This window comes from Mercenaria mercenaria, chromosome 2 (genome assembly GCF_021730395.1).
Source record: "Mercenaria mercenaria strain notata chromosome 2, MADL_Memer_1, whole genome shotgun sequence".
Taxonomy (NCBI): domain Eukaryota; kingdom Metazoa; phylum Mollusca; class Bivalvia; order Venerida; family Veneridae; genus Mercenaria; species Mercenaria mercenaria.
In genome coordinates this window covers 29,411,096-29,483,184 of record NC_069362.1, presented here as the reverse complement: position 1 = coordinate 29,483,184, position 72,089 = coordinate 29,411,096, and positions in this window count along the sequence as shown.

Genomic DNA, 72,089 nt, shown 5'->3' with positions numbered 1-72,089 from the left:
ACACATACGTAAAATTCTTATAAACACAATGAGTAGGATTTTCAAATTTTGCATTATCTGCATTTCCTAAGCGAAGGAGTATAACGAACGAAGAGTCTTTGCAAGTAGTAAATAAATATTAATCAACATTTCAAGTAAGAAAATAATCTAGACTCAAGTTTCGAAATTAATAATTATATCAAAACCAAAGTTGATTACGGAAAGTCTATTGTCTACTTTTCGCCGTTCCAATTGATTACGCTGATTTGGTAGTGTAGTAAATGAGTTAAGTTGCCATTACAAGAGATTATGATGCGGAGACTTGATATATCGCTCGTCAAGAGACTAGCATGTCAAAATACATTAAGTGTATTCATACACTAGACAGGATTAGAATGACTATGATCTGACAGATGAATAGCTAATCTATATATAAAATATTAAGTAAACCACTTCAACGGACAAGGTAATTTACCGAATCATGGTTTATAAGGCTGGAACGGAGAACAGTCTACCCTAAACTTTTATTTTTTGTACTCCCTACCAGTTGCGAAAATGTATGAACTCAGAAACTGTCGTCGAAGTAACAGCAATATAATTATTTCATTAGGTTTCTTTGAAATTATTCCATTTAGCTGTAGTCTTTGTATTGTTCCTTTCTTGTTTTCAATATTGTAGTACTGTCCTAAATCAACTAACGGACGAACAAATTTAAGTAGAAGAAAAAAGAATCTTTTACTTACCATAATAAACAAATTCTGTCTAAAATAGAAAAAGTGGAAACTTCACAGGTCGCCCAACACGACAAAAACGAAAATGTTGCAGACTCGGTTTGATTGAGCGTGTTCATGGACGGTAGTGGAAATGCATGCTAAGTTATTATATGGTTATTGTAATAGTACCTTGATCTGGTATACTGTAGTTGGCTCAAGTGGGTTTAGCATGTAGATTGGTTTAGCCTTCGCTTAAAAATTAGCATCAATCAGACATCAGTGGTTACAATATGTGTTTTGAATCGGAGAAAAGCACTTGCTGTGCTGTTTTTGGCATTTGGAAATAATACAACGTTTACAATGATATGGAAGTACAATGTATTTGGGATTAATCGGCATAATATCGTTGACGTCTCTCGCATTGGACGTCAGAAGACGATAACGTCCGTAACAAGTTGGCAGTTAAAGACTGCAGACCACCAAGTGTTTTCCAGTTGACTTCCATTATAATACTGTGGCATGTATGGCCTTCCATGAACCGAACCATGCGTATATAATCAAGTTTGGTGTTACGATTAGGCTTAGTTCTATCAAAATAATGGCCAAGTATTTTTTCGTGTAAAAGATGACCCCCTGTTTACGCCTTTGGGGAGGCTGCGATTTTGGTACGTGGCATTCCCTGTTTTTGTCTTTGTTTTTTTTTGTTGTGTTTTTTTTTTTTTGACAATGAGGACCATTTGGTGAACAATTCTTCAATACGTATCAAATGTAGGAAATATTGATAAAATGTATTTTAAAACACTGTAAACGCAGAAAGAGGGTCCATTTTGAGAGAAATCACTTCTTGGAATTTTTTACGTTGACGTCCAATCAGAACGGACTAAAAGTTAACGTTTTCCAAGGTATATGTTTATCTTATTCCAAGCAAATTTCTTCGTGCATAAATAAATCATTGATATTAATCGATATATGACAGTTTGTAATCCCGTTTCATCAATATGTCGGAGACATTATACTACCACATGAGAAGAGGGACCAAAAAAACAAAGACAAATATCAAACAGGGAATGCCACGTACCTAAAACGCAGCCTCCCCAAAACGAAACCCACAGCACGCAGACGTGCACTCCACGCACATTCGCACACAAAGCCAACACACGAGGACAAAAGGAACGAACAAACAAAGGAACACAGTTGGGCACCGCCTTGGAACGGTCAGTGGCAAAAACACCACTGGGGAGCTTAAACCGGTTTGTGATGCGCACCCAACCTTACTCTTACCCCCACCATGTTCCAAAGACACGGGGCAGTGTTAATAAAAGTAATCCCCTCCAGGTGAATCTCTAACACACGTTATGAAAACAAAAAGGCATGGCATGTAAAACACAAAAATGCTCGTGTATAGATATATAAGAAACAAACCTTAAGAACGAAAAACGTATGTACTCAATGCCTTTTCAGAAGGCAGAGCAACAAGAGAAACCCCCTCAAGGGCCCGACGAAACAGGCCAGAAGACAGATATCAAAACAGTTCAGTCCTGGTGGGATTTAATAACTGCTTATCATAGAGTCCTCCCCCTCTTCCGTCAGACACAATCAAAGAGGGAAGCGTAGTGTCCAACTGTAAACGGGTTGAACACTAAACATGCGGTATGTCTCGAAACAGTTGGGTCGTAACCTCTTTTAATAAAACGTTTTATAATTTTGCCAAATACAGTTGGAAAATTACCATGACCCAAGATCTTACGAAGTTTGTAAACCACATCCCTATAAAAAAAAATGGGGTTTGAAATACCTTCTCGCAGAAGTGTCATTAAATTACTATTGAATTTTAAAACCAAATCAGAATTACGATAGTAAAATTTAGCAAAATATTCACGCAATTTGTAATAACGGTAGCCTTGCTGAGAAAGTTTACTTGTAATACATTGATTGCGTTCATTGAAATCCTTGACATGACTACACGCTCTAGCAAACCGAATTAATTGAGAAATATATACCCCATAAAATGTAGCCTGAGGTACATCCCCATCCAAATTTGGAAAATTTACAATACTAAAATTAAAATCATCCCTCTTGTCATAAATTTTGGTATGTATAATATTGTCATAAATAGAGAGATGTAAATCTAAAAATGAAGCATCACTATCCGAATTGTTAGTTTTAATTAATTGAAGCTCCCTATGATAAATAGAACCCACCAATTGACCAAAAACGGGTTATCCATATTAAGAATATCATCCAGATAGTGTGATGTGTTATTACATGCAGTTATAATATCTGCCTGTGTATCTGGAGAAAGGTTCAACATAAAGTCTCTTTCATAACAATATAAAGACAAATCTGCGACAAGGGGTGCACAATTTGTTCCCATGGGAATACCAATTACTTCTCTAAAAACTGCATTCCCAAACCTGATGTAAATGTTGTTCAATAAAAAGGAAAGGGCTTCAGGTCCACATTGTATAATGTTTAATAATACTGCTAGACTAAAGTATGTATTTTAGTATGAATTGTATTTATGTTCTGAAATTTGATAATTCCTTCTCAATAGTTTCTAATCTTTCATAGTTTGAAACTAGAATAAAATCCATACTAAAGATTTTAACGCAATATTCTATTAACATTTTAATACCCTACGTACGCAGATAAAATGGAATAAATACTGATGCACTTCATTGGCTTGAACTCAGTTGGTTCGTCAAAATTTGTTCGAGCTATTGTCGTTGGAGTATTTTTACATTTCTGCCATATATAGTTGGGTCTAATTTCCCACAGAAATGTAGACTTATGACCCTGAAGATGCATTCCATATTGTGTTAAGTACATAAATTAAGGGATATACGAAAACCCTGTCACAATTTCAAATTCGTCATATCTGCTTGTCTGAGCCTAATAATGGCGAATTTTGCCCACTGCTACATGTAGACACTGTCGTTGTTATGACTGAAAAAAATGTTGAAAAATACGCTAAACCCAAACCCCACACGTATGCAACGCCTCAGAAATCGTAGGCGATATATATAGCCTACAGAAATACCTGTTTTCTCTTACAACAAAGGTAGTTATTTGCAAATATGATATCATTTGATGTGAAACGAGACCGAACAGTGTGCCATTAACCGAATTATTAACAGACGTCTGTTGTTTCTTGTTGAACTAAAGGAATATCAAAACAGTAAGACACAATTGAAATGTGACATCTGAAAACATTTAGATCAGTTGAAATAAGACAGAAATGCATTCTAGATTTTTTACACTTAAGATGTTGGGTTCAAGTGAACTATATAATATATGATATTTCTGCTGTAGAACTATTGTTAACTGAAGAGGATTGTCAAAATGTGAACTACTGTGAATCGAATGCCAATAAGTGTTTTGTTCTCACAAATTACTTTAAGCAAGTACGATTGGTCCCAGTGCGTAGGTAGGAAAGGTGAGCAAGCAAAACATTCAAACATACATTTATATAATACAATGGGTTTATTGTATTTTACAACACATTGGTAATATCAACTACGACTAGAATGTGCCCATACTTAAACAAAACAGATATCACACAGGAAAAGCCGCGTTCTACTGACCTCTTGTTCATGCAATATATGAATTCTTTCTTACAGATAAACAGGTACATAAACTAAAAACCACTTCAATCTGGAAAGACTATAGGTTTTATTACTATAATATAACTTCAAAACACAATAATTTTTAAAAAAGAAACTGAATATTTTTCATAGGTTATAATTGTACTTTTGAAATTCAGTCTGTTACGTTACATGCAATACCAAAAATACTGTTTTAGAAGTCGCTAGTTACTAATAAAATGCTATAACTGTATCTATCGATGCATCATGTGACATTAATCTGTTTGAAAGCACATGAAAAGAAGTATATCTAATGTCAGAAATCTAATATTTATAAGATGATACCCTATTTTAGATTTCAGCCAGTTGATAAAAACTTAAGTTACATCTAATTTTCATCAAATGCGCTAGTAACGAAAACAGTTTTTTTCAAATATACTTTTACGGATCTCTGACATATTCACAACATGTGTTAGTTATGGAACAAAATTACCTACCGTAATAACAGATACCTCGTAATTTCCCATCAGAACTCCTATAAATCTTTGAAGGATGTGGTAAACTTCTGATTACTTTGTAACAGACCACACCCGCCGGCGTTTTGTTTCTGGTATTTTGCGATGGCATTTGTTTAGATATACTTTTAAATTCCTAAATAATTGTTAACTGTAGATGTTAACAGGTACAAGGTCATAGCTGATAGCTGTTTGAAGTGATAAGATTGATATGTTTTGTAGGCCTAACCTTACTAAAGAAAAACATACAATAATAACTTTTGTGTGTTCTTCATAATTTTTAGGACCACCAATGTTTTGAAAATTCTATTTAATATATACTCAGTACATTCTAAACCTCACATCCGTAGTTTTTTCTCTTTTTTCTGAGAATACAAAAAGTAATATCAAGACCATTTTGCATATCTAATATCTTTCTCTGAATGATTATGCCAAATTTTATGAATATCATCAGAATATTTCATATTAAAATTTACGCCCGACTTTAAGCATGAAAAAGATTTTAAAAAATCATGACAAACTGAACATAGTATACTTAGTGTTTACACGAGAGTACATTTTTAAACAAAAAAATAAATTGACATAAATCTTATTTGGGACAAAAACATTTAAGAAAACATATAAAATGTTCAAAGTTTTAAACCAATGTAAGCTATTTCAACTTGTCACTGTCACCTTTGAGGTCACTTAAATTCACTCTTTGCATTGAGAACAGCTTAGATTTTTAAATGTGTATATGTATGATGTTTTAGGTTTTTTAAAACGTCAATGGTAACTTTATGGAAAAAAACCCAACAAATTACAAAAGCAATAAAACTGAAACGTCAGAGACTTCCACAAAATTGCTAAACTGGGATTGATTTTGTGATTTTTACTGTTACAGTACTTAGCTAGTAGCTAATCTTTTCCGACTCAAAATATTTAACTGTTAGATTACACAGAAGTGGTGTTTGCACATGCGTAAAACGGAATTTCAAACCTGCGCTGGATACGATTTTTCCAAATAAATGATTCTAAACAATTTGATCATTTTGAAACAAATTGTATTTTGATTAAGTGTTGAAAATGTGAAATGAAAATCTGCTCCAGTTTTTGAGAAATTCGATAATGAAAAAAGTGCGTTTTTAAATGAACTGAATGCAGATCATATTTCCGGGTAATAACGTTTGTGCGACTTGAAATATCGGTTAAGACAGTCGTCCCTGTAAGTGAGGCTGCTCTGTGAACACATTTTTCATCTATGGTATTCTGTAATATCCCAAGTTAAGAAACTCTTACCTAATATGAAAACATAAAGCTCTACAAAACAGAGACCACCAATTCAAAAACGTACAGGGAACTTACTGGAAATGAGCTAAGAGTATACCTTGGAATAAGGTAACGTCTGTGCGTTCTGATTGGTCAGTCATGTAAACAAACACCCAGAACCCTAGCTTAAAGGTCAAGGTCACACTTGTTGATCAAATGTCAATAGGATTTGATTCCTGTCCGGTCTATAACTTTGTCATGCAAAACAGGATTTAAATATCAGTTGGCATAAATATTCCCCTGGATGAGACAACATGTCATGCGCAAAATCCGGGCCTTAGCTGAAGGATTAAGGTCACACTTGGAAGTCAAAGGCCAAAAGGGTTTTTTCCTGTCCAGTCTGTAACTCAACAATCCTTAAAGCGATTTTAACATTATTTGGCACAAATATTCACCACCGTGAGACAGATTGGCATGCAAAAGAACCAGGTCCCTAGGTCTAAGGTCAATGTCACATTTAGAGGCCAAAGGTCAGATACAAGACTAAATTTGTCCGAAGCATTTCTTCTTCATGCATAGAGGGATATTGATGTAACTTGGCACCAATGTTCACCATGAGACGGATTGTCGTGCGCAAGGACCAGGTCCCTAGGTCTAAGGTCAAGGTCACACTTAGAGGTCAAAGGTCAAATTTAAGAATGACTTTGTCCGGGACATTTCTTCATGCGTGGAGGGATTTTGATGTAACTTGGCAAAAATGTTCACCACCATGAGACACCCTTGTTTTCAGAATTACTTCCCTTTATTTTTATTATAAATTGTTTATTTTGTAACTTTTTATTACAGGCCGTAGGGAAAATTCGAGACAAAACATGCATGGTATATCCAATTTTTATGTGTATTTTGACCTATCTCTACCTGGTTAAGAGTTGGGTTTTTTATTTATCTTTTATAGATTTTTTAGGATTAATTTAAGTGTAAAGAAATTTGCTATGACGGGCGTATAGTTTAACATTCTGGCACTCTTGTTCATATTTATAGATGTTATGAAACAATCAACAAATGTAGGCTTTTATACATGCAAATTTGTATCCAAGTGTTTTGTTATAACATATATATAGAGTACAATATTGTTTATACATCATTCGCAGATATCAGTTCATTATGTTATACTGCAGTATTACTTTGTATAGCATGGCAATACTTCATTCACTTGTTTGTCTAACGCCAGCGATGGTGAATCCTACGTCTAACGCCAATTATGTAGACCATTATCTGTTTAACGGCACTGATGAAGAACGTAACTATGTCTAACGCCAGCAGTGAAGAACGTGACATTTTATATCTGCGATACCCTTACATCTAACGTCAGCAATGAGGACATTTACGTCTAAAGTTAATTGACCATTCCTGTAAACGTTTTGCAACTGTGTTTTTAGAGAATAAAAGCAGAAAACTAAATCCAGTTACATTAGATAAGTCGGACGCAAGATGTGATAAATACATGACTCATATGTCACGTTAAACAATTATACGGTGAAAGTATGGATATGTTCACAGTTCATTGTATTGAAGGGAAAACAACGATAATATATTTTATGTATCAAGACTGACTAATTCTAGATATTATCAAAACCGAAATACTGCTTTTATTGATAAACAAATTAATTAAAATATCAAATAGCTAATTTAGTGCATTGTTGCATGTTATTACAAAATTAGAGCTACATTATTTATTCATTTCAATAGTTTATTGAAAATCAATCATATGGTTTATGTTTCAGGCGGATTACTTCATCGATATGCTTCTATTATGTTCAAATTATTTATATTAGAGATGGACACCTGTCAGATGTATAAATTAATGACGTGCAAGTACTTTTAAAACTGTTGATGACTGTAATAATTTCCGACTACTCTGCAGTGTCGCATTTCAGCGGACTACGGTTTGACAAATTTGAGAGTTAATTGATGGTCAACAAAGTTAATCGTACATTAAGAATATTTTAATCAAAGCACTGTTTATTAATTCGTTTAAATTACGAATGTACTTTTCTTCGAAATAAAAGCACTGAATAATTCGGTGACCAGACTGAATCCGTTAGATGACAGTGATGATCTTTATTTGTTGTAAGGATAATAAATCTTATCTGAAACTAACACGAAATGGAAATGAAATGCCTTAAGATAATATTGATATTTGTTAAAACTGTGCAGATAATAATTTATAGATGCAATATATATTATTTTTTTCAATGAAACACGTTCAATGAAGACAAAACGGAGATTGGTTTAGTCATTACACATGACATTACACCAGATGTAAATACTTTGCCCATATTTGCATTATACTTGGTGAAATATATGTAAATATAAAAATATTTTTGAAGAAAAGAATGCAGTCACGAAAAGCAATACCCGACCCGGCTCAGCACCCGTCACTCTCCAAAGTACCAGCTTAAGCGGAACTCATTCATATTTTATTTACACTGTCCTGTAGCTTTGGAGCATGGAAGATATAAAGAATGTACTGTGTACGCTTACCTATTTCAAACCGTCCGTTTTGTCTGTCCGTCCGTCTGTTAATCTTTTTGCTATGGCATTATATTCCAACTTAAACGTTGATAGCAATAATGAATGCAATAGGAGAGAAGTGCAGAATGACAAAAAAATATTTGTTGGATAGGTACTTTTTAATAATTTCCATTTTTCAGTTAAGGTCTACAAACAAGGACTTTTTCAAACTGTGATCCCTGTGAAATTTTAAAGAGCAGTTCATTAACAATTCTTGCAGCTTTCATGGACAAAGTTCTAGAACTGTGTCAAAGGTGTTATTAAAGTATACGTGTAATGTAAAATGAGACAATATTTCAAGAATTTTTTGTTATTAAGATGTTCCTTACAGACCTTCCCGAACATTTCATAGGACTCAATACAAGTGCAATTCATGAACTGTTTATGAGCTGAAGTTCTTAACCTGTCCCTGAAATGTCCCCAAAAGTGTCCCATTTAACATTTCATAAACTGTTATTGAGAGGTTCATGAACAGGAGATGAACAGACGAAGGACATATGTTCTAGCCCAGTTCTGGTGAAGTTCTTATAATAATTCATGAAACATTCCTGAATACGCTCCAAAAAATTCTTGAACATTTTATAGCCAGCAGTTTAGGAAGTGGTCAGTTCTTGAACTGTTCTCGAACATTTCACCATCTACAATTCCGAATCGGTTCCTAAAAGGTTACTACCCTGTCGAAACTTTCATGAACTGTTCATGAACAAATTCTTAAAATTTCAGAATAAGATCAAGAACTGGATAGAGTCCGACTTTCAGTTCATGAATTATTCATGAGCATTTTATGAATAAAATCTGGATAGTAGATCCCTCGGAAGAACCGAGAACAAGGCAAACAGTGAAAATTGCAGACTCGGTTTGATTGAGTCAGTTCACGAGCAGTAATGGAAAATGCAACACTGCCCAGGCCCCCTAACACTTCATGCAATTTTCCAGAGGGAAAATACCTCATATCTTGGCAGGGGCCACAAACAACATTTTGTTCTTGGAAACTACTACATTTTGTTTCTGGTCAAGCAGACTGACCATTACCTTTAACACATCCTATGAATCTGACAGCTGTATGTCAGAGTGTTGTACAGCAGGTGGCTAGAGACTTTTTTTGAGTCTCAGTAACTGTGACAATGACATTTTACACCCTTAACAATTGACATGAGTAAAACAGTAAACTTATAGTTGGGTGGGGGCATAACAAGAAGTAAACAATAGCCTAAAAAATACACAACATTACGTTAATATATAAATTACTTTTATCTCAAGATTTAAAGTCAGATACTAACCTTTCATCGTAAAAACTTGTGACATTTTAAAAGGATCCCTTATTTTTAAAATGAATGATAATGACAACACAATAATTACATATTTAATATTCAGTGTCCAGTGTCCTTATGTTCCTTTTAAACCATTCCTTGCTGTAGTATGATAAATGTTTCCTTCTTATTTGCTACACAAACTTCTCAAAAATTGCTGAATCACATATGCAAAACATTTCCCAGCATGCAACAAAATGGTGAAAACTGATAATGTGACATTATGAATAACATGTTCATAAAAGTCCATGAACAGACTATGAACGTATTCAATAAAGGTAATCAACTTAAGTTTTTTGTATAATAAATGAATATTTCAGTTTACATGAAAGTTCATGAAATGTTCATAAATTAAGTTGCTTAAGATGTTTTGTTCATGAAATACTTCAACATAGAGTAAATTTCAAAGTTAGGGATTGAAAATTTAGTTGAAATATCGAATAAATCGAAATAACCGAATCGAGAAAGTTGATATATCTCATAAATGGCTGACAGTTACCGATACATGTACCATCACTTTAACTAAGTGTATTTTCTCATTTGACATAAATAATTGTCAGAATAATCATCTACTTGCATAGAGTATAGCATTAAAACAATTACAGCCAGGTAGAATCTTTTACAAAATGTCCTATTTTAGTAATATTACTATTAGTATAATTTTGAGAAAAGAAGCAGAAGAACATTGCAATTCAAAATCTTTAAATTGTTTTGGCAATTGCATGTTACAAAAGGTGAATGAATAAAAAGATATTGTTCTAAACCTATTGTTAATTACTTCTGGTTTTTCATCACGAACACAAGAACATTTTGAGAACAGTAAAGTTCTATAACTACTCTGGAACTGGTTGTAACAACATGTCGGAAAACTGTTATCATTAACAGGATTAATAAAAATGTAATGAACACTGTATTTCTTAAAATATGGTGGAGTTGTCCATAATTGATTACTTTAAGGGTACTCCAAGAACATTTTGAGAACACTGAAGTTGCTTTAAGAACATGCTACAACATAGTTGTTCTAAAAATATACACAAGCTGTTCTTGAACAAGAATGGCAGTTGAACACAGAGTATAAAACATAGTCCTTAAAACATTCAATATCATTTTAAAGAACAATTCATGAATTCGATAAATTCTTAGAAAGTTCTTGAACTCAGTATACACAGTATACACGTACTTGAACAGGCGTGATGAATGGATCAAGAACTGTCCTTCATACTCTAGAACAGTTCATGAACAGTTCAAAATCTTAAGAACTCATTTTCACAGGGGATAACATTCGTTAAATGCCTTCATACGGAACTAGTCACACGAAACGAAACCGTGAAAAGACATTTTAAATTAGTGAAATTCAACAATTGATTAGAGGAAATACGTACCATATATCTGCATTATGACCAATGTGATTCTGTGACAATTTTTGTATGAAAAGAACTTGGGACATGTTCATCCTTGCATGATACATGTAGTATTAGGATCTAAACACTTATTTTTGCTGTATTCCCGTGATTCCAGCAGGTACATAGGTTTTGATTCCATACTGTGTATATTTTCCCTTCATGACCGTGGTTCTTAAAGTATACCCAGGGCTGGGGTATAACATTACAGTAGCATTTTCCTTCTGGTCTGGTGCCAGTGCAAAATATATAATTATCCAAAAGGACAAGCAAATGTCACCGAAGTGGAACCGTAGACGGGCCATTCTAAAATGCATTGTCTTTCAACTTTGTCTGTTTCGTTTTAATGTAACATCTTAGTCTGAGTAATTCCTACACTCAGAAATTCAGGAAATAATAAATTAAACGTTTTATTTTAGAGTGAAATACGTAGATGTTTAATAGCATACTTTCATTTATTACAGAAAGGCTCTTTGATGATAATTTTAAAGAAAGAACTGCAAACTATTAAAAGAATTATAGGAAAATATCACTTAGTCTGCAGATAAGGCAAATTGTTAAAAATTGCAAATGCTAATAAAATCTGTAAAAAGATCCTAAGCATGCTTTTCGGCTGTAGCTTCAAACGCAAGATGTTAACACTTTAAAACAAACCTTTACTGCATAATAAAATAATCAAGCACAGAGAAAGTGGGATGCAGTACATGTTTGCATGGGTTGTGGTTCAAGAAGTGCAGCAGAGAGTTCCAGTATTTTTGAACAATTCAGCATTTTTTCTGGCATGAACATAAGCTCGACATTATTACCAGGCTTATTGAATATCTGTAGCTACCTAGTTAACCCTCAGGAATTATTTCCAAACTAAAGACGTTATTTAATTGCATTGTACAAACAATGACTTCAAATATTCTCTATGATATTTTACAGAATGTCAAAAATGTTGCGTTTTAACGCGGATCAATGTATATTTTGATGTTATTAACTGAGTTTGAAACAACATAATTTTCAACTTATGGTGGTATGTTGAAACTGCAAACGTTCTAACGTCACGTCCGATGGGTCAAACCAGCTTAAATCTATGTATCTAGTTTTTGCTAATTTATTTTAGATTTATTGTAAAGCATGTTTCACGTGTTATATAAAACACCATCGGCACCTCATTCCATGGCGAAGAAATTGTGAAAGAAGTGTAGACGGTTTCACCTTTAATGCTGAGTAGATTGGGACCTCTGTAAACATTAATGAACCAGCAAGTGATCTCCAAGGCTGTTATACGACAATATGACGTACGCCAACATTCGTAGCCAGTGGTACTTTGTAACCTTCAGGGTGGTCAGCGTTTACATGACGTCATAGTCATGCGAGTAGTACTAAACTAGATACTTAACAAACAAGTCAAGTAGATTTATCGTTGCGACTGCAAAAGCAATATACACGTACACTAACCTTTAAAACCAATATACTCGAAAGATTTTATCTTATATTGTCAGCAGCAACTGTGATGTAGTCTAATTAAATTGCAGGTATTAATCTGTAGGCCCTATAATCGTAAAGGTTCCGGGTGCATTATACAGTTCCATTCGTCGCAAATTGTATTTATATTTCCGAATTAAATAGTAACTTTTATGCCACATAAATTATGTTAACGCCAGAAATAAATGTTTCTGCCAATTCATTCATTTCGGTGATAGTTAAGCTATAAAAACATTCATAATATACAGAGTAGCGAGAATGTGGAGTACTGCAATATTCAGAGGCCAATTCATGTAAATTGCCTAATGTAATTAAATTATACCCAAAGTATGTAGCTTGTAAATAAATAACTAAATGGAAATTTTGGAAGTATGTGCCATCATAAACAGTGAGTGCATTAATGTCACAGAATGATGATAGGAATGTATGTCAATGAATGTAGGAGGTCATTGTGTTCCAAAACATTGTTTATCTTTGTATATTTAATGATATTGTCAACATTGTTACTTTTATTGACTTGTGTTTTGTATATGAAGTGTTGCTGCAATTGTACCGTAGACATATAAGATAACATATGAAAGGACAGTGCATTTTTATGTTTTGAGCTTTATTAGAGGGATATGTAGTTGTACCTTTGTATATGTAAAATATAAACATATTTACGTGTGCTTTACAGCTTAACCATGATACATCGGTCACAATTTGAAAGCTTTTTATTTTCTAATGAGTCTTTATAAGCTGTATAGGACCAGAGTTTTCATATCATTTGTGTATTCTATCATATATCTAACATATTTCTAACAGCAAAACTGCGACGAATAATGGAAGACACTTCTCTACCTAGCACGGTTCGGCTAATCACACAGTTAATAATGTGACAAGCATACCGTATTTGCTGTTTCTGTAAATTGATATATGTTGGTATTTGAACTGGTTTTTATTATTTTTATTAAACTTACTAATCATTTATAGATATATTAATGTTTTAAATTATACTGAGCGAAACGTAGCTTTAAAACTATAAACAGCGTCATTAAGGACAAACGCATCGTCTGTCATTTCACTCAGCGTTGCAAAATCAGCAGAGTGGGAAAAAAGACACCCTCGTCCAATCAGACAGGATGTTGGATAAATAATTCATTTTGATAAATATCTATAATGCGTTATTAAGTAGTCGGATTTGCAAACTTTCGTCACGTGGCATGGGCCATTCGTTCGTAGACGGCGTTCGCCGAAAAACAACACGCAGTCCAAGTGTTGGGAGACATTTAACAAAATCTATAAGATCATTTGGAAACATATAACGCATCCAAGCAGACAGACTGACTTTGACGCAGTCTGTTAATGACGAAACACTCTTTACATATCACAAATGATTAGAAACGTCTTCTAGTCTTTTGGGTAAATGGAGTATATGCAGTTCCACTGTAATAGAATTCCGCTTAAATATGTGCTAGGGAGCTTAATTAAACCAAGCCTGCAATTATTTTGCTTGGTAGCGTTATATACTTTTTATTTATGTCTAAAGCTCACCAACGGACAACGTATATACGCTGATAGCATAGATCTGGTGTTAACTAACTCACTGAACTTTCATGCAATTTCTACTACAGACATCATTCATTGAAACAGCGCTAGCATTTCATTCACATTTGCAATCGGAATCCACAAATAATATAGACATGTTATTAAACAATTAGAAATAGACATTTTTCGGCCATTCAATTGAATGTTATTTTAGCATCACAGACAGATTCATTCACAATTGTTATACTAGCATCTCATAAAAGTGAACCAGTCGATTTTAAGCAGAGAACTGTAGGATTAGTCGAAAACGGTATTTTTTTAAGTTTGACTGGGTGATAATGACCCGTGCGACTTTGTTTATCTTTATAAAATTATGCTGTATTATTGTTAGCAAGTCTATTCATGAAAATAAACTGCAAAGTTAGTGATATGGCCCTAGAAACATTCAGACATTCGAAATATGAAATATTACTTGGTTCTCTGTCATTCTAGGATGGCTGTTTTCGATTTGAGATCACGAAATGAACGTTAGCGTTTTGACTGACCATTTTGGATTAAGTTAGATCTTGATGATGAAGCGAAACAAATTTGCTCAGGGAACATTACAATGAAAATATCACAGATAGTTCTATACAAACTCAACTGATACAGACCTACCGATAATATCGGATTGTAAATATATGTATGTGGGAAGGTCTTAAGTGACACATGTCGTCCGCGCATTTGAGTAATCTTTTCTAGACGTGTTATTATATCTAGCTGTCATCGTAGGCGTTAATCCTCTCAATAAAAATATATACACATATATACGCCCGCAACGAAAAGAGACTGCACAGCTTCAAACAAATCCAACAAGTACATTTCAATTATATGCAAAATACAAAAGAAATGAGCAAGGTGTTTTCAGGCGTTAAGATGCATTGCATACTTCTGTTGTTGGTTGAATAGCATACGTATTTGCGTTGTTTGAAATTCTGACAATTATATATAGATATTTGTTTTTTAATGTAACTTTATTACAAAATTGCTCAGAGATCTTCAATCAATTGATAACCTGCTGCAATCCCGATTTTCTCTTATACTAACGGTAGCTATTAGTCTCTTTTATATAATGTTCCAGCACTTAAAAGAGTTGAAGTTAGTACGCTCCAAGGTTAACAATGTGCCACTAATCAGTTATTAACAGAACAAAAATATGCGTATGTTGCATCCTATTGAACTATAGAATAATTTGGTACGATACCAAAACAATTCAAAGGATTTTGATCAATTGGAATAAAACAGGATTTTCAGACGTCAAGATATATTACATACTTCTGTTGTATGAAACTTTGCGGAATTGAAGTCGGCTGCAAAAAAACAAAACTAGAGTAATCCAGATGTCCAAGCCAGTTTTCTTCGACGTTATCTTTTTTCAATAGTTCAGTGCATCGGAAGGATGAATGATTTGTTCAAATACAATCTATTACAGAATCTCTCCAATACTTTTCTGCATTGGAATGTGTGCATTTTATTGATGAATTGATATATTTTCAGCAATTTATCATAACAGATATATCAGTTTATGAAATGGAAAAAAGACTAGGATGCTTAATTCATTGGATATTTATATACAGTTTCGTTCTAGATGAACGTTATTTTCATAATGTTATATATTTATTTTAAATTTACGTAAAATGTATTCTAAGTACTGATTGTCGTTATTAGTGTGCCTTTGAAATAGTCGTCATGTGACGTAATATTGTCGGAGGTTAGCGATCCGTGTTTTATATCATACTAGTATGTTGACATTCTTAACTCCCCATGGAAAAAGCATTGTTCGATTAGAGTTATCACTTTAGTTATTGCACATTCTACTCCAGAGTTGACCTGTATGCGAGCTACAAAAAAGCAGTTTTACTTTCCATTTCAGTCAAAACAAATATAGGAATTTTAACGATAGGTTGAAATTTTCAACATTTCAGTCTGTCTTTGGAGCGTGGCTCTTTCTGCTGAATATTAATCCTCGTTTTACTTTACCCTCCCGCACATCCCCACACTTTTATCTACCTTTCACCCATTCTTATAATTTGCATATTGTTGTTTGATGTTCAAAGTAACAGCCTTATACATTTTTCCGTTACAATTTCTTTTTTGTTGCAGGCCTTTCTTGCGATGCATGGCTCTATGACTGTGCTTGCGGGGCTCTGTGCTTTAGGGAAAACTACTCTTACCTTTTAATTTTTACTTTTTCTCAACGAAAATGGTTAACTGAAAACAGCTTTAATAAGAAACTGACACAACGAGGTAACTTACTTCAAGGGGACCTCACATATATAAACAACACTGAGCCTCCGTAGCTGAGTGGATAATATCGCTGACTTGGAATCACTTGCCCCTCACCGATGTTGGTTCAAGCCTCACTCGTGGTGTTGAATTCCTCATAGCAAGAAGCCATCCAGCTGGCTTACGGAAGGTCGTTGGTTCTACCCAGGTGCCCGCCCTTAATGAAATAATGCTCGGTAGTGCACCTGGGATCTTCCTCCGCCATCAAAGCTGGAAAGTCGCGTATGACCTATGAATGTGTCATTGCGACGTTAAACCTAGCAAAAACTAAACTATAATAAACAGTGCGTTTGTGTAGCAGCAATGAAGTACAATATATAAAGAGGACATTTACGGGCATTATATGTATATGTAAAGTAGTTTACATGCAAATGTGTGTTAAAAGGTTTGTGGCTAAAAAAAATCATAAAGGGGCTTCTGTGTTCGATTGCTTCAGGTCATTTGCTTTTCACTGCTATGGAACCCCGAAAAAGAGAAAGCTAGCTTAAGAAAAGGTCAGTTGTTCTACTGTCGCTAGAATAATTTCAAGATGATCCGTCACATCTTTATGTTTAAATGAATAACTATGTTTTTCTTAATAACATTTGTCATTATCAGGAAATACGAACTACAATATTTAAAGTTCTGGTAACGAGAACACTTTCCAACAATAATTAAGCTGGGTAATTAATCAACACAATGAAAAGAAACTGGGTGTCTTATAACGAAAACGCCTAGTATCAGCCAGCGGACGAATCTCCTAGACTAGGGTAATAGCTTTTAAGTGATCACTTGACATATTAATAACATGTTTTACAGAAAGAATCAAAATGGCTAATTTGCGACCAAATGAAATTCTTCCTGTTCTCTTTGTTTTCATTCTTTTGAGATTATTGAGTCAATTCAATATTCTGTTATACTTATATTTTGCTTAGTTTCATCTATGCTCCCAAAAGCAACCTCTTCATCAGACGTTTCCAACGTACTCGTTAGAGATACCATTACAATTCACCTCATTTGTTTCTTCTACAAATATGTGAATAAGATGTAAAATGGGGAAAGGTACAGGTTGTTAAGATAGTAACAGACCACAGCGAATACTGATTTACGTCTACATATATTTGAATAAAACGTATGATGCTGCTGGACTCAAGGTGACAAAATACAGATGAATAATGCAATTACAAACCAGTGTGACTCTAACTATTGTCCTCTAGTTTTAGTGTATGTATGCTAGTCTTGTTATCGACCGCGTGCTGTAGGTTGCGCTTTTGTGAGGCTGCGATTTTGGCACATAGCTTAACCTGATGGATATTCATCCTTATTTGTTTGATCACATGGTGATAAAGTACAGGCGGGTAAGGCAGTAATGGACCACCGTGAATCTTACGTTACTCATACAGATATTTGAATAAAACGTACGATACATCTGGTCTCAAGGTACAACATTACCGGTGGATAAGGCAGAAACAGACCACACCCTGCGACATGTCATGTTGTATTGTATTATGGCACATTGTTTGAAAATATTGTCATATGCTTTCTAAAACTCTATCACTCTTTGTTGGATTTCGTTTAACTAACAAGGGCATTCCTAAATGAATTCAAACAAACCCTCTCATCAATATGATCTTGTCTTTATATCATTTAAGACGTCGGTGTTATAAATCTATAAATAATGTATTCCAGGTAGGCTGAGGTGTCTTCGTATAGAGCTTAGAACATGAAGGGAAACTTAATCATTTTATGTGTTTCCCGAAGGGGACAGTTGCAATTAATTATAAACCGTTCTGGGAGTAAAATCAAACTACCTGTTTTAAGGATAAAAATAAACATGGCATCAATAAATAAAATTAACCATATAAAATAGAAAGTGGAAAACCACAGGTCGCCAACACGGCATAAACGAAAATGTTGCAGGCTCGTAACCAATATATTACAAATAAACTTCTTTAACAGGGTTATCATTTTTATTATTATTATATTATATTATAAATTACGTAAATACTTTGCTAAATATTACTATCGTAATTCAGTTTAGTTGTATCTATGTTCTCAAATATTTTTGATAGACTGGGTTACAATCTTAACCCCGATAACACAAAGCCTATATCCCGTCATTTTCTGAAACGCATACGTTGCCACGGATTTATTGCAACTCTGGGGTAAACCGGTTCAGTTAGCAACTTTTTAAAATAATATTTGAAGTGTTCGCGTGTTTTTTAAAATGTCACAAATACTACGAATCCCCCACTATCCTAAGTCCAGTGAAATACTATTCGAGAGATGGTATTGTAAGCAATATGCTTTATTTTTTAAAGTAATTTCGTTTTCTATGTATCTAAAGAAATATATAACCCGTTTACTCAGAATCTGGCGACTTAATACAGGCCCGGTCCCAGAAAGTTTTGACTGGGGGTGAGGGGCACCATTCTAGAACGAAGACGTCACCGCCGAGGCTCATAGCGAGCGCTGAGAGCTGGAAGGTATTAGAGGGTTACCTTTACCCGTGTAAGGGGGTTTTAGTGGGTCTCCCAATGGAAATGTTCGAAATACAGGCAGGAAATGGTGGCCACTAGTGAATTTTAGGTCTAAATATTGAGAAAAAAAAATTCCTTTACTAAAATGGTATGGTGCATCTTTGATGAGTATAGGTCACTTCTCAGCCAACTGTGGTGGGGGGGCACAAGCCCCCTCGGCTCGACTCGGCCCTGGATCCGGGCCTGTAATATGATGAACTGCAATGTCCGTTTCTCTAAGTGTTGAAGTTTGTAACATGAAAATATTCGTTTTCAAAAGTGGAAGAAATTACTAGGCTACAATTCACTTCTGTTCTTCGTTATTTGATCTTACTTGGCCATTATTTCTCTAAGAATATATTACTTCTGACCGCTCTTTTGTACTTTGCAGTTATTAACTTCAGAATCTGTGTTATTATTCGCCACTATGTCTATTTGCTTTCTCTGAGATATTATATCAGTTCCAGACTGTTAGGATTGTTATTCCCCAGACACAAAAACTAAGTCTACTGTCACAGTAAATTGATTTAATTGCTGTAAATCACAAACACATTCATTGTATTATATATCGGTAATAGACACCTCAAGGTATTTTAAAACAACTGAGGACAAATATAACACATAACGGGAATCATTGGATAAACAATGAAACAGAGGAAAAAATATGAGTCAGAAAATATAAATCCACAGAGAAATACCACATGTTAACAAAACGTTAGTGTATTGATTAATCGAATACAAATTCCTTTATTTCGTCCTACTGATAAAGAAATATCATCATAAAATGCAAAATATCCCCAACCGAATAGATAGAAAACGATTTATGATATCTTTAAAAGCCATTAAATATGTAAACAGCTATTCGCAGCTTCAGAATAGACTAGACTTTGTTTGCGATAGGTATACTCTGAAGAAGAAGAAGAAGAAAATTTATTAAATTGAAAGATTTATGCAACACACTGCCTGATTGGACGAGGATGTCTTTCTTTTCTCACTCTGCTCATTGTACAACGCTGAGTGAAATGACAGACGAAGTGTTTGTCCTTAATGACGCTGTTTATAGTTTTAAAGCTACGTTTCGCTCAATATATTTAGAAGAATATTGATTTATCTCAAAAATTATAAGTTAGTTTAATAGATATAATAAAAACCTGTTCAAATACAAACATATATCAATTTACAGAAACAGCTGAGTGCGGTCTGCGTATCACATTAACAAGGGTGTAGGTCGTCTAGGTAGAGTGGTTCTGACCACTGCTGTAATTTTTCGTCGTAGGATAAACGAAACAAATTTGCATCCCCACGAAACCTTTGTGAAAATTAAAAGAGAACCATTTAAATTGTTAAAGTGTGGTGTTTAATTTCGCTATTTGACAAATGATAGACAGATGATAGAATAACACAAATGATATGAAAACCTCATAAACTTCTTTTCTTGTTACAATTCGCCGACCATCTTTTTAAAGAAATTTCTTGTTATATGTCACAAATATGGCTGAATTTTACAACGTAATATATATTATTAAACACTTGGGGTTCATGGCGAAAATTTTGAAAACCTAAAGAGTTCAGTTCGTATTACCACCTATCACTAAAAATGTATTTCGTTAATATTTCAAAATTCTGAAACAAAAATTGAAGAAATTACTGTTAAGGAAAAAAGTGGATGAAGCAGTTAAAAAGTATATGAAGTGTAATACTACTTCAGAATACTAATTTTAACTTTGACAATATTTTCATGAAGGTAATTATACTTCACCTTATTTGATATAACTAAAATATGTTTGTAACACAATGTATATTTGTTGCAACACTTGTTCTACAAAATGAAAAACCGCATTTGGCAATACTCTATAAACAGTGATGTTGCTCTCCGCGTCTGCCTGCGACCAGGAATAAATCAGGATATTGCTTTATCGATGTTTCTTTTTGTAGGTTGTAGACGCTTTCATGAATAAGTTATTGAATGTGTGTATACTTCCATGATGTTATGACTTTAAAGTTCTTCCACCATAAACTATTTCTGATTTGTACAGATCGCTTTCAAAGAGATATATTATTTCCCTGGTGATATAAGTATGTTAGCTTGATTGAATGCACTGGCTTAAAGAAATCTGATAACACGCATTTCATTAGACAAATTGGCAGTTCAATGTAATACGGGTTTTAGCCAATAGAACTGTAGCAGTGAAAGGATTACATTATTTAATTCAAGTAGGGACAAACATCTCCACATTAGGTAGAGGTAGAGACAAAATGACTTCAGACACAATGTCCTTTATCAAATCGTTACAGAGATCATGCGGCTCGCCCTGGAATTAAAGTTACGACCAACCTCTCGATTGATTTGCACTACCATGTTGAGCCAAACAGACGAGCTCTCAAGTTATTAAGAAAATTCGAGATGATTCAAAGTGACATTACATGTTATCTATGGCACATCTCCACACATCGAATTCCGTACATTATTCAACGGCAATTGCAATGGCGATCATTGATGAAAACCTAAGTGTGACGTATGCGCAATATGAAAATTAACGTACGTTTTGATTCTGTTTATCAGTGATTTATAAATTCTACTTTATCAAATGAAAAAGATAAAAGAGAAACAGAAAACAATAGACAGAGGCTGTCATGTTGAATTAAATCTTGCTGAGGTAGTCGTTATTTGACTAAATGTAATGTCACGAAAATATATGAAAATCGTTCAGTCAGAAGTCATAACCCTAATCTTACTAATGTAGGTCATGTTTAAACTCATATCGCACTCAGAAATTATATATCTATTTCAACTAAATCTGTCATAAAATTGTAAGACATGTCGTTTCAACAATTATTTAAAGGATTTGATTTTTTTCGCCTACAGTTTCAACTGTCTATTCCTTCAAAAGATACATTTTTAACATAAGGACGCAGGACCGGGGACATTGACATTTTATGTGGATTGGTCATATTATTATATCAGTCACATTTTGCATTTAAAAAAACATTGTTTCTTTATGTTGCAATTACAATTGTGAGTTGAAGCATGCTTTACATACAATAAGGTCAGGTTGCATTTGTTGTACAAATCGGAGACATTTTGGATTTTTCTATAGTGCAATTTCGTCATGATACGAACTAATAACATTTTTCATCGAAAATTCTTAAATTTATAGTTGCTATATTTAATTGCCTTAGTGTCGATATTATCGACTTTTTCTCTGCGAACGTATATGTCTAAATGCGAAAAAATGCACAGTTAAGCTGTATATCTCGTACATACTTCTTTTATAAACTATTTCAAGTTCCTGCTATAATCACAATGTCTAATGTTTATAAGTATTGATGGTAAGCAGCATTAAGTGTACATTACTTTGGCAAATGTGATACATTCATAAAGGCACAAAGGGCAGAACAACATTCTTTCCCCATTTCATTTGGAGACATAAAAAATCTTGGTTGTGCGTAATAAATTTGATTTATTGCAAATAGACAATCTCGATTAATCATAAATGTATCTAGATGCACTCAAGCATCTAACAATAACTTGTTATTTTCGTCTTTATATTAAGTGAAAAGTTTGGTCATTTTCAAACTAATTTCTGCGTACTGAAAACCATTTTGCCATATGGCTACGCGCAAGCGAGTAACTTGGGTTTTTTAGCACAAGGTTTTCATGTATAGATGTTGAACATCTTGTCGACCTATCCGACATTGATTTGCCAAATGACTAAAAGCAGAGGCTGAACCTTAGTACAAATATTATGTTTTATTATTCTATCTTGATAAACTATCACAACTTGATTAAACATGAACTAAACATGATCTGAATGATGTCAAGATAAACCACTATCTTGTAAGTATACATGTAATCCCAGCATCTCGTTAGCATGCGGTCTTATATTTACAATATCTGCTATGATAACAATAAAATATGAAAAGTAGATCCCTCGGAACAATTGAGAACGAGGCAACCAGTGAAAATTGCAGACTCGGTTTGATCGAGTCTGTTCATGAGCAGTAATGGAAAATGCAATTGATCTACTGCCCGGGCCAAGAAGTTAATAAAAAAAAAAACTTAAAAAAAAATAATAGTATTTGGTACATACCTGTAACCGGACCATTTTTCTCAGACTGGTTAGAACGCTGGGTGTATAATGACAATACTTATATTTGATAACATATCTTAAGGGACAATTATCAATCAAAACATAAGTTTACGACCACAGCATTATTTAATAACCTATCATATTATTCAAATTACTGTTAAAACCAACATTGTATAACGCTAACTGGAGGTTTATTATTTTCGTTGAGGCACAGTTGTGCAAGGGTATTGCGTCAAACTCTGGTCAAGGTATGTTTCTAATCCCGGTAACAGGGGAATGCGATACTAGAGGTGATAGTAGTTGATTCAGGACGCCAGTTTTGGGTCCAGGAAGCAGTCATCGTACGAAGTTAACATTAAGATGCGTGGACTTCTTTAACAAACGATATAAAACGAATTAGTTAAAATTCAAAACCGCATGGCCTCGAAGCGAGTCCCGCTGTACATTTATAAGAATAATATCCGCAAGATAATATGTGAATAGTTGAATCACTCTTAAATGGCTTCTTGGAGAAAAAAGCAACAGTACTGGTGCAATATACGCACCCACTTTCGTTTCAAACGGCCGACACCTTATCACTAGACAATACTCTTTTTGTTTTAAGCAAGATTAAACTTATGGAGTTATGGAGTTCTAAATCTCAAGGACTTACGCGTTTGCTACGATAAATAATTGTATCAAAATAGATTTTCCGAGTCTAATGTTCAGATACTTCTGAAACTTTAATCTCTTTTTAGGAGGATTTTTCATTCATTTAAACCTCAACAAACGGCTGTCTTAAATCAATCCAGACAAACACTTTAAAACGGGGCGTACAGCCAGACTTGATGAAACGACATAAACAATATATTTCGTCACTGTAAACAATATTTTTGGTAAATGCACTCCTCTGTTACAGTACATACATTTAAATATCACGTGATAATTACTCTTAGAGACATAACTTCTTTATGATGAATAACACATCAGGAATATTTACGTATTACCTAATTGCTCGTGATCTAAATCTTGTTTCTCTGTAACAGCAACCTTGTATTAATGTTTTGTATATTGGAACCAATTAGATATAACTCTTGATGATATTCAATGCCCTGTATGTTTTGCTTTCGACAAATTTGTTTGACAACATGTGTGCCCAACCATTGTATATCATATCAAGAAAACACTTACAGGCAGTATAACCAATCTGTGAATAAGTTACCAAGGATTTTAATTTGATGTGTGTGGGGTTTTTTTTTTTTTGTTGTTGTTGTCGTTTTTTTTTTCTTGCATATCGTGAACTATATTCTAGTCATATATTTTTATATTTCGTCATTTTCATTTACTATGAGATACAATGTATGTCTGAATATAAGTTTTAAACTACAAAATGGTGAAATCATACGGAGTCTAAAATGTTAATGAATGGGCAAAATACAGTAATGTGACAAAAATACGCATTAAATAAAAGCTCAAATAATTAATATCGACAAAAACTTTTGTTAAATTAACATTTAAACAACATTATTCTGTACAATACGAAGATATTGGCATTGAAAGAATCATATTTGACGCCTCTTGAACAATGAAAAGAACAGAAGTTTTTCTTTATTGCCATTAATCACTTGTAGATCTAAATCTGTAAAATTTTAAATCTATATATCTGCTAGCATTTAGAACCTCGTCTAAAATCTGTAAATTCCATTAGTAAATTTTACTATGCTTCAAATGCGATATCCAGTGTATTAAATGACTAGATAAATAGCTCCATGAGTTAACTGAAAGAATTGTCAAATGTTTGGGATTAAGTAAAGTGCGATTGTCCAGACATGCAATAATCGTAACTTTGAACATTGTTGAATATAAATATGAGGGAATGTGTAAAGAATCCCAAACGGGGTTGTCCAGCTGTTCCTTTGTAGTGTTCTTGTTTTCATTATTTTCTATGTCTGGAGATATTTTTCGTAGATAGAAATCATTGTAAATTCTATAAATTCAACATAATGAAATGGAATAAAGACATCATATTATGTCTGACTCCTTATAACATCTACTTCTGTTAGAAATCAAAATAGCTATGATATTCAGTTATATGGTAGAACAATGTTTTAAAGTTTTTCATCCATATATCTTGGTAGAATATATAATTCATTTTTGCTTTAAGAGAACGTTTACTGTATGAAAACTGAACACTTTAAAAACAAGGATGAGGCTCCAGTGGGGATAGCCACCTTGTCAGAACGCAGTCAGTAATCATTTCGAGCTAAGATTAAACATGCGTGGTCTTTGTTATCAGACATTATAACAACCTTGAAATTGAAACACACATATTAAAAGAGGATATCAAACAAATGTGGGATTATGTATAGACTTTTATCTTATTAGGGAAATTATGCATCTAAAGTTTATATTATGTAATATAATGAATGTAGATGAAATGCAGTAGTTAAAACAGTCTTGTTTGTGCCGTGTGGCGGCCGTAAAATGTCTCCCCGTACATTCAATCAATGTTGTTATATTTTCATCCTTCAGGGATTGTTATTCGTTCTAAACTCTCAGCCTCTGTCAAGATGAGTCTTGTCCTTATGTGTTGGCTTTGAGTGTGTGTGTGTGTGTGTGTGTTGTTCGTTTTGTCCTGATGTGTAAGCTTTGAGTGTGTGTGTGTGTGTGTGTGTGGTGCACGCGTTTGCGTGCTGGGGGGTTCGTTTTGAGGAGGCTGCGCTTTTGGTGCGTGGCATTCCCTGTTTGATATTTTTCTTTGTTTTTATAGATGATTATAGTCTCGAGTGAATGCTTATAAATCAAAGTTAAGGACTTATTTGTTTATGTATCTAGGTATTCAACTCAAAGTAAAGCACACGAAAATATCATATACTCAAAAAAGTAAAAACGCAACATCCATGTTTGATACTCTCCAACTGGGAATCATTTGTATCGGGTTTACTGTTGCAGCAATAAGAGAAAACAAATTTACATCTTGCTAATCATTCAATGAACTTAAGTCCATTGAAACAGATATTTTTCTCAAACAACGAAATTTTTATAAACGATACTGAATTTTTTTTCCTGTGTCGATCGTTCAGTCGAATTTTCATACATTTTCTGCACCAAATCGAACCATGCTGTTTGACGTCTTGTATGGTCAAATATAATTTCACTATAAAATGGCCTTTAAAGTCATACGGAAATATCGGAATTATATACATGTATTGTTCAATGGTATCTTTTAGGTATTGACTTAATATAGGGCTGCTTGTACATAATATCACAAAAATGCGCACGTGCGTCATTATACACTGGGATAATTTATGTCTTAGCTATGCATATCGATAAAATACAGTAAAAACTTTAAAAATCTTTAATTTAAAGTTTCGAAGTTTTCGTTTCTTTTCCTATTTAAAATCTATTCTAAATTCACAATTTTCAACGCACTTTAATAATAAAAACTAAAAATACGTGCATGAATATGCATCATGAAGCAAATTCTACCTTGTAATGCTATTTTACAAATATTTGTAGTCTATGTAGTGTTGAACCCGTTTCAACATATATAAGCCATAAGCTACACTAAACACTTAAGCACCAGGACATGAAAATCGCAGACGATTATATAAACCCGGCTGTAGATAAGTTTACTTATAAACAACATATATTCAGTGTCGGATCATCTGCAAAAGACTCAAACTTTGCACGCTGTGATATCTTTCAAGAAAGCGGTCAGGATATTATAGTTCACATCATTTAAAAAGTTGTGCTTATTCCTTTTCTTACAATCTAATAACGCCGTAGGTTTTAACCGTCTAGTAATATTGAATACATGGCACTCATGATGGTCAAACAGATATATTTCCGTGCTGTTTACGTCACAGACAGATACTTTAGATTATTTCATATAAGAAACAGAAAGTGGAATCAGGCCAACTAGCGTGAAAAATGTGACGTAGGTTCACATTGACTGAGCATGTGAAGACATTGGTATTACTAACCAAACGTAATAACTGTATACAATTTAGTAACGATTGACTCAACGTACCCATTTTCCAACTTTCAACAGCATTTGCACGATTTTCATTATATAGATTTGCATGTCTAGACTTTTATCTGCATCACTTATATTAAATACTACACTTTGAAGACCCGCATGTAATGAAATACTCCCGTGTGTGGCAAAGTAAAGATATATTGCGATGAATGAACAATAATTTCTTTTCGAAACACCTCGAGAAATAATTGTGTACTATTCCCACCAGCGATTTGTCACATCATCGGACCTGAATAATGAATTGTCTTTCTACAACAAAAATAATTATGTATTGGTGTCCGAATTAACGTGAAGTGTTAACTGTCACTTTGAACGCTTGTTAGTCTATTACTAAAAAATGCGCTGTCACCTGTAAAATGACAGTATGCAAAAAATAATACAAAGAAACGACAGCAAGTGTGTTCATGTTGCTGTTCTGTAAAGGATTTTTTGTGCAATACACAGAACATGTGTCATCTCATCAGGCAGTGTGATTTTATTACTAGACAATTATGCCAAAAAGAGGCCCATGTGTAACACTAGCACTTAGACATGGCAAACCTTTGCGAAATATTGTATTTATGCTGGCCGTATTCATAGTCAGCTTTGACTGTCAAAGTCAGTTTATCCTGACTGATAGGGGCTGTTGAGACATTTGTTTACATATTTTGTAGCATTTTTGGAAGTATGAAATTGCATATTTGTGACCGAATATAACGATGATTTCGAGGGCTACAGTTTTAAATTCAATTCAAAGAAAAATCACATATCCAGTTCTATTTTCTCTGCCAGTAAACATCGCAGTTTTGTTTGTGTATTGAAACAATAACAAAGCTGGAAATGTGAAACTAATATTCCTATACTAGACTTCAGATACATTTATAAATCTTTAATTTCTTATGTATCCTTTTGTATACAATACTCAAGCCTGTTTCGCAGGGCAATTAAATGGTGTTTATCTAGTTGCCCAGTTTTCTGCTATGCACTATTGATTATGTGGGTTATTTTATATATTTTTACACAAATACTTTTTTGTGTTACATATTGTGCCTTTATTGGCAACTAAAGGTCACAAATACGTTGTAAGGAATTCACCTGGCAAGGATTATATTTCTTTAATTTGTCCTGTAAGTTCGGAGCATAGTGTACGAGGGTTTGTGCGCAATTAACCAGTTTGAATTCCACAGTGTTGTTTCTGCCACTGACTATTTGCAAGGCCGCGTGACACTGTGTTCTTAAATGTGTTTTAGTTTCGTGTATTGTTCACATATACAAATATACGTTGCTATGGTATTTTATTTTGGAAGGCTGCGTTCTGTGAACGGCTATTTCTATTGTCCATGTGCGTTATTTAGCTTTGAACTCCTCCAATTACAATTGCAGTTGCTATATTTTGGTTGCATGATACGAAGTGACAGAAGTATTTATTTACATGGTGTCTGTTTCGAAATGTCGTGGTTTCCATGGTGAGACCTGCAATGCTTGAAAAATTGTCATTATGTAAACAGATATGATTGACGATGTAGGCTTGTACTGCAAACCTTGTATCAGTCGAATACGCTTCTATTCTTCCTGTCTCATTCGGCAAATATTTTATAGCATGAAAAACAATGAACAAAACAACTAAAAACACAGCAGTTACCCTTTATGTGAATGCTTAAAATAGTTTTGTTTTCTTTATAAACAGTCGCTATGATATTGAGAAATGATTGATGATAGTAAGTGCATTGTCATTCACTCTTATTAATAATTTCATAGAACTATTCAACACTTTCCAACATAAACATACTACCACGACGTTCTCTGCGTAAATTAAGCACAATTATGGTACATTAGTACACATTTTGTAACGATATGAAATACAAAGACAAGTTGTTTACATTACATGTAAGCTAAACTATGTTTTCATTCTTTAACATCATACGTAGCTCCCCAAAAAATGAAAATGTTCAACACCCCGAGTAAGGTTTGAACCTAGATCGGTAAGGGGTAAGTGATTCTTATTCAGTCACATTGACCACCCGGCCACGGTGACCCCACATTGCATCTTCAATATCCACCCGGTCACAAATTATTTGATATCACGCAAACGCAAATTTTTAATAAATTATACTTTAAAGACCGTTAAGTCCAATTTAGATATAAAAAATGCAGTTCTTGGGTTCAGTGACACAATTATACATTTCACCCTTCGTGAAATGGAAAGATTTATCGTTTATTTTTATGTTAATAAAGAAATGATGCAATCTTTATCAAATGATTTTACTTACTTATGTATTCAATTAGAACATGGGCATTTTAAAAATTTGATTTTTTTGTTATGGAGTTACGTTCGAATCAAGCCATAATTAATGCTTTCATTTTTAAATTTCAGAATGAGCTCATTTGAATCGGCTTAGAAATTAAAAGTTAAACTTAAACTGAAAACGTATAGGTTGCGAAATCGATTACATAAAAAGCAGAATAATAGCAGACTGTTTATTTTAATATGTTCAGGAAAAGTAATATATTTGAGCAGTATTAAAGGTAAAATGTTTGCACGCAGTTGCGGCCGTATAGCAATATGTGGTCCTACATTCAACAGTGAATAACAATATCATTATTAGATAAACGAGAAAAAGGTTACACAAGATACTACGGGGTATATCATTACACTTATCAGAAGTCATATCAACAATTTTATGTCTTTTCACAGCAGTTAAGGGATTTAGTTGAATTAACAGACTTATAAGATAATTATTAGATATCTGAATAATTTCTGAATGTATATCGATAAACTGGAATTTATCAAAATCTACCAATGAAAAATTGCAAGAGCATGATAACACAGAACCATATATTTTGATTTCGCCGGTCCGTGACCACCGGATTTGAAAATAAGTTACATACGTTTAAGGTACATTCTTTTAAACAATCCAGTGTGATTGATAATTAGTCTAAGTTTATTCTCTCGCGTTTCGTTTGAAGAGAAAAGCGCACATTATCATTGCTATTTTTCTGTTAAGAGCGAAAGATTTTGTAAGTGTGTTTACACTGTTATACGTGAAAAGAAACCTGTTTAAATTTTCGAAGACAGGGTAGCTTGCCTTGATATACATGTTTGTGTATTTGCAGACGGCTTCCTATGGAACAAGTGACATTACTCAACTATTTTTGTGGCAATTTTGAAATTCAACCGGAACTCAGTTAAATTATGCGGCGTATAAATGAATGTATTTTTTTTAAATTAATCTTTATTATATTTATGTCATCTATTTGAAACACAAATTTCTGTTCTATATAAATTACAAAAGCCTCTTTTGGGAACGTAAACGCAGGTTAATCCATATAAAAACCTTTTGCTTTGTAACACATTTAAAACAGAAAATGTTATGATTGTCATTCGGATATTTAGATAGGATAATGAAGCATTTCTGTCTCTAAGTCGTTTTGAACCAATGCTCGTTGCTAGCGGGAGATCTAGAATATCCAATTTTGCGAACAAAACAAATACAGGAATGATGCTGTTGAAAAAGTATTGTTTTTAATTCATTTATTCTGCATAATCATTGGCATTGAAAATTCGTGAGGTATTTTTTCTGCGTAATAAAGGCAAGATGTCATGTTATTGCTTTTTCCGTTCATACTTAAAGTTCTATTGCATATAACTTTTTTAAATTAGCAAATCTTGATTACAATCTTTCCTAAACAAAACAGTATCTAAGATATTATATAGGTAGTAAGAATAATAAAATATGTAAGAAATAAAATCTATAAGATCATCAAGCTCGGCTTGATTGTGTCCTGCAAAACCCCCACGCCCCCTAGTATTAAGAAGATCATTCCAAGTATGCAATGCGGCTCTTACAAGGACAAAGACCAAATAGTCAGAATCGCTAAGCTCGAAGCCTTCACCAGTGCATATGTGAATGTACACATGTTTGACATGTACTCAAAAATACATAGACAAATTTTAAAGAAATAAGGCAACTAGCATGTCAGACAAATAATAAACAGAGGGATACTGCCTTATCACGGATAGTGGCAAAACACAAACAGGGGATCTAAACCGATTCATGGTACGCAGCAAATCTCATTCTTAATTTCCACCATGTTCATTAGTCACAGGACAAAGTAAACAAAAGTTATCTCCTCTTTATCAATCCCTATCACACGTAATGTTCACAAACGGCACGATAATGCTAGTGTAAAATATATAAAAAGCAGTCAAAGGATACGTTTGCGGAATTTGTCGTAATTAATTAATACACAGTCTATATATTTTTGTGTATTTATCCGTTGTTCACAGTTTAACCAGCAGTTCAGAAATATAGTTTGCGCAGTGGGATATACATCGAAGAACAGGATGCCAATATGATAACACAGAAGTCAGAGAGTGAACAATAATTTACCGATACTAATCTTATCGGCAATTTATAAGGAGTCATAGTTCAAAATAACTTTGAACTTATTTGTCTGGAAGATACCACAAACATATGCAATGATATGCGTCTTCCATAGGGTCATGCTTGATATAGAAAGACATTGTCTACTGAAACCTGTAGCTTTGTTGAAGCCTTCCGTTTATTATCTAACAGGGTAACATCATGGAAAATTACATAAAACTTGAATATTTATTTCATAGCGTATGACATAAGCATTTGAAATGCATCTTGTTAAGTGGGGTTTGTTAAAAGTAGGATTCTTACGTATGACGTAGTCAACAGCCCAAACAATTCTCTGCTAAATATATATCACTAAAACAATATTTCAAAGCAACAGTTCATAAGAAAAATATTTTTTGGTCTTCCAAGTGGTCTTCTTGTTATAGTTTAGGACTTGTCTTACTGAAACTGTACTTATGAAAGCCTTGCCGTTTATTATCTATCAGGAACATATGGTACATACTGAATTATTCTAGCGTTGATAAGCATTGAATGCTCTGTTAGTTTTGTAAAATAGTTCTACGATGACGTAGTAACTGCCCAAACAATTCTGTAATTATATCACTAAAACATTTCAAGCAACAGTTCATAAGAATATTTTTTCGAATTAAGTGGATCTCTTTGTTTATGTTCTGACCTCTCTCTCTGAACATTTCTACAATACAATATGCGTTTACTGAAGGGAATACCATTTGACAGGTTTGTATGTTAAGACATTGCCCTAAGATAGTTTTCTGTCACGAGTTCATGAGAGGTTAATATTATGGTGCTATCTGATGTTTACAATGTGTGATACATGCAATACAACAAGAGTATTGTGTATTTTAAACGATGACTTCTTAATTGTACAAATAATGTATTTATAAATAATATGCCCTTGAACGTGAGCATAGTTCAGCCGACATAAACGTAAGCAAAAGTAATATTTGACATTTAGTAATTAGTGGAACTGTATTTGAAATTACTGTTAATACAAGTCGGTATTAAATTCAATTTACTAAATTACTTGATTACATACTTACTTATTTCACGGCGATAAAAAAGCGGAATTGGACTAAATAAGTAATATAAAAAGATAAAGCCATTTTCTCGGATATTCCACTTCTCTAAATTGCTTTTTCTTAGTATTCTAATCTCTATGGAAAGTTTACTGCAATAAAAGTTGCCTCAAGCGGTTCTTTTCATTACTTTTGCGGAAAGGTAATGCCTGTTTTGGCAGCGTTTAATGTATAAAAAAGGATAGAATTGTTCCACACAGTAGAAAGTTTATGCGACTGCTAATGTTTTATTTATGTCATTTTTTCATGTAATTTGCTCTGCCAGCTGTTCAAGAACACGTGTCATAAGAGTATATAGGACGTACGAAATGAGAGAAATGCATGTTTTAACTGATGATCTATGTAACTGTACGAAGTAGGTGTACAATTAATCAAAAGTACTATTCATCAAAATTATTTCATTTATGCTTCGATCTTTTTGAATACTAAAATTTAAATTACATTACAACAGCAAAATAAAATACTTTAAAGGCTAATCTTGAAATGTACTTAAACTTATTTCTGTCAGACGTTTACAATTGTTAAACTCTTAAATATACAACTCGTGAAGAAACGAGCGACTTCTATTATAACTCTTGCGATTGTGTGTGAAAATCAAACTCAATGGTTATCATCAGGACCTTTAAGGACAATGATTATTTACAGAGGGTAACTTGAGAAATGAATAATTGTCTACATGTTGTTTTAAGGAAATTATCAGGAAATTATAATTCCTGTCCTCTAAACTGTGACGATCACGTCTGTTGTTATAAACTTGTTTATACTCTTGTTTCTCCAGTTGTAGATCACGTAGCACTACACGAGAAGTCTAGCAGCTTTCAACCTGTGCCTGATATTTTCCGAACAGGCAAAATATACATGGAATTTTCAAAACGAAATTATATTATTTCCCCTTTTTTATGTCACACACTTCCTGTTAAAATAATTTTGATATTGTTTAAACATATATTGTGCGTTGGTGTTTGCCATGGTATGAATGCTATCATTCAATGGAAATACTTTTACCATAACTTAACCTATATTACGAAGTCGTTATCATTTACTGTGAACTCTTTTTTTTCTTGTCCATTGATGTCATTATAAACACAAGTAACCAACTGACAGTATTCCTTCTATTTGATCACGCGTAACATAAATATTGTAATTCATAGTATTTGGTGCTTTGAAAAATCGGATACAGCATGTAAAAAGTCAAAGTCACCAAATGACATGTCTTTTTAAATTTAAGCTTCACATATTACAAGTGTTGACGTAGCCCAATCGGAATACATTTATTTTGTAGTGTGGGTTTTATGTCGATGCCAGATAGACAATTGAAAACATGTATAAATATCCTAAATATTTGTTGTACAAAATATGTAATGTTACCTCATCAGGTATCATGTGTAATAAAGCGTTACACATAGTACCCGAGCATTTGAGATTTACTTACGGGTGACTATTTAGTAATATTTTGTTAATGATGAATGGAAGGCAAAAGGGCAGGGTTTTGAGAAAATAATGGACGGACATATTGGGCAAGTATAGGATTAAAAAGGTTATATATGATTTTAGTCTAGATGGTTGTACGTCGATATAGAACGCTGAAAATAACAAAATATCAATTAAATTGGTTTACTGTTAAAATGGCATCCTATAACACAAGCATCGAAATTCGTAATATCTGTACATTTCTGAATTGTCTATAACATTTATTTACTCCAAAATTCATGTAGTATATTTTATATGTTTATCTATGTAGAGTGCCCTTTGTAGCTCATATGTTGGCTTTCATCCTTTGGCGGTTCTAATTATCAAAGATATAAAATGTAGTGGAATGTTATAATACATTATGCATTTTTAGGAAAATAGCCGGTGGCCGTTTCGTGTATCAACATGACAATGTCACCTTCCTGATATAGTCTACGTCAGTGTTCAATATATATTCACGTTCTTTCGTCCAATAATAATATTGGCCGTTCCATGAGAAAACCTGTTTTAGTGACATCATATAGTTGTTGCTTATCATTGGTTTTCTTATGCTAATGCAGAATATAGGAAATAGGGATATTTCTATTACTTATCTAAGGCATATCTAATTCCAAGGTATACTCAATGACTTTTCTAACTCCACATCTCTTTTTTGTTTTGTTTTTATCTCTGCCAAATTTTGACAGATTTGAAATACTCCCCAAAGTTTGATTTAATACCTCCTGAACAGTTGGTCACGGTTACAACTATGAAAAGTATTATAATGAAAAGAAAATGAACAGTCCCTCCAAATTAATGCGCCTTTACGAGACCCTATATTTCCTCGTATTTGAAAGGTATGCTGATACTAATCAAAGTACCAGTCTTGGATATGTTGTTATACATTTATTGGCAATTGAACAGCAGTTCAAATATTCAGTATACCAGTAGAAAAGATAGCAACAGCATCCTTTTATTACCTCCTATTAGTGGATACAAAAAAAAAATAATCACTGCCATACGTTTCCTAAATAATTATAGAAATCAATGTGTTAGTCGATTAAATTTAATTTCTTTCCCATCTTCTAAACCAGACAACCCTATCTTTGAAGAGTACGCGTTGCAAATACATACTTTTGGTGCCCGTTAAAATTTGTTGTAGAAACGCAATTCATTCTGTTTTAGAATTCTGTAGACGAGTTATATGTCTGCACTAAACTTTTATAAAAAGGTTTTCATTCAGACTAGATTAGAAAAGGCACTTGTCTTCGAAGATGTATTTCAACTCTTTACAGCAAAGAAAACAACTGAATTCACAGTAATGGCAATTTACGATCTAGACAAATTTCTGCAGTAAGTTGAACTGATAGTGGCAGCAAGACTTGATATGTATGACTCCAATCCTTTTAAAGTTAAGTAGTATTAAAAGCATACGGAATGAGTCGGAAGGCTGCCACATTTTATCCTTTTGAAGAACAGGTCACAATCATAAAAGTAATAGCGAACTCGGCTCGGTAGAGAATTTCTAAAAGACGTAATGAAATGTGCGATATCCCTTAGTTCCCTTGCACGACCATGACGATTTTTTAAGGTTAGTCTGAGCTTTGACTCATACATCTTTTCTTAATTTCTTGTCCTAGAATGAGATTAGGGAGCCCATTCAATATTCACTGAGTTCTTGTTAAGTCGGTACCGTGGGGCATGAGACGACACGTCTTCAAAGTTTAGCATACAGACTAACTCTCGCCGCTATGTTTGCTCTGTCATAAATTGTTTTTCACACAGTAAAAGAAGCTCCAGTAGGTTGTTTCACTACCAGTGTTTTCATAATCGTTTGCCCTGAACATAATTAATATGAATGGCTCTGCCATCAGATTAAAATGTGCCATTTCAGAGGCTTAAAATTTATTTACATATTTGACCTATACATGACTATAACCATATGGTAGAAAGCATATTAATTTACATCTATGAAAAGTAAATTTAAATTTACATGTTAGCAATTTTTAGTCAAGAAAATAACATTTAAAAGTAAATGTAACGTCCTCTTAAGATACTGGGACACATTATCTTAATTATAATTCGGCTCCAGCCAGATTTTTCCATCCGCACCTTCAACTAGTGATAGTTTCTTTTTCTTGCAATCTTCTTTCAATAGAAGAAATAAAAACAAATTATTTTCTTTTAAGCACTATTTTATTTTAGTAACGTATGAAATCACGCATTCATTCATAAATTTCAGGACGTGAGTCATCTTACACAATGGAATTTTCGAACACCGGTAAAGAAACACGGCAAAATCCTGTTTGGGATGCAAGAACAAGTTATCTATTCTAATTGTAATTATTTCTGTTTACAAATTGTCCAGTTGTTTGAAACAGGAATATCGCCACAGTCTTGCTTTCGTGCTAACTTCGATTTACAAGAATGCGGTTAATGCAAATTACAACGTTTGTCCAAAATGAATGAAATTTACAACAGAAAATACGTTCATTAATTAGTTCAAAACTAATTTTAAAAAACTTCAAGAAATTAGCAAGTTCCATTTACAGCCTTTTGAATTCTGAAAATAGTGTACTCGACAAGTACATGCATCAAGTTTTTAAAACACAATGGACAGAAACTCCTGCTGAGCTGAGAAAAAAGGCGGATCTTGCAGTGAAGCCATATCTGTGATAAAAAGGTCAACATTTGATGTTTCACAAGTATTTGTTACAACATACAGATTTGTAGTTATCAAATTGTTCCATATATTTTTAATACGACCTTCTGTTTCAATTCTTGCTCTATTAAACATAAAGTAACAACGGCATTTTCACTAAAGACATTCCTACAGAACGTAGGTCCTGTGTGTGAACAGGAATGAAAATCAGTATATTGCGTTATTGATGTTTTTGCAAATTGTAGACACATTCATGAATAAGTTATGGAATGTTTCTCGGTTTGTATACGTCCGTGTCATTTTTCCTTCGATAAACTTTTTCTTACTTATATAGATCTCTTTTATAGACAGATAGATATTTCCCCAGTGATATAAGTATGCTATTTTGAAATGTACTAACATAGGAAAACTTATTACATACATTTAGAAAGGACAAATATGTTTTACAGTATGCATTTTAGTCAACTAGAATAATTGCAGAAATCAAAATACATGTTGTTATTCACAGATGCTATAAAATATTCAATAAGGGACCAAACAGAGAGCATGCTCTAATCATATTTGAAAATATGCATTAATCAGGCCTTGATTGTATGTGATATATAATTACGGATTAGTTTAGTCAGTTTTCAACAGCTACGTTTGAGATTCAGGTCGTAGTCAAACATAATTATTGTACATCATCAGGAATCGTAAGCTTATTCAGAAAATAAAGTAATTTGTCAAATGAATATAGAACATGATTGTTTTTAATTATGCACACAATAAAATTGTGCGTTACCTTTGTCACCTTAATACGTCGAACTATGTACGATTGTCGGGCTTTACTCGATAGTGACTTCAATGACTTGATGACACTAAATGTATGCCCTGGTGCAGTGCCTGCGGCGCTAATGCTTTATGACCATCTTGTTTCTGCTCCTGTACGGTAGGCCCGATATAATTACATGTCAATACCAAATGTTTGTTTTGAATAACAATATATAATTTGTTTATATAGAGGGAGATTTCAAATTCTGTTAACATAAATTGAAACTCTGATCAAAATATAAATAAATAGTTTGTTTGTACATGTATGCGCTAATCAAAGACTGTGTCAGACCATGTGATAGTTTTTAAATAGTTTAGTCAACTGACAAATCGTTAAATTTCCATATGTTACATATTCACTTAGTACTTAAAATACCTTCTTGTACACTTTCAAAAGACAAGATTAATCGGTCGATGTGGTCAGTGTTGTAAGTAAAGCTATATCTCATGTTCAGTTTATGGCAGTGTCACGAGACCTCAGTTTTCTAATTAGTCCGTGATACAGGCTTTTTATTGTAGATATATAGTTTAGGGGCCATAGTTATGTGTGCTGCTATGTTTTTCATGGGTAAATAGTGAAGCTCCTTACTAGTGGACTGTCGCGGAATGTCCAAGCGATAATGCGAACTGCTGTGCTCTGGACATAATCCAAATGCTTCTAGAGTCTAATGAGGTGTTTGGAATACCACTTACCAAGACGTTACTGTAGTTTAAGTGTGAGGTAACCAGGCAGTTGAGAGGTGGCTTTAAGACTGCACTTCTAATTTAACCGCTTCATATGATGTAGTCTACGTAGTTATGTGTGTCCAGTTCGGCACACAAGAGTTAATGCGCTATTTCACACCCGTATTGAATGTCAGCATTGAGTAAGGCTTGATGAAAAGAACATCATTTCAAGCAGCATTTAGTTGTGTCGTATAATATGATTTTTTACTGCTTCGCAAAGCCGCTGCAATCAAAGCTCACAGTTGTTACATTCTACAGGCACTATTCAAATTCGGCAGCGCTTAGTTTCAGAAGGAATAGAAAATACTCTACATAAAGACATATATGCACTATTTATATAATACCATTGTAAGTAAAACTGATTTTGAGATAGGCAGTATAAATGTTTAAAGTGTGTAAATATGAATTTTTCTATAACACAAATTGGCTAAAACTTTCGTCATAAATATTTACACACTAATGTCTCATTTTAGATCCTGGCACTGTTACAAATTGGTTGGAATCTTTATAAGATTCAATTAGTTTGGTATCATTGGAAGTGTCTTTATTTGTTTTTTATCTATTTTTTCTTGACACCAGTTCAATGGTATATAAATATTACCCCCAAATAAACCTTCTTAAAGATGGGCGAAGAGCCAGATAACATGACGTAATCAAAAAAATTACAAAGACGTTGTTTTCGTATGTATGTACCTTAAGCACTATCTTTGTAAATTATCATCTTACTCTCTCCAAATAACAACAAATACATAAGATTTCACAGGTTAGTAACCCTTAGAGCCATAACTTATATTCTCTCTATGATTGATTACATATCCTTAATATTTACAAATTACATAATTGATAATAATGTATATCTTGGAGTGCAGCGTCTATTTCACTGTCAAAGTAACGTTTTTAATTGTATTTAGATAGATATATTGTATTGTATTGTATTGTATTGTATTGTATTGTATTGTATTTCCAGTTAGTTATTCAACCGCGTTTTCCTCTTTTGAATTCTCGATATTTTCGTTTGTGCTTTTTATGTACATGTCACCATGCAAACTATTTATGCTGTCTATTTGGTTGTGTATCCTCCTACCTGCCCCTTATAGTTGAGAACATTTGCTCGATATTTATTACTGCTCGCTTATTGTAGATGTATCAGGTCATGGAGATCAGAGTTATAAAAAAAAATGGTTTGTTTTATAAAGGAAAATATATGCAGTTTTAGAGGGATTCCTCAGACTATATAGTGAGTTCATATAGAAAATCAATGTTCACAAGTTCGCACGTTCAATGTTTATACATATAACTTAATGGGGTTTTCGTACAGTATGATTTCTATGAGATTTAACGGAAATTGTTGTTTTCATTTTATCATCATTCTGATTCGAATTCAATGTGTAACTTTCGCAAACTACACAAACTGTTTGCATTATGTTTTAGGAGATGTCGAAGAAACCACCTTGTACGCAAATTAACTATTCTAGACTGTCTAGAAAAACTTACGAGTACATTCTAACCGGTTTGCAAATTCATTCGGAACATGATTTGAAACTTTTTAAATGTCCATATGTTAAGAAACATCTGATTATACATGGTCATATGTTAATAAATATCTGATTGTTTTAACAAACGTCTGATTGCAATTTGCCTTAAATTCTGAATCATTTTTCAGACTGAATGATGCACGAAACATCCGCAATCAACGCCTCTTTACAGCACACTGCAGTATCACAGACACAACGTCGTTCCAGCTACTTGTTACGAAAACGGCTTATATATTCGTGTAAATGGAAATGCTGTCAAATACTAAGATTTGTATCATAAGGAATGTATGTATGTATGTATGTATGTATATATATATGTATTACTCCGGACTGCTAGTTAATGCTTTGTCTCAAAAAGGCAACGATTGAAACAGAAGGACCAGCAACATGTCGATTCCACATTTAAGGGATTTATGTTGAAACGGAAAGATGAAATATTTTACCAAAATGGGAGGTCAGCCAATTTTATATATAAGATATATCCGAAAAGTCCTATAGAGATTCCTGACCGGTATTGGAAATATTGTTTCAAAATCAGCTAGATTTCATTTAAAAATTGACATAAACGTCACTCTGAAGCTTTAGCTTTTGAAGTATCATTAGTGGAAGAGTACTGTACGGTTTTAAATTTTCTTACAGTAGCCTAGCAACTATGTATTGCAATCGTAATAGCTATTACGCTTAATTCTATAGTAAAGTCTAAAAAAGGCGTTTTGCCGAAATAATGTTTGGAAATGACTAATTAAAATAATTTTCAAACACTAATTTTAATCTATATTAGGATCACTAAAGGAGTAAGTGTCCTCAGACCGTGATTAATTTTGAAATTCATTTTGAAATATTGTTGGAATGTCATCTTATATTCAGAAGTAATACTGTTATAAACACAAATAATTGTTATAGAAAACCACTTACAGAGCCACTGTAAGGGCATAAAAGCTGGAAATGAACGATACTTTTCCTTGACACATTCATTTATCTTTTGTTGCAGATACCTCCATTTGTGAACGAAATGTCGCTGTCGAAGTAGATCTGTCGAAAAATAATTCAGACTTGACGTATAGATAGCAGCTGTTGATGCATTTCCAGCGAGACTAATGCATGCTGATAAAATTTAGAATATATCAGTAGTCTTGTATAGGGAATCCAAATGTATATATCAGAATGGTAAATTGATATACATTTGTCAACTATAAATGCTAAAAGTGTATACTCATGTTGATCAAAGATGATGTGATATAAAATTGACTGGAATGTTCCATGTATAATTTAGTCTGTTCGTTTCTGATGTACTTCTAGATATATCACATGTTTTGATATTGTGCTAAAAGGAAGTCTTAGACATTTTAAAAAGAATGTAAGTAAACCTAAAAGCGGAGTTAGCATGTTTCATCTGTCAAACATTATAATCAGAACAAATATACGGAGTGTTGTCATTACGATGAAACACAGAAAAGAACAAGAACTAACAAATATCGTACTGTTTGATCAAAGTTTTAACAAAGAATTTTCTTGATTTCTCTTTAAATATAAGACAATAATATTAATTTGAATATCATTCTAAGGAACTCCAAGGATTGTGATATTCTTTCTTTAATTTTCAAATTATTTTTATTTGTTTTGAAGCCATTGTCAAACAATGATTTTGATAGGGTATTTTCCATTATAACTTTTAATTGTTTGTGTATGTTTTCATTTTTGACTCTTTGGTATAGACAGTTTTGACACTTCTAAGATACTCCGGTTTTATTATACGGTTTAGAACTACTATGGGGCTTAGAAGTCAGGGATTGTGTAGAACGTGTTCCTGTATATACATGTAAAAGGTATATGAACGCACCGTTTTATGCTTTTAATGCTGCTGTTTTAGGTGACTGTGCTAGGTTACCTATGTATATTTATGTATATTTGGTCTTCAAAAAGTTGTATTAAATTTTGGATCCGTCTTGTTAATATGCCTGAAGATAGACATGTAAAGAAATGTTACAATATGCTTAAACATTGGGACCATCTTGGTTATAAACACTGGGTTATTGCATTGAGAAATAATTTGTATAGTAACTGCTTTGGATATATATGGGAGAAACAAGCAATAGATAATCCAAATGTATTCTTAAAACAATATACAACAAGGTTAAAAGATCAGTATCTACAACTTTGTAACACTGAAATGGTTAACAATAAGAAACTGGTATTATATAAAGGGTTTAAGCTAAGATTTGTTTTTGAAGATTACCTTGCGTACATACATGTAGATATTGTTAAATTCTGACATGGTATTGCATCTTTTTTAGAACGTCATCTCATCAATTGAGCCGTGCCATGGGAAAACCAACATAGTGGGTTTGCGACCAGCATGGATCCAGACCAGCCTGCGCATCCGCGCAGTCTGGTCAGGATCCATGCTGTTCGCTAACAGTTTCTCTAATAGCGATTGGCTTTGAAAGCGAACAGCATGGATCCTGACCAGACTGCGCGGATGCGCAGGCTGGTCTGGATCCATGCTGGTCGCAAAGCCACTATGTTGGTTTTCTCATGGCGCGGCTCAATTAATGATTGAAAAAAGTAGATACAAGGGGTTTATCAAAAGACATTCATTGTGATCACATTGAAAACAGGTTTCGTTTCCTGCTGGAATGTCCACTTTATGAGATACGTCGCATAAGATATATACCTGAGAAGTTTTGGCGCCATCCGACCATACACAAATTTAATGCTTTAATGTCTAGTAATAATTGCTGGCTACTAGTTTATATATTATGCCATGAAATTACGCTCTGAAACGATATCGTAGTTTTATTATTATTAGATATGCAATGTAACTTAGCACAGTGTATATTTATAATGTCATGTAATTGTGTTCACACATCTCGTCATCACTTGTGTGTTGTTTAATTATATAAATATGCAAATACCATAGACTTGTACCTGAACGTGCTGTCATGACAACATACACATTTTTTTTATGATCTATGCTTGTATTATACTATTGTGTATGGGCCGGTGACCTTAAATGCAAATAAAGTCTATTTAAATTAATTACATTAATAGAATGGTTCCTCTAAAATCAAGTTCAATTGTCATTTGTTTAAGTCATGACATATATCTATTGTAGCTGAGTTGTGCCAATTCGTTATTTCGTAACAGCGCAAGAAGGACAAAACGTCGTTTTGACGCCTTGCCAAACGTTACCCCACCAAATGCACCACACTGACCATCGTTATGACGCACCGACTAACGTCGCCACGCCGAACGCCGCTCCGCCAAACGCCGCCCCGCCGAATGTCACCCCGCCGAACGTCGCCCTGACAAACGTCGACCCGCCAAACGACGTCTTTTCGCTTTCCGAAATAACAAAATAGTATCGATCATATTTGTGATAAAAGATATTCAGATTGTAATAGTTATGATATAAATCTGTTAGGCTGAAATGAAGTGTTATCAGAGGATATTGCTCACTCTTGCCTCCACACCTTTCCGCCCCCCCCCCCCCCCCCCCCCCCCAGTCTTCTTAATTCACCAATGACACAAATTAGCCGAAATAGTAAGTAAGAAAGATTTCTTACGCCGAAAGTAACTACTCAATAAGATCTGACAGAAGCCTCGCCCAACCCCCTCAGCAAAGAGTGACATTGACCTTTCAGATAGGAATCTGGTGTTTGCTCAGGACAATACATCTCACTGTGGCTGGCATAAAGTATTTTCCCAATGTATGACAAAGAACGAATTAACGGAATGGCACAAATCATACCGCTATATATATTTGCCATTTTACCAAAACTGCTGAAACTGTTACTCAAGCCTATGTGCTGTTGCTATGTAACAGAAGAAAAAATGTAGTTGTGTCTTCTTAACATATGGCTGATGCACTACTGTAAAGATACATCAGCAATGTGCATTTAAAATATACATTATCTTAAAGTAAAGCATCAAAGAAGTAAGTTTAATGTATTTAATGATGACTGTGAAAATCAGTATATAATTCTCACGCTTTTTAACATCATGAACTTGCCTAAGAGTCTACTTGAAATAAACCAAGACTTGAAAAAGGCTTTATTTACTCGTACTTGTGTACCAGGATCAGATCGTTTTGTCAGCCTTAAATTAAATTCAAAAATATGATATTTCTTCGTCAAGTTTCTGTAAAAGAAATAAAATGTCTATTTATCAGTACAGTTAAATGAAAAAAAAACAGATGTTGCAGTTGTTTAAGCTAAAATACCTCCGATGTTTGTAAACTATTTTAATCGCAATTTATTTTTATAAGTATAGTTGGTATCCAACCGAAAGTGCATAAATATTAGTTAGTCACATGGAAAACATTCATAAAGGCACAAGGTGATTCATGACAATTAAACACATCGGGTAATGAAGATTATCTTGTCGAGGTATGCGAAATAGCTTTACCATATTGTTTTATAGACAGGGTTGAACCTTAGTGCAGATATATAGGTATTATTATTTTTTATCTTGATTAAATCAAACCCATCAGAAATTGGTTAAACATAATAACAAGATGAATGATGTCTGGATAAACCATTATCTACTAAGTAAACATGCAATTGCAATTTTTCGTCTGCATGTGGTCTTATATAAACAATGGATGCTATCATAATAAGTGAAAGTAGTAAAAACAATATCTGGTAAAACATTTAATGTCTTTTACTGAACCAAAAATTCTCAGATTCAAAGAGTTATGAAAGTTATTCTTGATTAGATCTACATGACATATAACGTCACGGGGAATTATTAGTCCGTACAATCCCGTTCGATACATTGTCAGCGCCAAACAACAAAAATCTGTCTACTCTACAAATGCCATTACAGCCACGCACTCAAAACAGATGCAGGAAAATATGTTTGATATAAATGCTTGTCTTTGCATCCAGAAATGACACCGTTGGGCAGAAGGAGAACTAACTTATATTCAATCCAAATGTTTTTTCATAGAAGGTAACTTTCGAACTTTTTCAATTATGCATTTCTTTCTTCTCAAAACATACAATACTATGAGATAGCGAAAATGTAGACACTAAAACGATTATTTTAAAAGTATCTAGTCGGTAGCCAAACTAAAATAGAACGTCAGACAACTTCTTTGGAGATATCATGTTTTCTAATTTCTTCGAGAATGGAATTCAAATTCATTACAAAGACGCGAGTACGGCCATTGGGCGAAATTACCAAATATTGTGAGAACATGTTGGGTTTTAACTAAACCACTTTTGTCCTAAACCAAGTATATTAACGTCAACATCACTGAATAAAACTACATCTCTCAAGATAAACTTTATTGATTTATCATTTATCATGTATTAGATATATAAAACGCAATAGGGTATAACGCTAAATATGCAAGATTGAGATTTTATTTCGGCGTGAGTGGATAAAAATAAGATCAATCTAAATACCCTGAAATCTTATACTCAAATGTCCTTGACATTGTATACTGTGTAACCAAATCTTCTAAGTTTGTTTCACAATTACAAAGCTTTTACTTAAATTCAGAAACATTTCCCATGTAATCACATACATGTGCATCTCGTTCAACTCTGTAACATTTGCTTTTCCTAGAAAAAAGGAGCTCTTTCAAGATAATTATATCCTGTGGAAGCATAACACGCTACAAAGAAATGAGCCGTGTCATGAGAAAACCAACATAGTGGGTTTGCGACCAGCATGGATCCAGACCAGCCTGCGCATCCGCGCAGTCTGGTCAGGCTCCATGCTGTTCGCTTTTAAGGCCTACTGGAATTGGAGAAACTGTTAGCGAACAGCATGGATCCTGACCAGACTGCGCGGATGCGCAGGCTGGTCTGGATCCTTGCTGGTCGCAAACCCACTATGTTGGTTTTCTCATGGCACGGCTCAAATCCAATTTGCAGACTCAGTTTGACTGAGTCTTTGCATGATATTTACCTACACAGCACTCATCATGACCCTAATACTGCCTTCAGCTGAACTATATAAATACATATACACATGTACATTTAATGAACTGTGTGTTCCCGAAGGACAAGAAATTAACACTGAATCCAAGTACGGGGAGAATTTAAGGGTCTTCGGACTTAAAAAGACCCACGTTTTGCAGTTATTAAAGTCTATCTGCATTATCAGTGAAACTGTATTTGTATACCGGTAACAAAACATGATAGAACTTTGTTTCGTAAATGTGTTATGGTCGATAGTACGTAATTTTAGCCCACCCCATTTTACGTATATTCATTTTGGTAGACTGTTATATTTAGGTACAATACCAGCTAATAAATTATGAATGAATTTAAGCATCCCTATCTGATTCACTATGTCGATAACTGGACTTTGTTAAGCTGGATATCATGCAGCCGCTTCATTCGTCTTCCTTCTTCTTTACAGTATCATAGCAAGGTAAATTGATTATGCATGAGATAAATGCAATATAAAACTCGACAAGATTTTAGTCCATTCGTTTAATAAATTCAGCATATTTGGTATTCTCTATTAAACGCCAGTATGATAAAAAGCAAGACTGTCATTCTCAAAGTCCACTTATTTTACAAATATACACACGTGCTCACGTGATCTAAAGCGATAATAATTCGGATGTTACTGATGTTTTGCTATGTTCGATTATTTTCCTGTAGCAATGGCTTTCATCTTGCAATTAAGGATCTGAAGAAAACCAACAAGAACGCATTCTTTGTATACACGGTTAGTTACCTGTTACTATAAAAATATTGTAGTATTGACATTCATTCGTCTCAAAAATTGTCAAACATGAAAACGAACCGTACCTTTCAAAATCCTTAAACATAACTAGCATAGATCCATGGAATATAATTAATAATCTTCATCTTATGTAGTTTGCGTAGTGACACATTATCAACAATCCTCTGTCTTAAGGACAGACCTCAAACGTAGTCGAAGAGTATATCAAATATGTTTGAGATTTATGAAGACATTAACCGACGTATTTGAAGTAGGACGGTTTATACGTTCATAAAAATGAAAAGTATCTATTCATCTAAACACATTGGTATTTAGCAAAAGAAAAATATCTTTCCGCTAAACCGGTTTCATATTTCCGCCGTGACCTGTAACGGGGTAAATTAATTTCTAGAAAACAATCAACTACATGTAGTAAAAGATTTAGTTTTTTTAATAAAGTAGGAGCTGGAAACAAAACTCGCATCGGCGCGTCAATAACATAGTAACACCGCTGTCTACCTTACAATCTGCGCTACAGAAAAGGTTGTCACATTATTTAATTACTTGTCTTTAAATTAATTGTATGCCTTATATGTGAACTGGCAGAGAGTTATATTCCCTTAATCACAAAACACTGTCATAAAATTCAGAGCAATATTTTCTCAAATAAAACAATTTGACATGGTCCTCATAAGTAGTGCATGTATGTGGCAACTATTAAAACAGAAACAGCACCTTCTGCAGTACCTCAATGACTTCTATGACGGAGCTGCTAGCATTCTGCATGATGTCTGGGAAATGACTGTGATTTGGTGCCCACCATCAAACATCCAAGAGTTGTTTGCTACTATATTCATATGTGTCTGGTTTGCCCTTTTTTGATTAAATGCTTTCTGTTATTTATGCATTTTTGTGTAAATGTTTACATCTGCGCCCATGCACTGCTGTATGCTTTCGTTTTGTGGAAACTGCATGCTTTAAACGTGACCGTTCCTAATGAATCTTTGTCCATTACCCATCCTTTTAAACATTCTGGCTTGCATGATTTAGATTTTTGTAATAACCAAGCCCTAATGAAGTATTTAAATATATACTAAGAGAGCAGACAGAAACGTCTACTGTGGGATTATGATAACATTTTTACTATTTATTAGCTATTTCAGAAGAAGACACTTGTCAAATGGACAAAAGTCATTTCCAGAAATGAAGTTTACACGCAATGGTATCTATATTTCGAGGATATTGTCAGGATATTATAGCTCATATCAACACGGAAGTTGTTTTTGACTGTCTGATATACTTAATGGAAGTCTAAGAATGTTAAGTCATTCAGCTGGATTTTATCCGTTTGATATTATTGCGTACAGTAGTTATGATAGTTAAAATGTTTCCCTATCAAGCTGTTCTCTTCACAAATAAATTATTTTTAATATTAATAAAAATAAAATATCAGATTTTTAGAAATTGAGACATTTTATTCAATACATCTCTACATTGAATAAAAATTGTTACATCAGGGTTCACGCTATTACGAAAAAGGGAGACTTTCACTAAATTTTATTTCAGATCGTCAGAATATTTGACGAAATACAGTACAAACCTAAAACAATTCTAAACCTTGGTCTTCACACACAATATACTTTAGGGATATGATTTATTAAATACGGAGAATGAAAGTTCAAATTTATTTTAAACAAATATTTGTAACATCATTTAGGAGGATACAATTTAAAAATCTACAGAACATCCCCTCTATTGTTAGTTGCTACGCTTTCCTTTTTAATTGTGCGATGACTATCACTAACTCCTACTCATAACTGAAGGAATATATGAATTGCAATTTGCATAGTCGTGCCCTTAAAAGTTAGTAGCAAGCTTTAACACTTAGTACTCTGAACATAGCTTACTGGCCTTTCCATGGTGGTGGCATTATACGTTTGAATGTCTTTTGTGTTAGTGGTGATACTTCACTCTCACCTTTTTACTTGCCCCTTTTTTACCAGCACCGCACCCTCCAATTCTTTATATCTTTCATACTAATTAAAATGTGTCTTGTTGGTGGGTACTTTCGTCTGCTTTATAATTTAACTGCAATGTCTGAGGGTAGCCTGCTTCCCGATATGAGAGTCTGGCTGTGTGTACTGTGCTTTATGCTTCCTGGGAGGCTTTTGACATTGGTATGACTTAATATACGCAATAATTACATTGATCATACATATATATAAAATGTGTCAAAAATACGGCTAGTATTTCACAATAGGCAGAAAAAGTTCGGTATTGTATTTTTTATTGCATGTTCCCGGTCTACTCTCATTAATCATTTAATTAATATGCATGACCTTACCCAATTTTATAAATAGCTCACATCAACAACAATAGACCTTGAAGCAAAATCGAAACTATTATAGAAAATATAAAAAATATATTTTGTTAAAAAAATGTACTAAAACCGTAGACAAACGAATAGTATGCCACAGTTACGAAGCGGACGTGGTATGTAGGAGGAGCGATGATATCATGACTTAAATTGTCATCGTTTAACAGATGGAAATCAATGGCTGGAAACTGCTGTGATCAAAAAGATAACAAAAGCTTTATGTACATTGAAGATTTTCATCAATGATATTTAAATAAAATGATCATAATTAGTACTTTTTTTACTATTATTCCTATGAAAATAAGGCTCCGAAATGATAGCATTTTTGAATGGGTGGCAATCAATGCTTTTATGGTTTTGACCAATTAGCTACCAATGCTTGCAAGGTATTAGATATTCCTGCGCGAGTTAAACAAATAGCTACATGATGTGTATTAAGTAATCTTTTGCTAAAAGACAACAGACAGAAAATAGATCTTATATAATAAAAAGGGTCATTATGACAGTCCCTTGATCTGGGATGTTGTATGAGTTTCTCTTTAAGTTTGTCCGACCAAATCACACTCGACGTTTCCGCGCCACGTGTGGTCCGACCTGACAAAATCCACTCGAGTCGAATACATCATCCCTGATTATGCTACTGTTATTATAATTCTATTATATCTAGGTCGTTAGTGACGTTCTGATTCTTCAATTTTCCAACATTCAGCAATATGAGAACGATTTCCTGTACATTTTGTAAACTAACATAATCTACATTTATCTAAGAGCTCATCACAACGACATCTCGTCCAATAGTTATTGTTTACGAAATATAAAGCTTAATTTATTTTTGTTGTTGTTGTTGTTGTTTCTGCTGTCTATAGCTGCACATACTTATATAAATTATTGAAATTTATTATTTTAAGTTACCCTTTTATTTGTTTTGTAAGCACCGGTTTTTGTTATTGTTCCTATAAAGAATTTAAAGTCAATCGTTTTCTTAACGATTTAAATTATGTCAGTTTAACTTATCAGGTATTATTTTCAACATTCTTAACACAATTTGTTAAACGGATAACAGCATCCCAAATTGTTAAATTAGATTTCACTCGCCGCGATATCATATCTTCATCAATTACATACTTAAGAACAGTTTATGTGTTTACTTGTAGGAATGTGGGTCCTCTGTGGCAGAGTGATTATGGTAGCTGACTTCAAATCACTTGCCCCTCATTAATGTGGGTTCGATCCTCACTCGGGGCGTTGAATTCTTCATGTGAAGAAGCTATCCAGCTGGCTTACAGAAGGTCGGTGGTTCTACCCAGATGCCCGCTCGTGATAAAATAGTGCACGGAGGGGCACCTGGGGTCTTCCTCCACCATCAAAGCTGGAAAGTCGCCATATGACCTAAAATTGTGTCGGTGCGACGTTAAACCCAACAAATGTAGGAATGTTCGTTACAAATATTACACATGAAACACTCGCATTTGATGAAATGATACCGTTGGGGTAAAGTAAAAATATACTGATTAATGTTGGAACCACCTCAAGAAAAACCTGCGTTTCCAGCCGTAGGTCTCTCACCTCGTCACATTGATCTGGGTAGTAAATTTTGTGTCAAGTATCTACCGAGTTACACAGATCCAAAAGTTTGTTCAAGTAAAAAACAAAACAAAATAGTAATGCTTTGTATAGAGTTGTCCTGATTAAGGCTATTTTGAGTGCATGTTGGTCTCTATTATAAGCTGTCGCTTTCAGCATCAAAAGCAAAACAAAGGAAACTGACAATAAGCATATACCTTGAGAGTCATTTGTGTGCAATAAAGCGAAGATGAAATCAGGATGTAACTTCCGTAACTTAGAACAAGTACTGTCTCATCATGCAGCGTGGATTTAATTGAAGATGATACTATCTAAATGAGGCCCATATATAAAAAACTTCCACTTAGAAATAGTTAACATCTTAGCATTTACGAAATGTATGGATATTGGTCACATTTGTAGCCAGCTTTGATTACTAAAATAGGATATTTAATATTAAAAACAGTCAGCAACCAAGCATTCTGAGAGTAAATTCAACTTACTTCAGTCTACTTATGAAACTGATAATTTATATTTGAGCTGTATTAAATGTAATATAGATAATTACAATCGCGATCATAAATCAATAGGTGGTCCTAAATTAAATCGCGAATGCCAATATAATGATTAAACAAACGAGAAAAGAGTAACAAAAGCTTATATGGGGTAAATTATTTCTTATCTCTCGCCAGATCAACAATTTATGTCTTTTGATAGCAGTCAAGGGATTTTAATTGAATTAATACATACCTCATTAAGCAAACATTAATCAGATAAGAAATAAAGGTCCCTGAGTCAAAATGAAGCTATATCTATGTTATTTTTCAAGGAATATCCATAAATCATGTCATTTGGATTTTGGAGTCAGATCTCAGTCTGCAACAAGAAATCGAGATAATGCTGGACATGTTTCAAGTTGAATTGCACGGAAAAACGTTGGAAAAACGATATTTAAGGATCTGTGCAAAATCAATATTTTCAAATCCGCTGAGAAAGCTTTTCAATTTTATCGCGTGATTTTTCATAAAACCATGATCTACTTGGGAAAAAAAATTTTAGTTTTGCATGCTTTGTTGGCAAATAAAACATGGTTTTGAGTTTAGATGTGTAGTAATCTAATCGAAAAGGCCGAAGGCCTAAGTGAATAATTACGACGAATCTGAACGAAAAACGGACGTGTTTTATTTGCCAACAAAGCATGCAAAACTAAAATCTATTTCCATTCTAACACGTTCGAATTACACTAAGAAGGGATACTAATCTGGAATCCTTTTTAGGCGGAATAGGCAAAAGTAGGTTATTATGCGACACGTGTTTTAATCGACAAGACAATACACGGTAAAATCCTTTTTTGTTTATATGAAAGAAAATCTCAAAAGTGTTAGAATGTTTCGTAATTATTTCATAATTGCGGAATATATTCTGATGGCTAAATAAAAGTGAACATGAACAAGGAAAATTTTTTAACTTGCAGAAACAAAACTATTACCGACATTTTTATTCATTTATGTTTTTATTATCATTTTATCATTCCAGATTATTTCTAAACTACGCAAAAGTCGGATTTCTGACTTAAAACCAAAAATATATTTTGTTGCTAAGATAAATGTACGATAGATACACATCCGTAATTAGCGGGATATCAACTATCACCTATTTTGAGCATTGGTATTATTATACTTCTTTATACGATTTTTATTAATAACCAGATACAAGTATATATTTAAACGGTTTTCAAGATAATTTTGGCACCAAACTGATTCAAGTCATTGAGCAAAAGCATTAGTTAAAACAATTGTAAGTTTTATGCCTGTTAGCTGGTAAGACCATTCAAATGAGTGTATCTCGATGTGGTTGATTGATTCTAATGGCCTTAAATCTTCCTTCGAATAACATCAGCTGATGTGTTATATGACGTACCGTTTGGGTCAAAAGTCTGAAATCGCTCGAGCGATACCATAATACACGGTTAGCGTGTAAATTTACACGCTTACCGTGTAAATTTACACGCTTACCGTGTATTTCAATCGGTAGATCTATAAAAGTACACGCTCACCGTGTATTTTTACGCGTTTACCGGGTAAAATATACGCTTAGCGTACAAATTTATACGCTTAGCGCGTATCGCTCGCTTGAGTTACACTTTTAGATAAATTAGCCAATCAAAATAAATGTTACAAAGGATGATATTTATAAAGTTTATGATTGAATTATTACTTTTAAGGAAACATACATAATATTTTCATTATATTACGAAATGTTTTGCCACTGTAAAGATGATTTCAGTCAAGTAATTTATTCTACTGTATATATGTTTTGATTAAAGACATGTATATTTTTTTATTATATCTTACCTGAAAAGCCTGCTTTATTCTTATTTTCGTCAGAAAAGAACAAGCATTTCAAGTCTAATTCCACACATCATACACATATAAAACTTGTACTTTACTTTTTAAAATGTCATTTGTTATCATATATCTATTTTTCTACAACTTCAAATAATATATATATAAATAATAATAGTATTTATTTTTCTCCGACTTTAATGACATGTACATAATTGGGGAGGGGTGGGGGAATCGAGCGGCTCCATGTTACTGAAGTTGCTGTTTTAAGTGATCTACCGGAAATCATTACGTAACTTTTATGCAAAATGACATGATAAAACATACGTCACCTAGGTTATCAGAACAGGAAATCCTTTCGAGGTTCACTAATTAGAGCGGATCATAAAATTTACTGAAGCATATAAGATGGCTTTGATATGATATAATTTAATGCCTTCGGTCATCAATGCCACTATATATGAACGAACACGGATTAATATATCACGTGGCGGAGCTGTCTTGTGAAAAGAAAATAAAAAATTCACAGGATATCTAGTATTCTAAAATCTGTAAGAATATATTTGGAAATTTAATGGACATTTATTTTTAAAACGATGAACGTGTAGTAACAAAAAATGTAAATTCGTTAGATATGAATTAATCAAGGACTTAAACTACTACTGATGGGAAATACCTAATATCTGGAACAACTGATACGTATTAGACCTTCCTGCTAATATAAATCTATAATTTTCTGTTTTTTAATTTACAAGCTGGATCATTTTCATATTGAAACTGTATCGTGCGCAAAGTCATTATCCGTAATTTAATAGAATAATTATGATAAAGCTGAATTCCGCAAAAAAATAGAACAAGATTTCAAGTCTAGAACACTCTTCCCTGCTGCTACACGCCCCCCCCCCCCCCCCTCTCTCTCTCTCTCTCTCTCTCTCTCTCTCTCTCTCAAATCTGACCGCTGCCATTTCATATTTTCAAATAAAAACTTTCAGTTCGAAGAATCAATAGAAATGATAACAATTTTAAGATGATTACTATTTTTGAATACGGAATGAATTCATCCTCACTTTAGTATAAGTGGATACAATATGAAAGGCTGGACTTAATTGAATATTTCATTTTCAACTTTTTAATCATATTACAAGTATCATGCAAGCTTATTGCGGCAGGTTGTAAGTTCTGCGAGGTCGAGCAAGGAAATAAGACAAATACTTTGGTATAAATAATTGATCTTTAAATGTTCCATATATAATTATTTTCCATTTAGGTAATACAAATTTTAGCCATTTCGGCTATGAAATAATATTCTCCATTTCGTTGTATTTATTATCCATTTTAGTAATAAGTTTGTTAGTTACATGTACTTGTGGTCCGACCTATTTATTTATTTTCATGGCTGTACATGTACATTTTTAATGTTTGTTAGTATAAATGTAAACAGTAATAAGCAATAAAATATGATTTAACTCGGGGGAAATAAAAAAAAACAAAAAAAATAACTGAACGCATAATATACATTTTCTAGGCTTCGCGCGGCCGGTTGCCGGCTACCCAGAAATAAATATTATCCATTTCGTGAATGAAGTTATTCTCTATTTCGTTTTAGTTATAAATTATTATTCATTTTAGTAATAACTTTGTTAGTTACAGGTACGCATGATAAATATTATAGGATGTTCGCGCGGCCGGTCGTCGGCTACCCAGAAATAAATATTATCCATTTCGCCAATGAAATAATTCTCCATTTCGCTGTAGTTATAAATTATTATCCATTTCAGTGTAAGTTTGTTAGTTACAGATACGCATCATATACATAACTGGGACTTCGCGCAGCCGGTCGTTGGCTACCCGGAAATAAATATTATCAATTTCTTCAATGAAATTATTCTCCATTTGTTTTTAGTTGTAAATTATTTCCCATTTAATAATATACACTCGTTTAAGAAACTACTGCTGTATGCATTCTTTTCATATTGATACAGAAGACGACCATACTACTAGTCCGCTGTGAATGCAGTCATTTTTGCAGTTCTAAACTAAATTTTGATTGGTCTATTCGCTCGAATTCTAAATTAGGAATCGGGTCAACGAAAATACACGTTGATCGTGTAAATTTACACGGTAAGCGTGTAAATTTACGCGCTTAGCGTGTATTTTATACGCTAACCGTGTAAAAAACACGCTTAACGTATAAATTTACACGGTGAGCGTGTAAATTTACACGCTTACCGTGTATTATGGTACCGCTCGAGCGATTTCAGACTTTTGACCCAAATGGTACGTCATAGTGTTACTTAGAAATTAGAGTACCAGATATAGTCTTAAACAAAACATCAAAGCTTTTATACAACAGAAGAAAATAAATTATAATTTTCGTAGAACGTGGTCCTTTTTTTAATGTATTCCTTTAAAATATGACATAATCTGCATTAAGATTCAGCTTTTCTAAGCTGCTGGAATGCATTAATTATCGTTTTGTTTTAAGTACGCACCTCTATGTAACTGAAATTACAAACGCCTCTTTTGTGACCTAAAATGCAGATTTATTGGTAAAAAAAACAAACGTTTCTGCAACACATTTAAAAGAAGAAAAAGCGTGCAATTTATTACGAGTTCTCCTGGGATATCGAAACAATCTAAAATGCAGAACAAATATTTATTGGTTTGTTGGTAAAATGCAGCAATATTGTATTTCAGGTAATAACTGCTTGCATTTACCTTTAGAAAAATATTAAAACAACCCAATCTAGAAGCCGTTTGAACAAACATTTGTTGCTAAAGGAAAAAAATGCAGAACAAAAGAAATGAATGAAAATATTTTACAACAGTATTTTTTCTTTTATTATTTGCAGGTTTTTACAACTTTTTGAATAATTTTGATAAAAAAGGATTAATACCCTTCAAAATGGCAAAATTCAACGTTATTGAATTGTTCTTAATGTTTATGGAACGTGGCTTTCTCTGCTGGCATCCTTGTTTAATTAATATCCCATGTTGAAGGCGAATGGATATTGTTTAGGCGCTGTCCGTCCGGATGTTCGTCCGTCCGTCGGAAATTGAAAACGCGTATTATTCAAAAGTTACTTTAGCTAGCATAACAAAACTTAAAATGATTATTCATTAGCTATGGCCTTTGCTCACATATAGTTTTATCTCCCTTGACCCAGTAAAAGCAGAGCTTAAAATTCCTATTGATCTTGTAAAAATAAATGAAAATTCACATAATTCAAAATGTGTTTTAGCTAGAATCACCAAACCTCACATAATTATTTGATAGGTCTTTGCCCACATGAAGTATTATTTCTCTTGGCCCAGTAAAGGCAGAGTTATTCCCCTTGATTTGATATAGCATGAAAATGCTTATAATTCAAAAAGTATTTTAGCTAAAATCACCAAACCTCAAATGATTTTTAATCAGCACATGACCTTTGCTCAGTTTTAGTATTTTCTCCCTTGATTTCAAGTTAGTAAAACCATAGTTTTTCCCGTGATTTTGCAAAAAAAAGAAGAATTTTTGACTGTATCTAAGAAACCTATTGATTGATCTTCATGAGACTTTATACTAATGTAGATAACTATTACGCGGTGGTACACATTTGTCTAGATCAATTCAGTTGCCAAAGTTGTTGCCCTTTAATTGTTTTACAATCCATAAATTCCACATAACAAAGTAATCCATTTATGGATATTCTTGAAATTTAGCATAAATATAGAGGACTGTAGGGCGCTGGTTCATATTCCCCTATAATTGTTCAAAATTGCCCCCAAAATAAAGTAAAATAAAGTAACCCATTGATGAATCTTCATAAAGCTTAATTCAAATATAGATAAATATAATATATTCATTCAAACATCTTCCATAGGAAAGTAGATATAATAATTCATGCGGAAGTCATGAGAATTTTTACTTTTAGACTGCTAGCCATGAAAAGTCTCCCGATATTGGAGACATTTTTGTCATCGGAATCGGGGAGTCATTTTAGGTTCTGCTCGGGCTATTCATTACGTCTCATGCACAGACTGGATCAATTTTTTTTTTATTTATACTGTGATTCTTATTTTAAACTGCTGATAAATTTGCTCAAGTTACCACCAGTTGTGCCTTGCTAGGACACGTCATCATTTATTCAGGTCCAAAATGGAAATAAGGGGATTCACATTCCCCTTTTTTGTGTCATCCTGGGTATATGAATACATGTCCTGGTACATTTTTGCAATTATTTGTATTTTATGTTCGTAATGATTCTTAATTGTCTTTCAATATGTTTTAATTCCTAGTCATTGTATATTCTTAATTTGTGTTGTACCATACCATGTATTTTATACACTGAAATAAATAAATTAATCAATTTTGTATGTTTTAGTTTGATTTATGTTTCACTGTGCATCAATATTGTGCATGTTATATGGCGCCAAACAGGACTAAATGTAACGCCGAATGGAATTAAAACTCTATGCCTTCAGTAATCGCGGAGATACAGATTTCGTCTCCTCAATATGCAAGTGAAATAAATTGTCCCAGAACATTCAATTAGTTTAAGATGTGGCAGGAACAATAGTATTCTCAACGAATAGTGTTAATAGGAGAAAAACAGGTGTGACAAGAACAAAGTTATTTTAACGACTTGCTCTATTAGCAGCTATCTTGTAAATTCAGTAATAGCCTGCAGACTTCCTGCTAATAAATGCAAATGCCAATGGATACTATATGAACTGAATAAAACCGTGTTTTTATCTTCAAAAGAACAAACAGTATTATAGGAAATATGGACTAAATTTTCCATTTTATACTGTTAGCATTAAGAAAACTGTATACTTTATTATTATCTGAGTATGATGTTTTCTAGAATGTCCACACCCACTATAAATAATCCTTTACTTTCAGTAATTATTGACAACCGTTTTTTTTTTTTTTTTTTTTTTTTTTGTTTATTTAAATTATACAATGTATACTTTTGATTTTGTAACTACATGTATTTTCTTGCAGTTGCCATTGTTTTGTTAATTTTCTGGGAGAGGGTTTTAATAATGTTGATATAACTTGTGCCCAATTCCATTGTATATATTAAATGCAATAAAATATTATTAAACTAATTAAAATCCTTCACAAATAATAGAGAAAATAATGATCAGAAATAGGATTTAACATGAAAATAATGTATTTTATATTCATAACCAAACAGGTGACAATCACATTATAAACAATGGCATTATGAGCTTTTAGGCGACCTTCCTGCTGCCATTCAAGATGATTAATAGATTAACTATCCCTCGAGAAAGAGAAAGAGGTTTTTAAAACATTAACTAGTTTAAAATCCAAAGTGGTGCTTTTGCCACTGGCCGTGTAAAGGCTGTACAAATTTGTTCTTATATTATGTGTTTGTTCTGCGAACTCTTACATAATTGTTTTACCGTACAGAACAATAATGTACACACAAGTCTCTATTGTTTCGTTTTCTAGGGGATTTCTGCATTAAGTAAGCCCGTTGTTTTAACAGAACGATAAACATAGTTCGCTGTCTTAAACCTTTATAACTTATATCCTGCAGAAGAGACGATGCAACAGTCAAATTTCTACAAAGGTCGGCCTCTAATAGAATAAAAGTTACATATGAAAATCGTCCACTTGCTATCATTAGTCTCCTAACAGTTGCAAACTGAGAGACTATAGGTTCGTTTCCTTGCCGTCTGTTAGTCCGCCTGTCTGTCTGTGCAAGTATTTTATGACAGTTGAAAGGGTGATAAATGATCATAATTGGATTATGCATGCTTTGTTTTTGTTTTGTTGCCTTATCTAGATAGTTGCTACTTGAAAACATCTGGTTACTATATGTAAATAGTTTTAAAATGTGCCTAAGAAGAGTTGCTGCAAATTCAAGATCTTTCTTCGATAATTTGAATGTAAGGTAATGAGGCTTTGTATCGCGGTAACGGACCATTAAGTCGTTTAGCCGCTGCTTTATTTGATAACTAGGTTTAAATCTTGAAAAATCCATGTTCCTATGGCAAAAGGTAGTTAACTATATTTAAGATATGTATATTTCGATAAGTTAAAGTGTAAACGATATTGTAATGAAACATGAAACATAGGTAGAAGACAATATGAGCCGCGCCATGAGAAAATCAACATAGTGGCTTTGCGAACAGCATGGATCCAGACCAGCCTGCGCATCCGCGCAGTCTGGTCAGGATCCATGCTGTTCGCTAACGGTTTCTCTAATTGCAATAGGCTTGGAAGCGAACAGCATGGATCCTGATCAGTCTGCGCGGATGCGCAGGCTGGTTTGGATCCATGCTGGTCGCAAAGCCACTATGTTGGTTTTCCCATGGCGCGGCTCATATAGAAGATATGAATACTTTGGTTGTGTGCCTATTTGCATGTCCATCCGTCAGTCACAAATTGTTCTTCATAAAAAATACCTGGGATTTTCTTCACAAAGTCTTGTTCATAGGCAACAAAAGTGGACAAAATATGTACAATATAACATTTTTGAACACATAATATGTCCGTTTTTCAACCGTTCATTTGTCTGTCAATTCCGTGTTATGAAGAATAAAATAACAAAAAAATCAACATTGTAAAGCAATACATAGTTTCATTAATTTGTATCATTTAATATAGGAATTGATCAATTTTGATAAGAAGCGAAAGAACAAAAATTACCAGATTTTCCCCATAAAAAAGCATGACTGACATAAAAGCCCTCGTACAAGTGCTGTGTACTCGACGGCTTCAAATTTACACGACTGGGATTAGTATTCAACACATTAATTGTTAAAAAACAGCCAAATCAACAGGCTTATTCTGTAATGTAACAGGTTTGAAAGGTTCGGAATATTGTATATTCTATAAATCATTGTTTAATATGCTACGTAGAAAGATGATAAACTATAATACTTGAATCTGAATTGAAAAGCTGAATTGTCAAACCTGTCACAAAACATGTAGCCCAAGGATTAAACAGGTATACTTAGTTGTTTATATCATTTACTTCCGGGATCAAAGTTAGATATGTTAAGGAAAAAGGCACGACGAATTGTGTAATTTTACATGGCGGCTAGACTGCTTAATTAAATATATATGCTGAAATATAATTATCTACGGTCAGAGGGTTAGATTTAGAGTTAGAGAGAAAGATGGGTTATAGATTCTAGATTGATAAGGTCACCTTTACTTAATAATATCTAGCTAGAATGTTATGTTTAAATATTAAAGACTGTTGCTATGATAAATAAAACTGGTTAAAAGGTTATGTTTGTTGTATTGAATGGCCACGCTACGTTACAATGCATAATGGATAATTCAAATGTTCTAAGATATGTTTGTTCCAAAATTCAAAGTAGAGTAATTTATGCAATATAAGATGACCTTGTTACAATAATACCGCTGGGATACTGAAATGAGCAATCAATATTGGTTAGAGAACACCAATTGTTTTTCCCATACGTTTTCATGACTAGTATAACATTACACGACCTTCCATAAATCGAAACATGAATTTCCAATCACATTTTTTTCAAGAACAATCTTAGTTCTACCAAAATATCGCACGAAAAAAGCATATGAATAGTGATACTTTGTTTAAGTAATTTTCGTGTGTATGAGATGACACCCTGTTTACATCGCTGGCATGGCGGGAGAAATTCATTTGATAAAACTGTTTTTCAATACACATAAAATGTAGCAAAAGTTGTCAAAATATATAATGAAATACGGTAAATGCGGTAAACATATTCCATTTTGAAAAAATATCACTTCTTGGGTTTGTTTGCATGACTGACCAATCAGAACAGATAAATATTAGCTTATTCCCAGGTATACACTTACCTCATTCCCAGTCAGGTCCCAGTACGTTTTTTAGATTGGTAGTCTCTGGCCTATTGTGAGATTATTTTATTTTTGGAAAACTTCTATGTTCATGAAATTGCAATCCAACTGAAATCTCATTGAGAACGCAAATACAGATTAATTGGTAGAAAAATACAATACTTCTAAACAAGAAAAAGAGTGTCATTACAAGTTCTCTCGCGATATCGAAGAAATCAGATCTGAAATTAGTTTTTTGTTTGTTTGTTGATGCAAATGCAGCACTATAGCATTTCAGATAATAATTTCTAATACATAACGATTCCTCATCTTGCTTTTTTTTATTTTCATTCCTGTTCATAGTTTCTTTAAGCGCTGAAATATGTTATGCATGGAACATTCATTATACTTGTATTTGCGTCAAAATGGCCCAATGTACTGTACATGTTGAAATTTGTCTGTGTAAGTTTGTGTGTGTGTGTGTGTGTGTGTGTGTGTGTGTGTGTGTGCACAAAAACAATCTTTTTTCCATTACATGACAAATAATTTGCATTTTCCTTTATAAATGATTCTCAAATAAAGCTAAACGTTTTATACACCCGTCTCTGAAAGAGCAGGGCGTATTACGTGAACACCCGTAGCGCTCGGGGTGGTCGGCGAGCGGTCGGCGTCCAAAGCATGTCCGCTCTCTACGTCGAACGGTTTTCACCCGATCTTCACCAAACTTGCTGACAATGTTTGTGGGTATAATATCTCGGCCAAGACCGATAACCACCCGAATCGCCCCAGGCTCTCTTGGATTATGACCCTTGAATTACTCGAAAAACTGCGAGTTTACCCTTGTCCGCTCTCTACGTCGAACAGTTTTCATTCGACGGGCGTGTTTTGTGACAGTCTGGCGCTCTTATTCGTTTATGAGATTATGTGGAAAATCAGTCAAAGGTCAAATATAATCGTAAGTGTTTATATTCGAACATATTTGGAGTTTCATTGTTTTAGGTAATATCTCCGGAGTAATCAATTGCATATTCAAAGAAAAAAACAAAACAGCAACGAGATTACCTATCAGAATTAGAAAAGCAATTAAAACACTTAAATATATTATATGAACAAAATAACTGTGATATTAATTTAAAACGAATTAAAGAACTAGAAACTGACATTGATAAATTATATGATATAAAGGTTAACGGTGCAAAGGTCAGATCCCGAGTACAGGTCATTGACGAATGAGAAAGTAACACAAAATACTTTCACTCGCTTGAAAAATTTATACAATCTCGAAAATTATTAAGTGCTTTAAATGTTAATGGTAAATTAATCACAGACTTTGAAGATGTCCTTAATGAAGAAGTAAGATTTTATAGGGATTTGTATACAGAAAATTGCCAGTATGAAAATTTTGAAGAATATTTCAATACTATCAGATTTGATAAAACGCTCACAGAAAACGAAGCAAATACATATGAGGGTCTAATCACTCCTGAAGAATGTGAAATAGCTCTTTAAGAAATGAAAAGAAATAAAAGTCCCGGATGTGATGGGTTATCTGTTGAATTTTATGTCACTTTTTGGAATAATATAAAACACGTTCTTGTCGAAAGTTTAAATGAAACATATGCAAGCAAAGAATTGTTAGAAACTAAAAAAAATAGGCATAATTTCGCTTCATCAAAAAAGGCTAATTGGAAAGTAATCCTAAAATATTATTTTGACAACTTTGGTAAAAAATGTCTAGTATTCTATATGGATTTGAACTCAATAAAAAATCTGCCAAATAACACTTGTAAAATTCCTGAATTTTATAAGAATATTACTAGCAACTGGATATCTTTCAGAAATATAGACAAAAAGCAACCAAAAACATTTTATGATGTACGTCAAGAAATTATTTGGGGTAATGAGCTAATTAAATATAAAAATAAAACTGTTACAGTATTGTTTAAAAATTGTATAAACTCGGACACAGTTTTCTTAAATGACATCATTTATTGATAACAATGATAAAATTTGCGATAATACTATTTTAGACAAATTAAAAAACCGATCTGACTGGATATCTGAGATAACTTCTTTAAAGAACGCAATACCAAAATTATGGTTGAAGAAAATTCAAACAGAAGAGTCAAAACGCACCCGCGTTAAAGTAAATCTAAAACTTCTTCCTTTTTCAACACTAAAATTAGAATTCTTGAATAATAAAGCGATATACAATATACTTTTGCAGAAAAGAGTTTCGAAACCATATTTGCATTTATTTTGGGAAATTAAGTTTGGTCTCAAAATACCATGGAACAAATTTTACTCACAATTGAATATGTCTATTGTTAATAGATATAGACAGTTTCTATACAAATTGGTTAATAATATTATTGCCAATGGTGAAAACTTGTGTAAATGGAAAATTAACGAAAATCCTAATTGTAATTTTTGCAAAAAAACAGACATTTTAGAACACTTCTTTGTTGACTGTCATTTGATAAGACCTTTTTGGAACAGAGTATCGAATGCCTTTGAGTCACTTGGTATTCATAGAAATATAGAGAACTTAAAAAAATGTTGTTCTAGGATACAAATTTGACAACAACCATTACTTTGAATTCAATATAATTTAACTGTAGCAAGTTTTTCTATATACAAATCCTTTTTCTTAAGTAATCAACGATCAAAAGAATTGAACATTATCAACATCTTTCTATACGAAATGAATATGATTAAACAGTACTTAAAATATAAACGAGAAAGAGGTACATTTATAAATTAGATTATAGAGAAATTCTAATATTATTTATATTTTTAATACATCTACCTGAACTGACCTAGATATTTTTGGTTGATATATGTTGAAAAACAATGTAAATTTGTAAAACGAAACTATTGAAATGTACACATGTTGTTTGTAAATGTTAATAATAATTTTAATAAAAGAAAAAAAAAGGTAATATCTCCGGACCTCCTGATGGACTGAAACTAAATGAACACCAGAGTTCACTCATACTTAAGGTATCCGGTCCACAAATAAAAAAGTTCTATATGACAGTGCTATCAAAATACATGTATATCGAATATTGATGCGTGGTAAGCTCATATAATTTTGGTATCATTTTAAAGCGTATTGATTACTGAAAAAAAAAATGAATTTCATGACGAAGGTACGTTATAGAATTGTTCTTATTTACTTTATTGTTTTCAATGATACTTCAACAGAAATCCAGTTGTTACATTGTACGATTTATCATTTCGTAGTCAAAGAACATGACTGTAGTGATTCGAGCATATTATTATGGTAATGCTATTTACTAATTCTTGTTCAGTAGACACAACTCTTTCAAATATAAAAATCATGGGGTCACCAGGCATCGACATGTTATCTATTTGTGGATCGGATACCTCAATAGGAACACGTTTGTACGTTATTGTAATATTTTATGAAAAATTAGAATCAACAACTAAATAAATAGTATAGATAGAAATTGTTCAATTCTTTCAAAAATCTATTTATCTTTGCTATACCGCCTTCGTTTCCTTTTCTGTGTATAATTAGCTTATGTGAAAAACGTTTGAAATACAAATCGATCTCGACTGATGAAAGGGTATACCAGTTTTAACAGCGTTTGATGCATGAAATACAGGGCATGTTCTAATCTCTGGCCTGGCCTGGCCCGGCCTGGCCTGGCCTGGCCCGATGAGCCCAATTTTCGACTGAGCCGGGCCAGGCCAGGCCAGGCCAGGCCATAGATTTCAATTTCGTAAAAGGTGAAAGTGATTTCTATAGCATCTTTAAAATCTGACTTTTGGAATAAGTTTGGATATTTCAGACATTATATAAATACATTTTGAACTCCCACTCTGTAAAATTATACACCTGGGAATAAGCCTGTAGCTAACATAACTATTATGTCTAATTTAAAGGTGATGCCTGATTAATTGTTATGACTATTATCAGGGGATCTCCACCTCAATTGACTCTTGACTGGTGGTTTGGTTTTCCCCCAATTGAATAACCTAACTAATTTTATTATTTTGTCTATTGAGGATTATTTAGTATCGTCCGAAATTATTTAACGAGCACTCAAGCATATTCCGTATGCTTCCGTAAAAAAAAATTCGGTGCCCAAACATAAATAAAAACAAAAATATTGAAAACCAAATAAAATATAAACATTTCTTTACTGCCAGGTCGTACATGCAGATAAAGTTGTGCTGACAAAACGTTCAGCTACCAATCTCGGGACTGTAAGTTCGAATCACCTGTTTGACCTTTTTCATTATCATTTTTTTTTTAATTTCTTCTGTAAACTTAGAACGCAGGAATATTGTCACTTATCGTGATTTATTGTTCATTTATTGAAAGAAATACACAAGTATTTGACATTCTTCTACATACAAGTTATTACCATAAAATGTTGTAAGAATAAAACCAGTATCAATAAAATGACATTATATTGATTTAATGAAAACAATCTGAATTGAAATCGAACCCACGGTAACATGTGCGAAAGTCGGAGAACCTATCACTATGCCACTGTGCCATTGATAAACTTTGCATGTTATTTTGGTCAATTTAGATATTTTCAGGTTACAAATATCATATGGTGTAAAATAAAGAGTGGCACCTGTCAATACTAACGGACAACAACTTTCAATTTCTAAAATAATGCTACCTCCGTTCTAGAATGTTCTAGAATCTGGGATGGTATGGTGCGGGGAAGTGATATATAAATTTTGTAGTTTAGGTTATACACATACTGAATATTTTTGTAAGATTGTTTTTATATTGATCCCAAGTATGTGGGAAAAAAATCCTACAAAGTTTTGTGAAACAGGCTCAAGAGCATCTTTTAGCATTAAATATATCACTTAGAAATAACATAAACACAATGCACCATTATTTTTTTGTGCAAGAAAAATATCAATAATCTAAAATGCCAACACCCTGACAATGAGTTAGAGGTCCCACAATGAATATTATTTTTATTACTCTTCCATAAATTGAACATCAGCTTAAAAACCAAACACATTAAAAGTTCAACTGAACAGTTAAAAGGTCAGCTAAGGATAGTAGGGACACAACCTGTAATTACAATTCCCAAAGAGATGTGTTCTCTGCATGCAAATATTCAGTTATATTGCAGTAGGTAAACTTATCAATGAAATTAGCCCTTAGTTTTAAAACCAAGTGTTAAAGTTGACTTTAAATAATTTGATCACAGAAAACATGGGTAGTTATCATTTTGTTACACCATTTTCTTCAGTGCAAATCAGTATTTCAAATAAGATGAATGACGGCTAATTAATGATTCTCCAGAGGACTGGTTTCTCATTTTGTTTGACATGCAGCAAGTAAACAATGCAGGTTAATACTGCCTGCTATTGTAATTGCAAACATGTATATTTAGATTTTATGCCATTCATTTCTCTATGTACAATAAAATCTGGCCTGGCCTGGCCTGGCCTGGCCCGGCCCAGTCGAAAATTGGGCTCATCGGGCCAGGCCAGGCCAGGCCAGGCCGGGCCAGGCCAGGCCAGAGATTAGAACATGCCGAAATACAGTTGGCCACGAGGAGCAATTCTATTTCCGTTCACATTAGAAAGTTCATGCGGGGGTTAAGGATGATTATCGCTGTTTGGCATGCAATTTCAAGAACACCAATCATCAAGTATACCAGAGCTTTAAAATGAATGTAGTGTATGTTATAAACAATACACAAAAAGGTGCATTTCACATGTGTAAAGAATGTTTCCTTTCTTAATGATTTAATCACAGTAAATAGTGGTGATGTATTTATCAGACCTGTCAAATATTTAAAATGTAATCTAATTTACTAAAATCGTAACCAAGCATTTCCATCACACTATTAAGTACTCTGGAATAAAGTAAACAATTTGAACCCAAGTATTTTGCAAACTGCTTTAATTTCAACAGTACTGTATTAATGTGGTTAACGATCACCTAAATTGTATACATAAATTCATTTCAGACTACTGAATACAAAGGATTTCGTTTCTTAAAAAACAAAATCTGATTTATCTATTTAAAGTGAATAAAAATTCAATAATCAAAAATTCTAACTACGCCTACAACTACGGGTAACACTCTGTGCCAAAGCGTTTTATTCCATTTGATCGGTTCTGTTTCATTTGTTTAGAAATTTGAAAGAATTTTTAAAGATACATTGATTAATATAATTATGTTGAAAATATAAAAAGCACAATCTTTTGAAGATTAAAAAAGATTTATTGTTGTAATCATCTAAACCTGTTTAAGGAAGCGGTGATCTAGTGGTTAACATGCCAGTCGCTCAACCTGGGAGTTTATGCCCAATTTGATCACGACAACATCCAATTATATGACACCAGTACTGGTTTTCCAGGAACTTCAAGCGGACTCGAGAGTGGTTCAAACACATTTTCATTACAACTGAGTAAAAATATAAGTATAAACTAAACTGTTTCTGCCCAGTACCATAACCTTTGCCTTAGATTATAAGCATTGGAACCATACCGGATAAATGTATTACATCTGATAATCATCTAGCTCTAAAAAACAAAATTATGGCATTTGTAGCGCGCCAGAGTACCATGTTTCAATGTCGTAAACGTTACAGCCGTTTCAAAACTGACATTATGTATTTTATTGCTTTTGGTTTAATGTCGGCGTTTGTCTATCTTCTTAACAATTTTCAAATTGACCTTCTATTATACGTGGATGTTTTCTGTTTGTGCGCCGTTTGTTCAACAGTATTACAGTTATGTAACGGCCGGCAGGTGACGTAACAACTGTTCCTGAATTCCGTAACATGACATACCTGTTCTCCGCAAGTAACTACCAACTTCCCTGCACGAATCGGAGGTAGAGAAAGAATGATTTCAGAAACAATGTTTTTGTCCGATCGTCAATAAACTCATACGCCTTGCCCACGGATCGAACTTACAACCCCGAGATCCGTTGAACTGCGTTATCCGTATTGAGCTAAGCTGACAGGTAATTATGTAAAATAGATGTATCTTTAAAGTACTGACGCTGACACGTGTGCTACAGTTTCTTGGCTAGCGAAGAAACTATACATTTGTTAGAGCACGCATGTTGGATAGATATTTTTGTCTTTCCCTATGGAAAGGAGCTTGTCTATAATAGTGTGCTATTTTAACTACTTTACTGTTCAAAACTATAATTAATAATGTCAGGGAAAACACAAATCTAGTTGTCATCGCGATCTCTATCGCTATCTCTTTTGAAGGTGATAGTCAATGAAAATAGTCTTGTTGTCTGTCTGTGAATGCAGTTGTTTCCGACACCGTTGGGACAGCATGGATATAAAATAAATAGAAAAACGTTGATAACCACAGGTTGCAGGCTCGGATTAATTGAGCCTGTTCATGGAGGTAGTGATAATGCAAGCTACCGTCCACGCCCTCTTGTCCCGGGTTGAGCAGCAGAATATAAATTAAACACCCGCAGATGAATTCATACGGCGGTGTACATGGAACCTTCAATGATACACAGAGTGCAATTCCATAAAAAGCTGCGTATGGTCCCCAGTTATCACAAACGAGAATAAAATGGGAAAAATAAAACAAACTGGAATTTAAAGAGGAGATTTGAGGTTGTAGAGACTGCATATCAAAGAAACTGCCAAAAACCTCATTTACGCTCGATTTTTCATACCACACTATCCTCCGGGTTGGAAACCCTATATTACACAGGCAGGTATGTAAGATCCTTATAGTCTTTGGCGCGAGTAAAATTATAACTCCGTCTGTATAATTCGATAAATCAATACTAATATTAGATAAACTAATTGTTTGATCGATGTTAATCATAACGCAAGATGAGTAAAACGCTCGCAAGCCGTTAAAAAGACAAAAATGTGTTTGACACTGACGCCTCTTCAGACTATCATGTTAACAGATTAGCTTTATTCTAATTCAAAATAAAAGTTAACTTGCAAAAAAATCTAGCAATAATTTGGTTTTACGCCAAGCTGGTTTATATCATTTGAAGACTTGGCAATCTTTAATTTAATATATATCCAATTACTCTAACGAGGGCTTGAAACAAAACTAATCATAGTCAGTTTAAATCTCATTTAAAAGTTACGATAGATTACATAAACCAATTCGCAATGATCAATTTATTTAATAAACATTACAGAGATTACAAAGATAACACACATAGTTATTATTTTCGTTGTTTATGTTTTGTCTAAAAAATAGCAACGCATAAAATATATGTCTTAATGTACGTCTTAAACAAAAATGGGGCTTCTGTGGCCGATTGGGTCTTTCTTCACCACGAATAGCTTGACAGACGTCATATGACCTATAATTGTGTCGGTGTGACCTTGCCCGACAAAACAAAACAAACAATTTAGGAATATATGAAATTTATAAATTTCTAGGCTTGAAATAAGTGCTACTAAAGTTTCAAAACATCAATACTATTATTATACAAAATGTGTTTTTGATGACTCTGACTTTTAATTGTTTAATTATCAGACTCAATATACGTAAATGTTATAATCTTATAAATAATACATATGCTCCTTTTGTTATAAAGAATCACATGAAAGAGGTGAATAAAGATGTGTTGATAATGACATTTGACTCGGGTAGATTTATATTGCTGTTCGCATGATATTTAGTATCATACAGCTTTATATAGTTTCATTTTGTAAATATTTTAAGACTGAGAAACGTACGAATTTGTGTAGTTGCATAGCTCGTTACATGTCTAATATACTCGGTGATACGCTTCTAGGGCAAATTGCATGTCAGATAGCAGTAATTAAATGTTAACCGTCGCATGAACTTTGAGCAGAAATATTTACTTAGTTCAACTGCCTGTCATACATCAAACGCTGTCAAAATTTGTTTCCATTTCAGCAGCTATAATGGAATTTCCACTGGGGACAATTTGTATTAGAGAAAACTTTCACAAGTGATGATGTTATCCAGAAAAGGAAATAACAACGATGCACTTGAGAGAAGTGGGATGTTCCGAACCATCACTGTACTGCTTTAAAATTGCTTAAAGCTAGAGTAAAATAATAATGGCATATTTTCCGCCTACATACACTCACTGCTTTAAATGCTAATATTACTCTTGATAAAATATTTCGATTTGTTGCAAACGACTACAGCAACAAACGAGTTCTCTCAGTAATTCGTTCATGGAAAATTTCCTTCATATGTTCGGTAAGTACATGTATTAAGTTACCTGCACAGGCTTGGTACTCTCAAATATATATTGTGGAAATAGACCATTCCTGTTTTGTTCCAGGTCTTGTATACTGCATTTCAATTGGTGCTTTAATGTCTGTATACCAGCAACTGAACGAGAGATGATGAGTATTCTAGTCATTCGGGATCTTGGAGCTGATGCCATGTGTTATAGAATTCCGCTTTAGCCGGTGCTAGAAGGCGTGGGTTTTTTGTGCATTTCATAACCTTTCGAAAATAGACTCAATCAAGTTCGGTTGCGTTCTATTCTTCAAAAGGTTTTTTTTTACATTAGATTTAGTGCTGTACTACTTTACGTATAAAAATACAAGCGTCCCCAATTATGTTACAGACGATACACAATGTGATTTATTAACAATTTACATATGACGCAAATACAATACATAGAGCAGTCGTATTTTAACGTTCATTTTTATGCACAACTGCCAATCCATTCAGACGCGAACGCGTGCAATTTACAAAGTAAAAGACATAAGTATAATTAAGTTATATACATCCTTCGTAGATAATTATAAACTAACGAATGGGAACGTGAACTGAATGAATGTTCCAGAAATGAGCTTAAAACATTTTATTTCATAGAGGATAATTGTTGGTTTCGGTGTAATATCACGTTATAATTTCACCGAGTGGGCACCAAAAGTGATATTTTCACGAGTGGCGCAGCCACGAGTGAAAATAACAACTTTTGGTGTTCACGAGTGAAATTACCGTGATATTACATCGATACCAACAATTTTTCTGTTTATTTTATGTCTAAAACTCTACTTTTGTTGTGTTTATTTCAATAAAATGTCGAAATTTGCGGGAAACTTTATCAGGAAGCATTGCAAAGATGACGTCATTTTAACGACGTCATCGTCATATTGTTTCCGGCTTTCAGTACGCTCGGTTAACTTTTTGACGTTAATCCGGGTATCAGATTTGATAATTTTCACTGAGTGGCCAGTGAGTTTATCAGGATATAATTCACCGTTATATTTCGATAAACCACCGAAAAACATAAAATAAATAGATTTAATTACAATAGAAATCGAATTGAAATTGCAAGGAAGAGACTAAATTTGGACAACAATGGCCGCCATCCATATATCGACAATGGTCTTGATATGTCAATTACTTATCTATTGTCATATCAGACGATCATTTCTATCGATGAATCCGTATTAAACTAGAGATACGGCCATTCAAAATAGACAGTGAGTATTTTATGGCTTTTATTAAAAATATGTTTCGTTTATTTTTTTAAACGTTCTGAAATTTATCGACTGTTATGTGTTTGAAAGATACATATTGAAAAGCATTGATATTGTCATTTGTTCCGATTGTTCTTCGTTTCACGTCAGCAAAGCGGCACATATTGCATAGAAAGCGGTCCATTTTGTAATGTTGGCTAATTAGACATGGAATTATATACAAAATGGGCTGCAAGAGTGTGAGTAAAAGGCTGCAAATATGTTAAAAACTATCGTTTAGCGTCATTGTTGATATTGCATTACACTGTGTTAATGGGAAATATAATAGGAGATGCGAATTTGACATTGACATTGTCAGCTATCCAAACTGAGATGTCGCCTAAGCAACGATCTACATGACAACATTTCACAACTTCGTTTTGCAATAACTTGTTAGATAAGATATGCCTTATTTATTTCTTTTTTCTTTTATTACTTCTTTTTTTATCCAATAGCGCTATATTTTGTTATTTCCGGCAAACATTATCAGTTTATTAGAAGTGAATAATGAGTAGATTATTACGAACGATAATTATCAATGTAATGATATATATTTGAATGTCATAAAACATAATTGTCAATAAGTCTTATTGCTCCAATGTGCGTTCCAATACTGTTTAATAGTGCTGGATAACACATTCTCCTTGCTGTATTTGTGCTCCTTATTCATCTATGGCTTTGTGACATGTAGCAGTTTGTATAATATGTGGATGTTTTTTGCGTTTAGCTATTTAGACATCCGATATTGAAATACTTGGAAATCTTGTTTAAAATTATCATTACGAAACATTTCAGAAACAGTCCTCGGTATCTGTGTTATGTTAAGACAGAACATGTGATTGTTTTGAAATATCCAGAAATTATGTTCAAATGCAGTCTATAGCATCATTATGGCATCCGTTAATATTGGGATAATACAGGTTCAATGTGT